Below are 57555 nucleotides of genomic sequence, written 5' to 3'. Positions count from 1 at the left end.
GGGTTAGGGATATTGCCTAAAAGGATTAAGGTTTTAAGTGAACTCGGCCCTACAACGCTGAATTTTCTCTTAAGTTTTCGTTTCAAGTTCTTTTAACCCTACCATAATCTAGAAGAGAAAATGCAAATAAGTAAACACTAACTAACTAAAAGACAGGGTGTCGCCACATAGACGTAATGGCAAAGCTAACTACGGTTGTTACAAATTTGTTTAACTAAACTAACACAGACAAGATGGCAAAGTTAACTAAGATTGTTCTAGACTAGTTTAACGCGCTAGTGACTTCCAGCTCTTGGCCACCACCTTGTTGAAATTTAACCCTCTAATTCACCAAAGATACCTTAATTAAGTTTAACAACTTTCTTCCACTTAAGGCCGTAAGGCTAAGTATTGTTAACCCCTAGTTAAGCTCTAATTGTCCTCCTAAGAATCTAACCTTCGGACACCGCATATCCATCATTTACTGATGAAACCATTAAAATAATTTCCAATCTCTTGGAAATATTTTCAAAAGATTGCAAATTCTAAGGAAAATAAGGCTATCCTCACGGAAGAAAATCCAAATCATAAACAAACCCCATAGTTTGAACGTCGGCTTACCTAAGGAGCAAAAACATCAAATGTATCAATAATCAAAAGCACAACATTAGCTCAACCACGCGAGCTGATTTCTCATGGACATACAAAAACATTTAGTAAATTAGCGCTATAAGATTGAGTAACATGGATGCTTTGGAATTTTGGAGAATTTCTAGTCTAAACTTTACACGGCAATAAGCAACATTCACTCGATTTCCATTCTGTTTAAAAGCTCTTCAAAAGATTTGCAGTAATAAACCTATAAAAAAAAATCTAAAGCTATTATTTGGTTACAATCTCAAAGCTTTTCTATAACCATAAAAAAAATACATGTACATGTCTATCAAAAGTTAGCTCAAAAGTTCAACAGCCATATACAACTCATACAAAAAACCCTATAAAAAATATGCTGCTAACGCGACGCTCACGGCTTATTTGCGGTCACGAAAGAACCTGCAAACAAATGAAATGGAAGGAGTGAGCTACCATGGCTCAGTGAGAAATACATTTCTTCTAAGCGGATCGAACACTCACTATGCATATTTAAAACACAAAACATGACTCTTTTTCACCGAAAACGAAATATCACAAACTTTCGATACTAAAATGAGTCATATTTAACTTCCAACACAATATACATATATAGTAGGAATGTCATTTCTCAATGAAAATGTCAAAACATATATCAATGGTCCATCTTTGACCAATCTCATGAAAAACACATGTCAATGGTCTATCCATCGACCAATCTCGTGCCCAGATACCCAACTATGGCCACGTGTTATGCCTCGTGACAAAGGCAACCAAGATTCCTTCCTTAGTAAGGTCTCCACCTATAATGCTGGTGGCTCGGCTCACAAGGATATCCTAAACTAGTATGCGTATACCCACAAACCCCTCAATCGGGTTCACAACGATATCGAGCACCGTAATTACGACCTCATCCTCCAATATCCACAAACCAAGTCTAGAATCAATATTACAAAATCATTTACAAAACCAAACATAAAATCTTTTGCCACTCAGCTTAATCCACCAGAATACCTTTTTTAGAATGCATATAAGAACCTCTTCTCAATCCTTATCAAGTATCAAATGGAGTAATAAATGTCCGATTTGATGTTATATGCAAATAATGCTATAATAACAATTCATTTTCAAGGAAATCTCATTAACTCATAAAATGTCTATATCCTTTCAAAGCATGAGTTTTATAAATTCATAAAGAAATAGTATCATTCACCTAAATAAGTTTAAAATCGACCTACGGTTGTTACTGAAGTTGACGCGTATGTATTCCCATCAAATATATGAAAAACGGTATCAATAGCTGAGTAATGTGCTACCCTAAGGCATGACTCAAATGAAAAAGGCTTATTTGTCACTAAAGCGACACCCACATATCACTAAAATGCTCGCTCACAAAGAACATGTGTGTTGTCCGCTACGTGCAACTTGCGCGATAAACTTAAATGAACCATAACTTCCTCCTCCGAGCTTCAATTTAAACGAACTTTTAGTCCAAAGAAAACTCTTTTTATGTACAACAAAAACCCAACACGGCTGGACTAGAATCTATTCGAAAATCGATAAGAACAGGCACACATGTTCCGGTCACATACTATTCATTACGCGCGTTGAAATCTCTCGGGCCATAACTTCCTCAACCGAGCTCCATTTTAAGTGATCTTATAGTCCACACAAAGCTTATTCGATGTACTACAAGATCCCTAATATGGCCAACCCAACCAAAAATTAGAAACTAAAGAAATCAGCCTTCAAAATCTACTGTTCACACTTGTCTGTAGCGCATCAGATTTGAAAAACTTGTTTCGGGCAAACCGTGAGTCCAAATTGAGTTTTGTAAAGTCCCATAGCTCTACAACACCCCAAATTATCATCTCCCTAAAGAATCTCGACTTAACAACTCCAAAATTTGATTTTGCGGCTCAATTTTTTCATAAATCCGAATTTGAGCCCTAGCTGTGAAAATCATTTCTATTAAACAAACGAGGAGTGCGACCACTCACCTAAGGTGGCGGCACGTAGTGAAATGAGCTCAACCACGCGTCCGTGGAGGGTGGCGCACACACACAACCCTTTCTTCTATTTTTTTTTCCTCTCTCCCTTCTCGTTCTTTCTTTCACCGATCGTGCTCCCTCCTCCCCCGCCCGCGTTTTACCTAATTTATCTGTTGAAAAAGATAGGGTTAGGTTTAGTTCTTGGGCTTTGGGCAATATGGGCTGGTTTGACCCATTTATTACACCTTATATCTCTCTCTTTGAGTCTCGAACGTTGGGTTGTTGACATGCATTGAATTTTTGTTTCAAACTGGTGAGTGTCTGAGCAAGATGTTGGAGTGACGGGCCAAGGTTTCCATGGCCAAAATGGTCGATCATGTGATCAAGAAAATCCCTTGATGTGTCCCGGTAACCCGAGGATTTCCCATGGTACTCTAAGGCTCTCTTGAACATTCTTAGGGGTGGGCGAAATTATAATTATCTCTTTCTAGAAGTTTCCTATTTATTATTGGTGGTTAGGTAGATGGACAATGCGATCTTAGCCATCGGATGAAATAGAGATCAACGGTTATAGTCCAATGTTCTCTACTATATAAAGAGATGTCTTTCTCTTCATTAGATCATTCACAAGAAAAATACAAAAGCATTTTTTCCTAGAGTCTTTCTTACTTAGACTATCCTCTCTCTATGCGATCGGGGTGAATCATCGAGAAAATGCTTGATTTAGGTTCTCCAACGGTACAAAGGAAGCCGGTCGACTCTCAATAACCCGCCCGTGACATTAGCGTGTGCCTGTTGGGAGATATCTGACCAAGCGTGACAAAGCGAATTGTAGCAACCTAAAAATCACATTTAGGCTAATGGATTATCAAGCTAATTTTAATGACTAACCTAATACGGACTCTCCCAAGCCCTACCAAATCATAACTTTGATTAATTAGAATGATTTAAAATTTGGAGCACCACTAATCATTTTTGGTAGGTTGGTTAGATACCTAAATAAAATAGCGGAAGAACTATTTTATTTATATGAACTAGAGATTAAGGATTTGGGGATTTGGTTACATTAACTAATGAAAGCTAATACCCTTTCGGTACCTTAATTCCATGAGATGTCCTAAATCGACGACTCAAGCTTGATTGAATTTAGTCTCGAACGAGGTGTTTTTATGTTTTCACTTATTTAGAATGGATGCAATGCATGACATGCAAGACTAACCTATATGCAAAAATCAACTAATCAATTAAAGCATGCAAGATGACATGGCATTAATCCGTATATGACGTAAAACGCAAAGCAATCTACTCTAACTATGCATGACATGGATAACGTGGGTGGCATAAGAGCGAATATGCAATCAATTAGATTCAACATGCAAGAACCGTATGAGGTGCGAAAGTTCATGCTTAATTTAAAGGACATGCAATTTTAATTAAATGACCCATGCATTAAAATTAATTAACCTAAGATGAATAAATTCAAACATGTTTTCTATATGACGTGCGAATGACATGACATAATGACAAAACAAATATAACATGTCGAAACATAACATATAAGAGACAAACATATGACATGACGTGATATAATAATTAGACATATAACATATGAGCGATAAGACGTGCAAACATATGATATGCGAGCATGGGATATGCAAACATTAAATGCACAAATGTGAGATGCCAACATAAGACATGTGAAAATATAATATGCGAATAGATATGATATGCAAGACATGAATTTACGCCTAGCCTATATGAAATGCAACATGTGATATGCATGATGTGGATTTTTGAAAAAAAATATGGTATGATGATGTTCAGGTGATATTCTTTTCTAAAAAATGATATGCAAAAGATATGATACGAATGGGATATGCAAGATACACATAGATGACGAGAGATATGCAAGATATGCAATGATATGTTATGAGATATGCAAAAGTAAAATGAGATGTGCATAATATGCAAGATATTCTATCCAAATCTACATGAGATATGCATGAGATAATGCGAGATCATGAATGAGCAGAATTTTTTATCTTATTTTTTATATTTTCGGCAATAAAAGATGCATGACATAATATATATATATATATATATATATATATATATATATTGAAAATATGGAATGCAAGATATGATACTCGAAAGACGTGGCTATGCGGGATATGCAGACATAAAATTCAAAAATATGCATGAGGATGTGCCGAGTTTTCTTGAGATTTTTTTTTAATCTTTTTGGATGCAATTTTCGGTCAAATTAAAAATATCCTAGATTTGATTCTCTTGACTTTAATTTATAGAATAAACTTAATAAGATAAAGTTTCTAAGAAACAATATCTTCCTAAAGATTTAATTAGATATAATTTCTGGGAAACTATATATTACTAAATTTTTTAGGAATTTTAAGTCTATCAAGAAATTTAAATCAAACAAGATCTCAATCAATCGCAGAATATCAATCCAATCAGATAATTCAAGATAGCAATCCGGATAAGTCAAAACAAATCAAACCTCATCCTCTTGCAATTTTTTTTTCAAAAAAAGTATATTCATAAATCTAAATTCGGCTTTTTGAAGATAGCGAATCGGATATCTAAATGGTGATAGATCGGGTCAACTAAATTCCCATCTTTACTAAGTTGGAAGGTCGTATCCGAATGATGATGGATAAGTTTATCCAACTTAGCATAGATGTTACCTATTAGGAAATAAATTTCTAATTTAGATTTAGGGTTTTTTATTCTGAAAATATATCCAATAATTCCAATTTCCGAAATTTTGATGAGAATTAAGGCTTTTGATGTGTGAAAATTGCACCATGAACTTTTTTTTCGAAAATTCAGTGTTAAACCCCAAAATCAGCAAGCAAAACAGCATGTTTTTCATACAAAACAGCAATCAAAAGAAGTAAAATGCTTACCTTCATGCTCCCACAAATATCTGTATGGTTAGTGATCATAGAACATGCAAAACGAGGTCGATGCAGACAAAATAACACATAAACAGCAAGGCTGCATTTGGTCGTCCGTATAAAACTCGGGATAGGATATGTTTTATCCTATCCTGTGTTTGGTAGGTGTCTCGGATAGTATAATGTCGGATATAGGGGGGATATAACCCGGATAAAAAAATCCTAGGGGAGGGGGTAGGATAAGGTCGGATAGGATTTCTCTTATCCGCCATACAAAAGTTAACTTTCTCGTCTCATTTGTTTCTATTTTCATTTCATTTTATTTTATTTTTTGCAAAGAGGTTTGAAAATCTAATAAAATGTGTACATTTTCAAGTTTTTTTTTTGTGTGTATGAGAACATTATTTTTATAGTAATAAGATCGGAATATTTCATAGCATCACATAGGGCATATATGTCATTTATATTGATATACGGTTTCTACCAAATGCGGGATAGAATAGGATATGAGAATATCCGACTTTAAATCCGTAGTTCACCAAATGATGGATAGGATATGGCCAAATCCCTAGATTTCTTATCCTATCCTATCCAATCCCGACCGTAAATCCCGACGACCAAACGCAGCCCAAGTGAACAGTGGCAAAACAGCATGTTTTTCAATGTAGAATATCATCAAAAACAAACCCATGAAAGTAAAGAGGGATTGCCTTAAATTGAACCCAAAAAATCCACACCTTTAAAAGCTGTGAATTTGTCTGAAAATCACTTTCAATCAGTGCTGTCTTTTGATGTAAAAAGCAGGGTAACAGCCCCTATAACAGCAGCAAATTCATCCTTAAGTTGCGGGAATCTCCAACACCAAGTGGCAACGAACTCCAAACTGAACAACGGCGCAATAGTAGGGCAGAAAACGCAGCTATAGGTACTAGAACCGCAACAATAGAGCAAAAATTGTAGTAATAGAACCAAAACCGCAGTGATAGGGTAATAACCGCAGCTATAGGGCTCGAAACTGCAGTTATAGATGAGAAAACCGCAGTAAAAAATTCTTGAAGCACAGCAATAGGGGAGATGGTAATATTGAGTGACGAGAGGAGCAAGGAGGCGCACAGGATGGTTTGACGAATTCGGCCAAAGGAGGAAAATCTCGACCAGTGGGAGAAACTTTCGAACTTCTTTGTTCTTACCTTCGCTCTGAAAAATTATGAAAATATTTCAATTTGTGGAACCCCCAGAACCCTAGTCAGAAGTCTATATTTATAGCCTAAAGTGTTGAACTCTTGGGGCTTAAGGTTTTTTAACCTTACACATTGACCCTTATAAAAAAATCTGTCCTTAAATTAAGTCTTGAAGGGACCAATTTGCATAAATTCAATTGTATAACCATCATGAAATTCGGCTAGGCCTCAATGCATGAGCTAGCTGAATTATGCTAATTGGTGGGCTCATCCTCCTAAATTTTTTTTTTGTGGCTATATACTGACAATGAAAGTAACCCCCTAATGGCATTGTAAATTTTGAGGATTTCCTCCATTTATTGCTAAAAATTACATGGAAGCTCGGGTCCACTGCTTGTCAATTTAAGCTCAATTTTTCTGCCGTCGATCCAGGTAAATGTTAATGCAATGCTTGAGAAAAATTAAATATGTTATGCATGAAAATTATTTTTGGAGAGAACTAAAGTTAATTCTCATTTTTTTATGAAAAATGAATAATTTAAGAAAAATAAAAATTTAGATATCAACACGAGTGAACGAAGAGGAAAAACAAATAGATCTTAGCATTATTTACGTGGAAAAAAGACATTTAAATAACCAAGCAAGTCGGTAGCCACATGAATGGTGCCCAAAATGGCCGCATGCCCAGAAGGAAGCCATATGGTTACATTGGCATCAAATCAAGTGGAAAAGACATGATAAAACATTTTCATTTCCTTTGACGGAACAAAAAGATTTTCTTGTCAAGTGGTTTTCCTTTGACAACTTATTTTTCCTCTAAACAAGCATAACCTAGTTGGAGCATAATTTGAAACTATGTAGACTAATTCAAATCCATACAATAATATAATAAATAGACTGTTAAAATATGTCTTGAGTTTGAGATCGAAACAAAAATATGAATTTCGAATATAAATAAATAAAGTCCAAATTTTTGCGGACATACAAAATCAAGAGAATCCGAACAAAAACAGATATATATATATATATATATATATATATATATATATATATATAAATTTCATGAGCATGCGTCACAGTCATTGGCTGAATTGGAAAGTCCACTGGGACTTTGAATTTGAGTTGGACCATGGAATATTTATTCAAGGTGGACAGAAGATAACAAGAAAGAAATAAAGAGGAAAAGAAAAGAAAATATAATTTATCAAAATGTATAAATTTGGAGTGTTTCATGATATTAATGCTTCAATTTTATACGGAACAGAACTTCACCTTTAATAATGCTTGTAGTCGTCAATAGCTTAGAAATATCCCTCAATTCTTCTTCATCTGATCTCTCGAGCATTTAATTTCAACATAGGGACCGAGTCACCCGAATCCTTAAATCCAGCTAAGAGAACACTTTTAGTGCAAAAAATTTTGTATAGAGATCACTTTAGTGCAAAAAATTTTTCACCCGATCACTTTAGTACCAAGTTAAAGGTAAAATAATCATTTTGGTGCCTTCGGCATAATTTTCTAGTAAAAAATGCCATGTGTCATTAATGATTAATTTTTTTAAACATAAAATGACATTTAATAATAATAATAACAAATTCACGTGTACTGCCACGTGGACTTCTACATTTTAAAATAAATTAAAATAAATGAAATTCAAAATTTAGCTAAAAGTAAATTTGTTTAAAATAAAAAATTTTATTTAACATAAAATTAAAAATAAGTTTAAAATTTCATAAAAACCTTAAAATTTAAAAGAAAAAAAAATTGTTTCCGGGCAGGCCGTCGTCCTCACCACCGTCGCTACCATCACCGGCAATGGCCCGCAATGTGGGACATGGCTAGCGAGGGCCGCCGAGCCCCGATCGGGGGCCGACAAGGCGACAGCCTGCAAGCCCTCAACCAAATTGGGCAAGGACCATCACCGGCGACCGATCCTTGCTAGTGGTGGCCCTCGCCTACAACCCGCGGGGGTCGCCGACCGCCGCCTTGGGATCCGCGACCCCATTGGCGGTGCCCCAACCTCGTTGCCCATTGTCGGTGACAGTTGGGCGGCAACGGCGAGGGCCATCGCCACCTGTTTTGCAACTTCTTTTTTAAAAATTTTTTCACTTTATTTTGTTAATTATTTAATAGAATTTTTCAGTTTATTTTAAATAAAATTTTTATTTTTGATATTTTTTTCAAATTTATATTTTTATTTATTTTTGAAAACTAATTAAGTTTGTATTTTTATTTTTAATATTCTTTTTTTAAATTTTTTGCTTTTTTAATTGCTTATTGGATCTCACTAGAGCCATGTTAGCTTGAAATATTACTAAAATAATATCACATCAGATTTTCGACGGATCAAATAGGGCTTGGCAACAAAATGATCTTTTTTTTTTTTAAACTTGGTACTTAAGTGATCCGAATGAAACTTTTGACGTCAAACTAATCTCCTTACACAACTTTTGACATTAAAAGTGTCCTTTTTCCCAATTAAAGACAACTAGAAGGATAGCACTTCTTCAACAATCTTGTCCACAAGGCTGGACCGACAGATAATCATCATGGGAAGTCTCCAAATGACTAGGGAAATAACTTAGATAAGTCCCTCACTGGTATATTATTGGTTCTCAACAAAATCAGCAACTATCTTAGAAAAATCGAGCTTAGTTGTCTGGGTTAGGTGTCAGTAACTTCTAAATCGGTTACTCGGGTACTAGCCTTCATGTCGGCATCTCCAGGGTTGATCCACAATAGTGGTTATAACCGAAATCGATTTTGGCCTGAATGAACAACGATGTTCTTAGACTTGCCAACGGAATCGGATTAGAACTTAAAGATGGTTTCGATGTGTCGGATGCTCCCACATCAGTGATTGCCAAATGCTTGATTCTTTCAATAAAAAAGCTTTGATTCAAGGTTCCTAGCATCAATGCAAAATCTCAAAATTATAGAATTTCCAAAACTCATTCTAGACATCGCACTGTTTGGTATTTCAAATTCAATTCATGTTGTTCTACACTAATTTGAAACATATTAATCAAAATTTAAGAATAAATTCACAAATTTTCTAAGTCCCCTTTTTTCTCTATTGCTAGACATTCCACTTTACTTCTTCTGAAACAGTAGTTGGGGAAGCAAAAAATGAGATAAAAATCTCGGTGTGACTTGGGGTAGGAAGGGTGCTGTCTGTTGATCTAGATGAGCCAGATTGGTCGACAACTACTGAGGGTTGCTTTAGTAGGTGTGGCCTCACTTGTTCGGACAATGACCATAATTTTCTGCTACTGAATGGACTAAAATTAGCTGTCCGGCTGGTAATCAATTTCGTGTCAATTTCTTAAAAAGCAATTTTCATTGAAAAAGAATAAAAATGTGTCCGCTCGCATTCGTTTCAAGTTCAGTTTGGCTCGATCTCTAGTTTTTCTTAATGGCTTCCGTGTAGCTTTCTCATCATATATCTCTCGAGTTAGGCTGGGAGTTGTCACCCCCATACCTCGATACCTACAAAAATCATATTGAAAACAATGCATGATTTAGACGATAAGTGCGACTTTCTATTCCATTTTCCCCAAATGCGGTGCGATGGTAACTTTTATTGGGTATGCTTGCGCTAGATAAAGGTGTCAGTAGGGGGGCCTCCGTGTCTCAATTTACGGTTGAAGCTTTTGGCTTTCCATATTATCAAGCTTCTATTGACAAAAAAACAAATATATTATTATCTAGCTTCCGGAATTTAATAATAGAAAAAAAGGTGAAAAATTACCAAATCAATCCCAAATTTATTGTGTGATGTTAATTCAATCTTAAACATTTTAATCTGACTAATTTAATCCTAAACTTTTTACGCGAAATTCCTAACACGGTCCTTCCGATCAATTTACTTAGGAAATAGCTGGCATAGTGGTGCAATCATTGCCGGCAATCCGGTATGGCACACCGTCACATCTACCCTAAGGGCCATAACACTCGCCAGCGTTTCTCGCCTACCACAACGAAAAAAAAAAAAAAGAAGAAAAAAACATATAAAACAATTTAGAAATATCTAAAATAAAAATTACAAAAATTGTCCACCTCAAGACCGTCGGTGCCAAAGTAGGACGAATGGTGTTCACTTTAGCGATTTCTGGATAAAATTAATCGGAAAAACTGCTACGTTGGCAAATCGTCAAAATATTTAGGATTAAACCGATCGAACTGCAAATTTTAGGACTCAGCTGACATTCGCACGACAAGTTTAACACTTTCCTTTGTAGTTTTTTTCAGCTAAATTGTTTCACAGAGTGGATGGATGCAATCATTCCTACATAATTGAACTGCAACCTTTAGGTGCTTTCGGGCAGATACGAGTGGGTTCCCTTTTCCACAAACTTTTGATCGCCAACTTCGGTGGCCATAAAAGCGTTCTTATAGAAGGAATAACGTTATTTTTCTAATACTATCGAAAGGGATGGCTAGAAATAGACTAGAAAGACCGTTCCTTTGTATGGTCCTGCGTCGGACAACGGAAAGCAAACGTAAAAATGGGTCTCGGAATATCTTTTTTTCTTTTCTTTTTTTCTACTTTTTTTTTATATTTTTTTGGGGAATTAATTTTCAAATTATATAATGTGGTTTGTGAATGGTGATGGGATACTATATTACTATATCACCCTTTCCCCCCATCCCTTATTGATTGTCAAACATTTGTCGCTTAGCTTTTTGTCTTTTTCCTATGACCATTCAAACCCCCACACGAAGAACAGATCTCATCTCCGGGTCTTTGTGTGGACCAAGCAAAGCGTGGAGAAAGTGGTGGGGACGAGCTCAGCTTTGTTAATATGAAAAAAAGAAAAGAAAAGGAAGATTAAATAGAAATAAAGGTATCACCAGCATCTAGATTTCCTTTGACTAGAATTTCGTGACCGACCCCTTCTTGTTTGTATGTGCTTGAATTGGGATGAAATCTATTTATGCTAAGAACTCCTCTAGTATGTTTAAATTCGATAAGATCACTCCCGACCGTTCTTAAATAAGGCGCGAGCCAATATTTAGATATTCCAAATACGGTCAGATTTCTTTGCTTTTTTCCCATTTGTCACCTTTTGTTTCGTGAACAATGAATAATTTGAATTTTTTTTTAAATATGATTTTTGTATCGCTTGAAATAATTAGTCAATCAAAAATATTTTTATTATCCACAATAAAGCTCGCCCTCTGGCTCTGAGTAGGTTGGTCGGGTCTTTCCCCGTACAAACGATTATTTTTAGAAAAATGTTCACTAAATCATTAATTTTTAGTTAAAAATACAGCCTCATTTACTTTTATTCTTCTCTCTTCATCCGTTGACAAAGAAATGAAAATCCCAAAATTTATTGGTTCAAATATGAGAATCTGAGAGCAATTAATGTCAGTAAAGAATCGTCTATGAGTTATAATTTTTGTTTTGGTTGACCCAATTGGACCGCGCCAAACATATATCATTGGGTAGCCCTCTAGATCCTTCTCTCTTACCCATTCCTCACACTGACCCAATCCTCACTCTGACTGTCTCTGGTGTTATTTTTTTCTCGAGATGCTACCATAATCGTTGATTCGACAGAGAATATTTCAAGTAAGGATCTGAAATGTGATCATTTTTTCAAAAGAATTGACTCAAAATAGATCTTATCTCAAATGAATCCACACATAAAATCACTTCAGGCATGTGTTTCGCGCGCACAATGAGCGAGCAAGCGAGCACGAGTAATACATTAACCGTATTTGGCAAATAAATTTGAAGAACAGCAATGCCCCAGATTTTTCATTTTTAAGAAAATGAAATAATTAAGCAAAATGATCCTTACCAAAAAAAAATAATTAAGCAAAATGATGGATGTAACAATGCTTCAATAGACCAATCAACAAAATCACTGCTGAGTGAAAAGACGTGATTTCCCCCCCACTAAAAATCAAATTATCTACATACATGGCGGGTCAGATTTGGTGATTGATTACAGAAGCAGGAGCTAAAGAAGTTGGGTTATGATATTGATACATAATCTCTTAATTACATTGAAGTTAATCGCTCGCGCTTTTTCAGGAAGCGCACGAGCACCGTCAGATCTAATCACAGGACCCCCCTAAAGACAGATTCATCCTTTCTTCTATACACGGAGAAAACCGGGTCACACCGGGACGAACGACGGCTTCAGCGGGCCCGGCTCGTAGCAGAACGGGGCCGCCGGGTGCTGCCACTTCTTGAACGCCAGCACCGGCTTCTTCTCCGGATCGGCTGCGGCCCTCGGGTCCTCCCTGGGCTTGGCCGGCGCCGACGACCGGTCGGCGAGCCTCGTCGGCGGCGAGGTCGGGGAGGCCGCGAGGGGCGAGAGGAGGGGGATCGCGACGTTCCACTGCTGCGAGGCCGGGCTGGCGATCTGGAGGGACGCCGGGGCGCGCCGCTGGAGCCGGCTGGACTGGCGCCTTCCGCCGGCGACGCTTCTGGTCTTGTCGGCCATGGGGGGCGAGGGCGATCGAAGGGCGAAGCGCGATGGGTCGGGGGAGAAATCTATGGTCTACAGAGATGAAATGTGGGAAGGGAAAATGGAGGTTGAGGATGACAGAGATGAGAGAGAGAGAAGGTTATATAAAGAGAGAGAGGAGACGGGGGGGCTTGTGGTAGGCACGTTAGAGAGAGAGAGAGAGAGAGAGAGAGAGAGAGAGGTGGGGTCCATGAAAGCGTCAAATCAAAGGTAGAGTTGGAACGGAAGTTTGTTCGGACGAGAGTCGGCGCAAGCGGCTCGGCTAGGCTCCCGAGCTGCGACGAGGGCTTTTTCCTCCCTCCTCTTTCGGAGCTCGGCTTTTCGATGAAGAAAAGAATTGGTAGTCTGACCTTTTTGTCCTCGGAGGTTTTAAAAGGTAAAGTTTGAATTAGCTGCCAACAGATTCTTTTTGATCCGATTGGAGAGCAACGTGAATTCGCGACGAGCAAAAATCCAAACCAGGATCAAAGCAGTTCTACAATTATGTTGAAACCTTTTAGCGATGACGATACGGATAACTTATATGAATACAATGATTCGTACGATATAAATTAACAAATCTTTACTCTATCGATATAATAAACTTTTACTACACTACGGTGACGATATGTGATGCGGTGGGCCACATAACTGCTCCCCTTAGCGTTGGTATAGGGACATCATATCCTATCATCGAATATGTTGGACTTACGGGTCCGTCGACTGTAATGTCGCATCATCCTTACTCAACAACTCTGCATCAAAGTAGCGGATCAACATCAGAGAGGACATCTTGGGATGGCCCGGCTTGTAATCCCGACCTATCGAAGTGCCAGCTTGAAATAAACCTCTTTTAATGTGGGTTGTCTCAAATTTCAATCCTAGACTCATCGGATTTGAATCACGAACCATTTGAAGGGAACCACTTAGAGAATAGGAATTATTCAGTTGAATTACCATGTCGATGGCTCGCGTACTTGATGAAACTTGACATCTTGTCTTCATATATTTGCATTGACCATTGGATCATTAAGTTGGTTATTGTTGAGCATAGTAAGGCCTTGTTTTGTTCAGCATTTACAAGGGATTTTAAGGCCTCAAAGTCCTTTGGCTAAATACAAATGGCGTTTGCCAAATGTTTTGGACAACTTTTGGGGAAATTCACTTGCATATCCAAAGGCCTTTAGCTCAAAGCAGGTTCAGAAGTACTTTAGAATGCTGCATTTTCGAAATGCAAATAGATTTTTTTTTCTTTTAATTTTACCATCGCTACACTTTTATAATTACAACAGTTTTCTTAAAAACCCTAACCTTTCCAAATAAGGCCATGTGCAAGCCGGTAGCAAACCATTGGAATGCAATCGGAGAAGCTGGCGGTGGCGAGTTGGCCTCCCCGGCCGGCGGTCGACCGCCGCTCCTTAGCCGGTTTCGAGGGTTTTTTTTTTAATAAAAAAACAAAAGCAAAAGTGCTTTGCAAATGTAATATTTCCAAACACCATTTTAATCAAAGTTGAATCCTCAAGTGTTTTGAAAATATACTTTACCAAACATTATTTGTATTTTGAAAAATCCCGTTAGTCCAAAGGTCTTTGTATTTTTCCAAAAATAAATCCTTCAAAGTCGAACCAAACGGGCCTTAAGTAATGGCGGAGAAAGTGTTATCCGAATGACAACAAATATTTATAATCGAACTTCCCTTATGGTATAAGGACCCGCATAATTTTAGAACGTCAAACAAAAAATGGAGGAATTGAAGATTGGCAAACACCAGATCATCTCCAAAAAGGGCGGAATACATAATCTCGCCTCCACTCCACGCTTACGCAAAACTCGGCGAGGACGAGGAAGTTGGAAACGGCTCCCAAAGGCATTAAGGGCATTCAAGTGATTGTCGTCAAGCGGCGCGGAGCCGAGCCGACAAGCCGTTCTGAGAGACAAGGGATAGCGTCGTCAAAAGCCGCGAAAAATTCTAAGCAACTCCGCTCCGAACGAACTGCCCACGCTTTTCTAACCGACCGACCCCACCGCCCCTCTCCCTCTCACGATGTCTAGGTTATTGTTGGAATCGACCACGACCCGTTGGATTGTTGGGAATCGAACGGGGGGGGCCCCACGAGATCGAACGGTTCAACCTCGCTGGACTTATGTAAATCCAGGTGCGTCCACTGATTTTCCCCTCGTCACGTACCATCACCACCACCACCACCACCAGATTTTGACCAATTATTGCCCCAGCCTCGAAGACTCCCTCGTCTCCTTCTTCTTGATACCTCCGACGAAGAAGACACGTCGGATGGGACCTTATCATGTGGCGCTCCACGTGGCACGGCTTGATCGGGCGATTTCGATTTCGAAATTCAACGGCTGAACCCAAAAACGTATTTGACTTTTTTGTGAACGCGAATTTCACTCACTCATTGAATATACTGAAAATATTATAAGGGCAACGATAACATACGGCAAGCCCTAACCCCGTGTTACATTTTCGTATATTTCTTTTGAATTAATTGCAAAAATCATCCTCAATTTTGCTCAGTATTTCAAATAACCTCGTAAAATCTCAAAACATCCATTTTGCATCTCCAAAATCTCTCCCATTCTCTCGCTCTCTCCCTAGTCAGCATATGATATGGTACTAAGTGACCACTTAATACTTTCTCTTGAGAGAGAGACACACACACACCCTCGCAGCCATAGCCTCATGCCAGAGCCCATAAGGACACCCTCTCCCCCTCACGCCTCTCCCGCCATCCTTGTCTATCTTTGCGGTGAGATTATTTCACCGATCGCAAAGGTGAGACCCACAATCTTGGCCTCGACCCACCGCTCGTGATCTCCAAGGCCACGTCGGCCATGGCCCACTAGTCATATCGAAGGTCGGCAAGGACTTCCAAGGAACAATAACGGCGCACAAGGTGGAGAAAGGGAGGCATGACCACAGGTCTATCGAACAGAACAAGCCTTGTTGACGGAAGGAAAGGTAACCATACATTTGAAAAATAAAATGACAAATCGATTAAATTACGTGTAGACGAGATTAAACTAAAATCCATTATAGAAAGCGAGGATAATCACAAATTTCCAAAAACGTAAGGAGAATCTTTGATGTGTGAACCGTAATTAAAGTTGAAAAATAGACTATGTAGTATTTCGCCCTTTTCGGTTTAAACTTTCTTAAAGAGCTCCCTACAACTTTAGGAAATTTTTGCTGGTCCGTGTATATTGCGAGCATCCAAGACCATTCACATGGCATGTGTGCTGTATTTTCCAAGGTGCCCTTTTTGTCATGATCCGGCCAGTCCAACCATTGGAAAAATACAAACTTTCGAGAATATTCCCGAGAACAGTTCTAGATCTTACAAGTCAACAACAGAAAAGAAGATGCAACACAAGAACAACGCAACGGCGGAGGAACAAGGGGAAAGTATTCTATTTCTCAATTCAGAGATTCAGCTTTTGACCAATGGAATAAGATCCGTCCAAAATCTACGAAAAAAACAACCCTTTCATCCTATGCCATAAGTTAATGATGCCATCTTAAATAGTCAAAAGCTGAAATCCAATCTTCAGACCACAGGTGTCAGCATGAATTTCCTCGTTATAATAAACTACAGGAAGATTAATTAAAAAAGTAAAGAGGACTTGGAATTTTCTTCACACACTCTTTTTTTTTCTTTTACCTATCTGAAGAGCATCTTCAGCTCCTCCAGTCTAGCAGACCGGACCTCCTCGTCGGTGAGGGCACCGGCGATCAGTCGCTGTTTCCTCGCTTGAACTTGCTGCATTCGCTCCTCCACCGTGTCCTGCACAATTTTCAGTTTCAACTGACATCATTCTAATTTGACAGAACTAATTTTCGTTTTGAAATTGGTGTTTTTCTTTAATCACAGATTCAAACCTACAGTTCAATTGGGAAATATCAAGCTTGAAGTTGGATTGGACTGGATGAATGGGACTTCATGGTTTATTTATACTAGGACTACCTAATTTTTCCATTTTTTTGGTGGAACTAGGACTACCTAATTAAGTTGGACCGCTTTTCATAAGTTGACCCCCCACGAAGCTAAGTTCCTTCGGAATCTGTCTTAGACTAACATTCATGGCATAACAGTACGTGGTTGTTCAGCGTTCAGACACAGACAGCGTATGAAAGGGGGAAAGTGTTGAGCTGGCAAGCTCAAAGCTTGGTCTGACACATACGTTTAAATTCTTCGATGTACCTGCTACGTGTTTTGACACCATAGCTTGATCAATTCCCGTAGGAGAGAATACGTACAAACAGCAAACTCACCTTGACAATGAATCTTCTAACTGAAACAATGCGTTTTTGTCCAATGCGGTGAATTCTCATGATTGCTTGCTCTTCTACGGCAGGATTCCACCATGGATCCTACATGTATGAGCAAGATTAATTTGTGTAAAATGACTGGTTCATAGATTTTCTAGTTGTAGTGGGTGACTCAAGTAGGTGAAAACTATCTCAAAACGTACCATGAGAAAGACATGAGAAGCAGCAGTTAAGTTCAAACCTACCCCACCAGCTCTAAGAGACATCAGAAGTATCTGAATTTTATGAGCAAGCAAAGGAACAGGAATCAGTACAAACAACTGGTCAAGTGTCACAGCAGGATGATCACAAGGTGTTCTAATCAGCCTTACCATTTTGTCATTTGTCTCGTTGAATTCCTTCAAGATCCTCTCCCTTTGCTTCTGCGAAAGTTTCCCGTCGAATCTCAGGTGCCCAAATTTTCTTCTCTTTAGTGGTATCTCCAGGAGATCCATAAATGAAGTCCATTGGCTGAACACAATGCTCTTCTCGCCAGAGCCTGTCTGCCTAATTTTTTCCAGGCAATCTAAAAGCTTCGACACCTTGGAAGATTCCTTCCAGTTCTTTTCAACATCAACTCTGAACTGGCTTTCTGTCGGGCACGTAATAAGATCGGTTTTCCTCAGCATTTGGCGACAGATTGGGCACAGGCCAGAGCTATGTGTAAGCCAGCTTGACAAAAGGCATTCCCTGCACATCCTATGAGCACAAGGTGTGAGCACAGGATCATCTGCTGACTCGAGGCAAATTGGGCACTCTGTATTTTCGCCCCGTCGGATGCCGTCAACTACCTCTTCTACATAGGCTCTAGATGGAACTATCTGATTACAGGAGGCCGTATGGGGATTCATATCAAGGAACTTTCTTGCAAGCTTGTTCAAATCTGCATACTGCTGGGAATCACTTCGGCTGCGCATCCAATGACGTGTCAAAAAAAACAAAAAAGCATTCATGCACAAACCAACAAAAAGGAAAATTTTTTGAGTCTATTAATACCTCATGACAAGGAATGGATGGTTGCAGCACTGCCTCAATCGAAGTAGAAGTTCAAGGATAGATGCATAATTGTGAAGAACCTTGCCCTGTGCTACAAATTGATCAAACCGTACCTGTTTTTATTTTGCAAAAGAATGTTAGCGGCTAATAAGAGAGAATACTCTGGCTAAAGCTGTCACTAGAAGAAACTGCTGACACTAAAATAAAAGTTCAATAATACTTGGATCGAATTATCCTCTCATGCATCAGGCCTGTGGAATATAACTAATTCATCTAAGCTAACATGCACACTAATGTAATCACAATAGTGAGACTTACTTTAGATCTCCTGAAGAGCGCATCATAGAAGTCCTGTTCTGCTTCTGATTGTTCACATTCAATAGTTTGTATATCAGTCGGAGGGAGAGTAAGTATCGGCCTGAATGAGAAGCATCAAAATATTAGGATATGATATGAAATCACTCATCTGAATCTGAAAAAGTAAGACTACGTGAGCATCGGTTTGATCACCTTCCTTCTTTATCTTTGCTTTCTTTAGTTCGCCTCAACATCAGAGAGTTCAATATTATTCTAACCAGCTTTATCCCTCTTCCATCTCCACTTTCATAAGGACTTTGTATACGTTTCTTCCACCTAATAAGGAATAAATATGATGAACACGGTTATGAGGTACAAATGACAATGGCATTTGTATCTTGGAGAGCTCCCATTTTGATAAAAAGCCTGAGGTTTTAAGCAAATGATAACCATAACTACAATTGGTCCACAGAAATCAAAAGGAAGTATGAATTAAATATAGTTAACACTATAACAGTATGAACACATACCATGCCCAGTTGCACCATGGCTCAACACGCAAGAAATGGATAAGACTGTAGAGATCTTGTAAGTTATTCTGCAAATTTACCAAAGGTCGGTTGTTTATAACCAGTTGTGCATGGCAAAGCATGAATCCACCTAGGTAACAGAACAGACCTGAATGGGGGTTCCAGTGAGACACCACCGAAAATGTGAGAGCAAAGCAAAGGCAGCCTGAGCACCTTGGGTCATCCAAGATTTAATTGTATGAGCTTCATCCAAAACTACCCTATACCATTCAACTCGGTGGAAAATGCTGTCATCTTGATCCTGAGATGGAATTTGAATCACTCTATTATTACTTTCGTTATTCAACATCAGGTTGGGGAAGGGGTTTTACATGGTTGAAGATAGCCAAAAGATGAGTTTTAAGAGATGCAATCTCACATGCTTATAAGCAGCTGTCAAGACACCATATGTAGTCAGGACTACATCATATCCTGAGAAAACTCTGGGATCATTTGTCTTATCCCCACCATAGTGAACAAAAATTGACATGCTTTCCGGCTTCGAATGAGTTTCGAGCTCATCCTGAGGAAGTCAACAGAAGGAATACTTACATATTGCCCTTTCAAGGAGTACAAGATAGCAAACTTAAGATCAAGCTTATAGATGCCCGTTTTAGGTGTCTATCAATGTCGAGCAAAAGAGACAAGAAATAAACGAAGATGTTTCAAGAGAGCTCACCTTCCACTGGCCCAGTAGGGCCATTGGACATATAATAAGAGTGCCACCTTTTACTTTTTGTGTGTTTCTTATACTTGAATCTCTCTTCCTTTTCTTTGTGTTATCAATGTCATCAGCACCCTCCATGAAAAATTTGTTAGCATCTGGATGTCGCCTGCTTGGTCTTGCATGTATTAAAGCAATTGTCATCACTGTCTTCCCAAGCCCCATTGCATCTGCTAATATCTACAATTTACAAAGTCAGAAACCTCCCCTACTTTTGCATTTGCAAGGCAACATAATGAGTGCAAGATGCAGAAGTGAAAAACTGACCCCTCCTCTAGTCATTTCCTGAGCATCTGGAAATTGTGTGGTTGCTTCACCGGAGCATACATTTACATATATAGAAGAGGCCGCCCTGCAAAATTTCGGGTCAAATGGTTATAGCATCCTGGCGTCCCATATTCTTAACATAAATGAAGTGCAAAGCTAACAATTTTTTTAGGTAAAACACATACTCATCGTATAGACGGTATTCTGCCCAGCAAGGATTAAGAGTTTTTGTGGCATTCCCTGCATCAACATACGTTTGGTTCTCTTGCCGTGACATCCAGTAAAGCGCTTCCTTCTGGTATGGCTTAAGGGTACACATAAGGGTGTCTGGGGGCTCCAACTCCTAGAAAGTTCATTGATAGAATTGAGAAGAGATTTTACAATGGAAAAACTAGAAAAATATATAACATGTTGCGTTTTACCTCCAAGTCATATACACCTGCAGAACCGATAATCTTGGTTAAGGCTGCCTCAGAGATGGCTTGCTCATCCTTATTTTCTTCCAGACACTTCTGGCCAGCCTTTCTTGTCATGGCCAGAGGCAATGCTGGCACGGTTGGATTTGTATTTCCCTGTTTTGATCAATAACAAACAGTTAAATTTAAAGACATGAAAACTCGACGTCTTGTCAGGACTCAGAACCATGCATGCAAATGTACTCATTTTGCAAGTATATCTCGTATTTTGGAACTTTTGATAAAGCTGATTCTTCTAGTTACTTTGGGAAAATTCTAAGACAAGTGAACACTTGGGGGCATTCGGTTTTTCCATAGTATCAAGTATGTCAAGGCTCAATACAATGTGCGTTCCGTCATAGAAAACAATTCACTCGGTATATCTGTACTCATTTGAGCAATTAATGTTTTATGTATTCACAAGAGAGGAAAACAACAGAAGGTGGTAACTTTACACAGGTTGAGATTTACCAAACATTTCCCAGTATTGAGTTCTTCTGGGTTGTACGCAGCCTGGATAAACCAAAGTAGAGATTAAATGATGATGCTACACGATTGATGACGAACTTCAAAGAGATGAGGACCACAAATAGGGAAGGATTACCTCTCGAAAAGGTTTGATTTTCAACAACTTGAATAGGGTCAATAGAGGATATTCAGTGGAGTCAATGTTGGATGGATCATCTAGCCTCCACGACGACTTGCGATCATTGGTGAAAACAGAATTGTGCATATAAAAGCTTCACAAATAGGACAGCAGAACTGAAATGTCAGACAGTTATTTTATTTTTTTAAATTGAAGCTCATACATAATAAACTTTCTGGCAATAGGATAAGACATTCACCTTACATACAACATTATTTCCTGCCCTATGTACATGTTTGCTGGGGCAGCTATGCAGCGACCACAAACCTTCACCTTTGAAGATTTCACAAGGGGAAGAATGCATTTTGCCCACGCCATTTCAAGCCGACCAATCTAATTATTAATCAGAGCATACACAAAATTATCAACCAGGCAAAAGTGCGCATTCTCATGATCTCATAACAATCCAAGTAAGGTACTGACAAAACTAGCTGATGGACAAAAGCACCAAAAGAAAAAACTACAGTCGACGACAACAAAGCGAAACCACTAGCAGGAGACAGGGATGATGTACCAAAAATCAATTGAATTACTTCATCTGTCTGTGCTCACTATTTATTAAAGAAAGGCAGGGAATGTGCAGCAGAAAAAAAAAAAATACTAAGTTGAGTACCAAAAATCTACAAAGATAATGGAGAACAAAAAATCAATTTTTTAAGAAACGTTGCTAACCTCCCCATGTCTTTTAGTAGAGAAACGAACTATCCATTGTGAATAATTCCTTGAGTTCACGGTAGGAAAATTGAAATGGATGATCTCATTGTCAATTAATTTCCTTCCTTTGGTGGTCGAAACCCCATTGATCACGCTCCTTCCCACCAAATGCCAGCATGGCTCTAATGCAAAATCAGCATCTTCCACAACCACACAACTAACACTCCTATCTTCAACGACTCTGCTTTTCAGACTGGAGGGTTTCAGCCCCAGTTGGTCCAACCCCGGCATGTGGTTCTCCAGCTTAAGCTTCGGTTTAGCCCAATTAATTGGAGTTGCATCTATTGCGTCGTCTACATCCATGTCTTTCCTCTTTTTGGGATTAACATCTTTCTTACCATCCCAGGGCTGGACTTGCAAATCGCCGCGTAGTATCTCCTTTTCCTCTGCTCTTGGCACCCTACTTTCTGCAACGGTGACAAAATCTGGCTCCGCCTTGACTATGGTCCTCTGAGATGATCTATCAACTCCTGATCCTATAGCAGTCCCCTGCATATCCTGATTCCTGATACATCCCTCATCAGACCCCATCCCTACCTCTTTGGCATCAGGTACCATTTTCTCTCCACTAACCAAACCCTTTTCTTCTCTCCCAGTTGCCTTCTCCACACGAACAGAGTCAGTTTCACCCTTTACCTGACCCATTCTCTCCGTCTTTATGCTCTGGCTCCTCAGGTACTCCTCATCAGTGGCCACGAGGGGCTCATCGAATGACATCATCGAGAAATCAACGGCTCCCCGCACTTCCGACAGCCGAACCAGCTGGGGTTTTTCCGGTGCTCCACCACATGCTTTTTCTTTGGATAGCATCCTGTCATTGCCGACAACATCAGGCTCTGTTTTCACTATATTCTTCTCGAATGATGCCGCCTCTACTTCAGATTCCGCAGAGACAACTTCACTCTTACTCGGCTCACACGCCGTTTCTTCACTTGCATGGGACTTCTCTACCCAAAGAGGACTGAAGTCCTCTACCCGAGCCTTTATCTTGGACTCCATCCTGAAGTACTCATCCTCATCAGCCGCCACTTTCGTGTTCGTCGCCGTCAGAAACTCGTCGAAGGACATCCTCGACGGATCGACCGGACCCTTCGGGTCCTCCAGCTCTTCGCGCGGCTCCGGTTTCACTCCAGCCGAGATCCTAGCGCCGGCGCCGGCGAGAGCCCGCTTGACTTTGAACGGAACCTTCCAGGTACGGAGGATGAGGTCGATGGCGGCGTCGACGTCGTCCAGGGATTGGGACAGAGCGGAGGAGACGTCGCGCGTGGACATCTCGTGGCCGAAGCACGTACGGATCCGCTCGATCTTCTCGGCTCGCTCGATCGACATTTCGCCGGCATCGTCCATGTCGTGAATCATTGCGTTGCAGAGAGAGAGACACACACAGAGAGGCGTGAAATGGAGAAGAAGAAGAGTGTTTTTGGCGCGAGGGGGAGTTTTTCAATGACGTAGGATTTTGATTTGGCGCTTTTTTTTTTTTTTTTTTTTTTGGGCTCGTAAAATGTTGGTAAAACAAAACTAGGAAAATGGATGGCGCGAAAAGCAAAAGCGGGGGGTGCAAAAGGAAAAACGAGGAAAAAAGGGTTGTTTATTTATGGAACTTCATTTTGTGAAAATAGGAGTACCTATCTACTGGGACTTGCTTTGGTGTCTTCGTGTTTTGTATTAGCATGAAATCGCCCGTTTTGCATGTGGCGAGAGAAATAGGAAAAAAAAAAAAGATAATGAGGAAAAAAGATGTTCAAAATTCGGTTTTATTTTGAAAAAAAGTAGAGTACTAACTTACTAAATGTCCGAAAAGTTCTAAATGCAAGAGTTCGAAAAGCATTAGAAGTTCAAGAGATCGTGGTGATTCGAAGCGTAATAAATTCATTCCATAAATTCGAAGCGAAGATACGTAAAGTGCAGTACACGAAAGAAAGAAGTTCAGCCAGACGAACATCGACGGGTCTTTTGGTAGGCGATTGCAGCACGCGAAGAAAAAACATTCAGCTGGACGAACATCGACGGGTCTTTCGGTAGGCGAAATTCTTGATGTTGTAAAATTAGTTATATTTATCGACACTGTATAGTTACGGTGTACATTAGCCAGAATAAATTTCCCTTTTTTTGGATGTAGGGTATCCAAGCTTTTGAAGATCCACTGTTGCCTAGGGCAACAAGGTAGTCTAAAGGTAAAAGAAGTAGGAGAGCAATGCAATCTATCAGTATCACCAAGTACCCTTCCAGCCGCCTGATATTGCCATAGAAGAAGCACTAGCTTTCCTTGTCCCAAAAAACCAGCCCGACTTCGGATCCACCTCGACTATCAACAAGAAGCCATATTAATTAGGATGTACAAACTATGATAAGAAACCTGAAGTCGAAGGAATGAAATGCAACAGTTATAACCACCCCGCCGTTATGCAATCGTTTGGATGAGACACCGGACACTTGCAATTCTTAACAGGCTTGCAACTCGTCCCATAGAACTCGTAGAAGGGGAAACCACCGGCTGCAACTGCTGCACAAGTGAAAATGATTTAAAACTCCAACATCTGGTGCTGCCTCGTAAACACGAGTGCACTTAGACCCATTGAGATCAGCAATCAATGTCCTCGAATGGAGTTTCGAACATCCAGTAGTGCAATAGTAACATAGACTATCTGGAAAGTCGTAATAAGAGTATGTCCACTGACCAGTTTAATGGGAGTAGCTATGAGCCCCAATTGTTTTACCTTTCAAGAGTTTATGTAACATGTCGCTTGTGCTTGGACATAATAAGAGTCCTTGTACTTCCTGCCGATACCAACATGGACTCCATTGTGAATCCAGTCCATTCGATGTATCCAAGCATCTCGGCCAATATCAAGAATTCCTAAAATCTGTTGAGAACAAAGCATGCCACAGTAAGAATATTTAACCTATCAGAATACTCCCAGCAATAGTCTTTCAATACTAGAGAGAAATATCAGATTTTGACCCAAAAATTTTCAGGTTGCACTTCAAATTAATAGGTTGAGAATCAACCAAGTTAAGAAAGGCTACAACTTAATTTAACCAAGTAAGCTCATCACTAAGAAGTTGCGAGTTCAAATGATGGACATGAATATTGGTGAATATATTTAAGTTAGCCAGTGTTCAAATCCATTATGCGAGAGACCATGACAAGGTCTTAACTTGAGGATAGCATCAACATTATGTGACGGGTTTGATTACCATGGAAACATGCCATGTCTCTCTTTGAAGAAGCTTTTCCATGTGTCTTCAAGATGCTGTATTTAAACAAGGCACGTACTTTTGGAAAATGCAATGTTTGCCTTTACCCCCATAATTATTGGCCGATTAAAAGGGGATGTTGGCGAATATGTCTGCATATTTTGATTTAAAACCAACAGAATTTCTTATACTAAACAGCTCCCAGTCCCCATCAGGCAGGAAACGAAATGAGTCATGTTCAACTCGCCAGATAGAGTCTTAGTCAAAATTCATCTTCTTACAGCAAAAAATAGTGAGAAGATGTTATGAGACAATGCTTATCTTACCGCTCCACCTTTCCATGACACAAAAGTAGGGTGCGTTCTTGATTGCAAAACCTGTTTAAGACAACACGTCAGTTTGCTCAATCCAAAGTGCACAAATTTAGTCCTACTGGAATTTTCACCTCACATGCATTGTTGGTAAGTCTAGCTTAAGAATACTGCACATCTCATTAACCTTTATGACAAACTATTCAAAGCATATGATATGGAATGGTGACAAACTCAAGTCATGAGATACAAATGGTATGTCCAAATAAACCCAAGGCTCTAAAATCTTGGAATAAGATGTGTTTTAAGATATTTGGTTAACTACAACTAAGAAGCATAGATAGAATGTAGTCCTTTGTTCTAGCAATAAAAAAATTCACAAATCGACCTATTTAATATGTAAACATTGTGCTAATTTATGCCGCTTATCGTGTGGTTGCCAATAATATGAAAATAAGCTGCATGACCAACTAATCTCCATGACTAGTCCACAACTAAATATAGCAAAGAAGTACTTAACACGACAGCGACAAGACAAAGAAAGAGTGTACTGACCTCGACTGTATCAATTGCTTCATTTGAAGGAATTGCATGCAATACCCTGTAACAACAGAATCAATGAGTAATGAGAACGAATTTAGGCTTCGGAATTTCTATTGGAAATGTTCTTTGGGAAAAAAATAAAACCAAATTACTGGGCAATGATGCCAGAGTCCATTATTGGCACTGAGACACATTATTATTGACCCAATGTTTGGACTTTTAAGTCCTCCAAACAAAAATCCTCCTATTTAAATGGAAGAGACCATAAAAAATAAAAGAAAACACCATTCTCTGCTTTTTCTTTTCTTGTTTGGGGGGGTGGTTGGTGGGTTGGGATGGGATGGGATGTAAATAAACACGAGCTGACATTGCAAATCCTAAGAGGATGGTTGCTTGATAGATAGAAAAGTTCGACTATAGGACACCAAGGGGATGAAAACCCGTTTTCAAAAAGAGCCCACAAAACTAAAGCCATATACAATATAGCCGTCAAAACCACAAGGTCACTCGAATACAGGATAAACAATCAACAGTATAAAAGATATTAACATAGAAGAATAACTTAAGGTTTTGAATATCATGAACTCATAAGTTCGAAATATAAATGTAAATAGCTCATTATCTGAATTAATGCGATCCTTCTCTAAACATTTGCCAGAAAAGAGGCCAATATCTTGATTTGAGGAGGGATTAATCCAGCAGATTTCAGTAAACAAATTCATTGATTTTCTTTCAGCATAGACAAGGCTCTTTACACCTGTTTATACAGAGTCAAACATGAAATCCTGTCACTGCACCAGAATACTCACAAAACCATGATTCTGCAAATGTTCTAAGGATAAGTAAAACTAACCTATCCTCCACAGCAGGAATGAGACCCTCAGTCAGAGCTACTCCACCGATCTAAATCACGAGATTGAGTCATTTTTTCTAATCAATATATAGCAATTCACAGAACATCTCACTGTGTGCACGAGACTCACCAGCTGTATGCTACAGAACAGTTTTCTCTTGAGATCGATACGCCCTGTCAAAGCAATAAGAAAGTTATGATTTTCATAAGACATGACATTCTGCAAGCAGAGTTCAAGAAATTGGTTAGGACCTACCAGTTGAAAGAATACTACTAGTGATTGCTTCAGCAAGGCCAACCTTCTCTTCCTTCTTAGGTTTTGTCTGAAACATCGGATAGCTGTCCCACATGGGCAATCCAATGTTAAAACCAGGATACAGACTATCCACCATGTCTGGTCGTCTGGGATAATCGAAATGCCATGTTTCTTCTAGCATATCCTCATAATCATTAAACCTGGTAGAACAATCACCACGGTAGAGAAGCCGTGGTAGAGAAGGTTTATCACGATTAAACTTTCTCTGAAAAGTTTTTTTTAACAAAATAATTTCACTCACCAAGAACGAGGTGGTGGAGGATATACATCTGGGACCAAAAGCGTCGGATAAAACAAACCCATAGGAGGTACCTAATTAGGAAAGAACCATTAGTCCATCTCTAAACAGATAAACATTTAGCAAGCAAAGTAACATAGAAATGAGAATTCATTTTAGGAAATATACATTGAGAGCAGTAAGCCTCGTCCTATGAGACGCAGCTGGCATCCCGTCCTCATATGACTGAACAACTGCCACAGCATCAACCTCCCCCTCCTGTAAGCAAGAAACTTAGTTTGTCTGAGAAACTTAGTTTGTCTGAAAGAGAACATGCAACACATGTTTCTGCATATTGAGTGATACATATATATGGCTCGTAAACTCAATAAATCCCTTTTCTCACTTGGGGTTTCTCCCATTATAACTGGAGCATAGTTATAATTTTTTAGTGCTCACAAGTATAGGAATTTTATGAACACTGAATCTTAATTCCCAAATCAGACTCACTTGGATGTAACAGTAGGATTCTTTCAGTTCATTTAGCATCAACATGTCTATAGGTTTGGTCAACATGTCTGTGCGAACTTGAGGCCAAGTTTGATGATGCCTCTGGGTCCATAAGAGGCATCTGGATATATCCTGAAACCACATTACTCATCACTATCATAACCATTGATGTTCAAGAAATAGTTTCAAGTCCAATGAAGCAAGAAAGTAGACATATGGGATAAATAACATAAACCTGCAGGCTGAATTAAGTTATCTCAAGAAACAAGTACAAAAATTTTTTGTCAAAAACTCCCTATATTGAGACTGAAGCCAAATAATTATAGCCAGACCTGACAAGCTACAAGAAAATGTATGTAAGGTGGTGAGACAAATCAACTTTAAACATTCTGCATATGATGGTAGCTAGGCTAATCCAGATATACTGCAGTAAGCCCAGAACTATGACAAATATTAAGCAGCACCTCTCCACCAAATGGCAATGTCTTCTCGGAGGTAGGTAGAGACACTCCATCCTGACATTTAAAAAAGACGATTCCCTCATTAAATGAGTGGAACATGATAAATCATAGTTTTTAAAGTCATCAGTAGATATAAAGTCCAGGCAGAATGTGTCAAAATTTAATTTGTTTCATTTTGTTCAAACAATATTGGCACACATAAGGGTTATTTGTTTACCAGAAGAATGTTAGTCAGACGTATGAAACGCAGCATTAATGGTCCAGAAAAAGAGAGTGCCATAGGCACAATACAAACCTAAACAGAATTTCTCAGTCATTGTGATTCAGTTTTCATCCATTAATTTGAAGGTGACACTATCATTAACAAAATGAGAGATTGTGGAACAAGAAATTTCTAGCGAAGAGGAAAAATAAGCATGGAGGCAGGAACAACAATCTCACTACTGGTATTGGTGATAACAAGTCGAGAATGATGTTGAAAGTGGAAACTGCACTGTCTTTCATCATATTACTGGGCAATATGGCTTTCACAAATAATTATTCTGGGCGCGGGGCACACACGAACACAAACAAGGATAGCTCATTTTTCTTTTCCTTTGATTTATGAAAGGAGGTTATATCTAAGTTCAATCTATGTCAAAATTACTGGTGAATTTGATCTGTATTACCAAAAGCAAGACTTGTACTGCAACGGAGGTAAAAAATAAAAGAACCACAAGTACCTCAATGCATATGACTGATGTCACCTGAGCTCCAATATTTACAATGCATGCAGTTGACAAACCATTCCCAAAAGCTGCAGCAAGACCTTCCTGAGAAATCAGTACAGGTCAATATAATATCTAATGTACACTAATGGAGAAAACAGCGGGAATGTATAGCCACCTAAATATTTGTCCAGGACGCTGATCGCATCATGAGACTCAATGCACAATTTGGAGCATGAAGAGTACAGAAGAGAAAAAAGCAAGCGTTTGGAAAAAGTTATTGCCATGCAAAGTAAACCAGCTGTAAATAATCTGGTAATGCAGTTAGAAAAAATTCACCTCCATAAAAATTATAGCAATTTTGTGATAGTGGGGAATTGTCATCGGAACAGTAAAGCATGCTAAGAGCTCATACTGTTTTTGATTATCATTCACAGTTATAAATGGGAATAAATTTCTGCAAGTCATCGGAAGGCAGAAAGGTTCCCAACCTGGTGTACCACAGCTGAGCTAAATTGCAAATCCCGCAACACTATAGAAAGCACTTCCTTAATTTCTGCTTAAAACCAGAGAAATCAGAAATTCAATTTGGAATCTGCTAGATTCCCTGGCAAGAAAAGCAGAAAAACAACCAAGAACCCATTCTCCAGATTCTGGATACATGTATTCAATGCAAAAAGCTAAACTTACAAGAAAACAACGCAAGCTGGTTGTAAAGGCATGGAACTAAGGACCAAGAATCCACTGACGAATCTAGGTAAATACCTCTTCCATCAGCAACATGTCTCAGCTTACAGAATTTCACCCCAATAATGGGGATAATGAAGAATTCTTTAACTACTTAAGCTAAACCACGGTCTCAACCCTGATGAACTACTTAAGACAACAGAAATTCTTGCATAGTATGGATGATTGAAGGGAGCAGGAGCACTTATAGACTGGAAGTTGATCTGAAAAGGATAGCTCATCCATCATAATCTATTGAATATAAAGTACTCTATCTCCTTCTGGCATGGTGGTTCAAGTGTAAATTCACTCATAAAACAGTTATTGCCTGATTCTTTTAAGGCTTGTAGCAAGCCAGCACAATTTTGAGATTTTTGTATACTGGTCACTACAGCACCTGATGGAAATCGAATATCGTTTGGAACGCTTAAGATTGGGAATTGGGACGGTGTTGTATTTCTTCATTCTTCATTTCAATCTTGAGGGTGTGAATCGCAATGAAGATAAGGATCATTTGGTCTTGTTCTATTAGCAGGTATTTTCGTTCAAACCATACACTAATCTGTCATTTGAGACAAATTTGAGTGAGAAGGCTGATTTCCCATGAAGGCGGATATAGTAAAGGAAGTTTCTCCAATAGTAGCTCTCTTTCCCTATACAAGAAGGCAGTCTAGAATAGCATTTTGACAATCAGTAACATGCAGAACGGCTTTAATTCTGGTTTAGGTGTTTTCTTTGTAAATATGCCCTGGAGGTTGTTAAATCACCTACTAAGACACACCCCAAAGGCATGAGATTTCTGGAACACTGCTTTAGCACTGTTGGTGCTTTCTTGGCTGAGCTTTCTATAGTAAGAAAAAGGTTGTTAGGATCGGAATCCTAATTATGAACGATGAAGGTGTCTAAGGGATCGAATCATAATATCAGGTTGTGGATCGTAAGATCCTCAAATTACACCAACAATACAAATATCTTGAATAGTCGTGTGAATTTAATAATTATGACCATTGGGTGACGATAATCCTCCAAATGGTGTGAATTTACAGTTTATATACTTCTTCCACAAGAATGATCTATAATTCAATCAAATAGATATTACGATATACAACTTTGAAGGTTGAAGTATGTCAAGATTTGATCGGTGGGAAAAGTGGGATTGCATCGATCGTATGACTTTTAGCTCACAATCAGAACCATGTAAAAATCCTAGCTAATTCAGGTCCTACTTAAGATTTGGATCATTTCTTAAGTTTCAAATAAGATCCTAGAGTCCGGATCCGATCCTAACAGCCACGGTCAAGAATGAGCGCTGGGCATGGATAAGAATGCATGTTAGCAAAAGCAAGGAGAAGAAGAGATTGAAGGATTCCATTCAACTCCAGCAGCAGCGTTATTAAAGAAAGGGATATGTTACTAGCTTATAGGAGAGGCAAATAAGTGATTTACTTCACAACTTATTCATTGACTTTTGAAGAGGTTTTTTATTGAGAATCATTTTAACAGGGGTGGCAATCCTCCATAACTCTTCGACAGCTAGTCTATATTATGCTTTCTCAGAGAAATGCTATGTTGCAATATGAATCTGACACACCGCCATTGTGCTTGAAAAAAAAGGTGGGAAGAAGTTTATATAAGATCAAACATACAACTCAACCTTATATCCAAAGTTCTATTTCAGGCACACATAGACTGCGCCTGGTATAAACTCCTGAAGCAAAAAGGACCATTATAATTTACTACTGCTCCATGTGTTACAGCTTAAGAAGAGGCAAACAATTGTCAAAAAGATGCAACAAAATCCGCAAAAAAGCATTAATCCCAGCAAATTTAAGTTTGTCATTACATTAACTGAAGATCTTAAAGGTCCTTTTTTGGAGTTATCTTCAGCTACAGCAATGGTATACTACTTGTCAATCATAGGAAAAAAAAAATCCATTCGTAAAGATAAACCAAGTAAAATCAGCCAATGAACCGCAAGAAAAAATGAAGAAAAAGCATGGGAAGAAACCATAACACCAATTGTCTATTTATACTCGACCATATATTCATGCATCCACTTACAATACAGAGATCATATGAAATGCATAAGCAGAAAAACCAATAGAAAAATCTTCGAGGATATAAGCAAATGAACATAATGAAAGCAAAACAAATAAGTACCGCGATTGTCAAATGTCTCTGGCACTACAAGAACGGCAGAATACATATTCCTTTCAGATTGGGGTATATGCAATTTCTCCACCAACATCCAGTCCCAGAGAGTATGCAAATCCTCATACACCTGCAAAGCAAAATTATAGGGATGAGCAAGATCTTACCATATCATTCTTTTTCTACTTTACCATATCCATACAACTATCATATCACGTAGCAAATGCATGCAATACTTTATATTACAGGTGTTTTGCTGGATGGTTAGAATTGATTCCTGATGAGGCTACAGATACCAACAAATCTAACTAAGCAATGTACTTAATGTGTACCTCCAAGGAGTGAGAGTGGAACTCAGTAATAATCAGACAGCAACTTCTTTCAACGCGTAATATTTAGGGAATCTCACCTGCTGCACAGGATAGTCTTGCGAAATGTTAAAATGACCTCTTCGGATAGGACGGCGGAAGCAGTAAGGCTCTGTGGGTGATATTTTCAGAGATTCCTCACCACAAATGAACGGTCTGTATTTACGTTGACCTAAGTCCATATGCCCTCCCTCACGTTGGGCCAACGAAGTACTAGGCAAGTCTTTATCCTCTAAGCTATCTGCAAAGCAGAGGTGCAAGTCAAATACAAAAGCACAAACTAAAGACTTTCTGCAGATTCAATATCAGCATGAAAAATAATCATACTGCATTACGCAACTCGTGTATGAAAAACAACCTTGACAATGCATATAGCTTCGCAACAATAAATGCAGGTGACACATAGTTGCAGGGAGGAAAAAAAAGATTGCTTCCACTTTTCACTCTTTAGGTCATTTAGCAAGCTTCACTATTTACAAAATGACAAGACCTTTTCTATTAGCTGAAAGCCAACTCCACATATCCTTGAATAAACAAGAATATAATGACATACAACCCATTACCTTATCAACTCCATACATCCTTAGACAAACAAAGGCACCGATACAACCAACAGAACAATTTTAGTAGACTGACTACAGGCTAGGAGCATTGAAGCTGGATGCTTCTGCTCAAAAACATTAGCAGCTACAGCCGCTTTTGTACAGGAGGCAGAACTATATAGTATGCTCACCAAAGAAATTATCAGAACAAGCATTTGCAATAAAATTAGCTTCAGACACAATTGAAGGTCGATGGTCAGAAGTTCCAAACATTGACAGAGTGCACCATCCTGCTAGCTATCTACATTTTGGACGACAGCTTCCATTTCAACATATGTTACTTAACACCCCCGATACTCCAACTTAGAGACAAAACAATCATATGGAATTTTTAGTTTATATCTACCTCACAGTTTCTCTACTTAGTTCCAAAATGACATAGAGACGATCACTTTTTCGGGGTAGAGTCTCGTTATCCTAGGCATCTAGTATATTGGAGACATGCTCCAGCCCAGATAAAAGCTAAAAATCTTATATTGTTATGACAATTCAATCAACAGAAGCCTATACTACATCAAATCTTATACAAGGGAATATAAGTACTATGTTGCCATTTTTCTTTGCATAGACAAAGCAGTCCATGATCTGACAGCACAGTTTCTGATTCTATGACACATCAATAAGTAGAAGCAGATAACATAAGTAAGAAGAGAAAGGTAAAAGGTCTGAGCCATAGTGAAGCCAATTAACTCAGAAAAACCATTAGCCAATGAATAGAAAAAAATAGTTATTATATAGACCTGCTACCAGAGTCGAACTTTGCCTCTCATACACATCCGTCCAAGAAAAGACTGAATCTTTCCTACCATTCTGTGGATTATAAGCGTCAACACGTCCCATCTGTATAACAGGTAAGTCAGTTTTTCTTTCACTATGCCTGACACAATCACAAATGAACTCCAATAACAAATATCATGAAGAAATTAGAAACTGAAGAATGCAAAACAATACACAAAAAAGGCAGCAAAGGACAATCATATACACATCCTTACATAGACACATAGACATCCTAGTTTGGGCAGACTTCCATTTTTTCTGGGCGGCGCTGGGTGGTTTAATTTTATTTATTTATCAGGAAGGAGGAACTGAGCTCTTACAGTACTAAAATTCAGGAATATACTAGATCCAAGTAGGCAATGACTCTGCAGTCTCCTCTTGGATGACAATGCAGTATAGATTTACACAGAACAAGGGGAGAAATTTTAAGTTGTCAAGATAAAGGCATTAAAAATCTTTCAAGTCCTTCACTAACCATCAAAGAGAGGACAATGTGCTTGTAAAGACCAAAACAGTTCATTATCTTGAATACCTCATGAAGAAAACAGAGAACAAGTTGAGAGAATTGCCTTAAAATACTGAACCTTCGAGTAGCCAACTCAAATGAGAGAACAAAAAGATAATTGGACCATGAAAACAGTGAAGTTCAACCAAGAACGGAATCTTTGAAGATTAAGTTGGGACTTAATCTGCCATATCATTTTGAAGATTAAGCAGAAGCGATCGAGCAGCTCAACCAAGAGCGGAATCTCCATACCTTGCGCTGGAAAGAGCTGCTGTTCGTGACCTCCTCATCCAAGAACGGAATTTTCAACAATGATGCTATCTGGGGTACACTAATCCACATGTTAATTCTGAGAAAATTTCAAAAACATTCGAGGCATTTCACACGTCACAACTAAAAACAAACAACAGAAGTCAACTCACAATATCATAAGCCTTCTCTCGCTCCATGTGTTGTGCCGTCGTAACTTGAGAATTGAGCATCTAAAAACTCCAAAGCAACAACAACCCATCAATTCCGCAGTGCCAAAACCAGACAGGCACGAAAAACCAAGTGGGTAAAAAAGGAAATCATGAAACGTGGTCGGACCTGATCTTGCACGTTTCGCTTGGGCACCTGGCTGGTGCACCGGGCGATGCAATGAGGGGCGGTGAAAGGCGCGTCCTGCTGAGCGAGGCCCACTCTGATGTTCGCAGAACCTGGAAAGCAAGGAACGAGCACGTTCAAGCTAAGGTCGAGCGAGGCGCTTACTATTCGATTCGGCTGAAGAGAGGGGTGGGAGTACCAGGGTTGATGACGACGAGATTGGAGCCTCTCTCCGAGATGAGCTGCGAAGGAATCGCCGTCTTCAAATAATCCTGGAAAAAGGAAATGCGAGAGGTTCAGTGAAGAAGCTCACCGACTGGAGCAGTCATCAGAAGAGAGAGAGAGGGAGAGGGAGAGGGAGGGAGATCACCATGGCGAAGCGAAGCGAGGTCGAAGAGCTTTCTCGTCAGTCTCTCTCGCTCTCTCAACTCAGAGAACTGAACTGAACTGACAACGGACAGAAGATGATGCTCCCAGCGACGACGTTTTGATTACTGATGAACGAGGCTTAAACAACAAAAGATTATTTGGGTCGGTCCAGCCCAACCCAGAGCAGAGAAGAGAGAGCCGAGGTCGTTGATCAAAGGAAAAATTTCAAAAAAATTTCTCAAATAAAAATTTAAAATAGACATCATTATAAATATGAGTCTAAAGTATTATGTTTATTTCAAAGAAAGAAGGACCCACAAGAGTATTTTCATCATTTCTTTTTCTGATTTTTTTTTCTCATTTCTTTTTTTTTCTCCTTTGTTTGAGGTTGGCGACCCTCGCCTAGCCTTCGCTAGCCACCGCGAGGCGTCCCTTGTGGCTGTTAAGGGCAGCCTTGCCTCTCGGCAAGGTGAGGCCAAGAGAGGCAATTTCAACAATTTTGTCGCCAAGTTCTCTGTGGAAGCTCTCGACAATCCTAAGGGGCCACATTTAGTCGAAAACGCTAGAAGGAAATCGTTAATCACCACCGCTGGTGATGAGGACGACGAACCTCAAGTCTCGCACTGGGTAGTCGCGGCGAGTTCGGGAGGTCGCCAAACCCCAACCGTGGCAATGCTGGGATCGTGTGACCTCTGTGAGCCTCGCCACGAATAGATCCGGAGGAGCGATGCGATCGTCACCAAGGGTCGATTGGGGAACTAGAAGAGGCGTTGAAATTTCCCTTTTTCTATGGTCGAAATGTTCCCTTCACTTGTAAGAATTTTACAAGAGTCCTCTAAGTTGTCTATGTGAAAGAGAAGATAACAAGCATTGCCCAGGGAAGGTAAAAAGGCGACGGTTTGAGCGAAACAAAGGAAAAAAATTAGAAATGAGAAGAAAAGAAAAAGAAAATTAAAAAGAGAAAATCAAGCCCGTCTTTGAAATAAAAAGGGCATTTCATGCCCTTATTTGAAATAAGATCCATTTCAGGACTTTATTTGAGAAAATGAGAGCATTTTAGACCCTTTATTTGGAATTTCCCCTAGATTCAATTTTGTGATTTTACTCCGGTTATTTCACCAAAAATAAATGAGTTGAAAAAAAAATTAAAATTAATAATCATTTGTATAGCTGTGGCTAAATATGTTTTAAATGATGAACCTTTTTATTAATTAATATCCGTAAGCGACACAAGTGGTCATTTGCAGAATATATGTTTGAAATTTTTTAAATAAGCGCACATTTATTTTTTTTTCTTCGAAAGATCATAACACAAGGAATTGAAATCATTTATTCATGAACATGCATAGATTACACACGTCGACGTGTCTTGGTTAAGGTTCCATTCATGCATTCCATGGCACACGCAACTTGGGCGGCACATGGGATTTGTATAGTGAAAGCAAAACCATATGTTAATGATATTACCACAGAAGAAAATAAAATGAATTAACTAATGAATCTCCAAGTTGCTTCAAATATGTCGGTGTACATATTATTATGATTTGATAGGTTTTTTTTTTGTCAACCACATAACATAGAAGTATCGCGACATTGCAATTATTTTAATTTAATGTTGTGGTTGGATTTTACGAAGAGTATGTACTTATTTTGATGTCAAAATATCCAATATAGGGCTGCTCAAGAGAGTATGCAAACCTAAGTACCAATCGGATTATTTCGGTTTTAGTACTTTTCTCAAGGGTAGTTACTCGTGGTTTTCAATAAATATCTTTTAGGCAAATAATTAATTTCTTTATATTTTAAATCACGCTTCGTTATATTAAATACAATGTACGAAACTCGAGTTGTTCACCTACTTTTCGATTGAATCGGCTGGAATAGGAGTTGGAACACTCTGAGAAATGAAAGTGCCCGGTTCTTTGTTCAATCGGCTAAAGTAAGCTGAATGTGTGAGAATTTCTCGTAGAAGTTTCATTGCACATGTCATAGCATATAAGCTTGCATCGAGTCTCAATCAATGAGACGAATCGGTAAGATGATCCTCAACTATTGATCATTTTCCCCAACGGAAACCTCAAAGGTGCAAATTCTCCTATTTTGGGTAAAAAAAAAGGGCTCTTCGTCGATAGTTGACTTTAGCCCAGCCCAGCGCCCCCCCGCGGCGCCAAGAGGCGGATAGAGCCAACACCTCTAAGGGCATGAACCATATCGCTTCAAACAATTCTTAGACGGTTGTAAAAATTGCAACTCACCCACTCTCCTTTCCTCATTTTGTTCTCCTTTCATTTATCGAAAAACCCTTCTCCAGTCATTCCAAAATAGGAAAGATATAATTTATTAATGAAAGAATCAACTCTTATTTCAAATCAATTTCTAAAAATTCCCATTTTCAGTTCACGCCGGAGACAGAGACAACGAGGCGGAGGCGGCATATTTGACATTGGGAGGCTATCGGTGGGGGCTCTTGGTAGCACAAAAGAGAGGGAGTGGCTCCCGAAGGTGATGTAGTGGAGGCATTCGGATCTAAGCTTGGGAGGCCATCGGCGGGGGCTCTTAGGGAGTGACAAAGAGGGAGTGGCTCTTTTAGGCGACAACTAGGGTGTCGATGGTTCGGTTCATTTTAATTTTATATGCTTGAACCGAATCAAAACTCGTCTCGAACCAAGCTGAATTAAAAAAACTCAATTTGGTTTGGTTCAGTTTTCAGTTTGATTTTCTGATTTTTATTTTTATTTTTTTATTTTCTTTTGTTTGAGATCTCTAGTGCTTTGTTGTGTGTACGTTGATTCGATTTCTCCAAAGAATGTTAATGATGGTTAAGATGAAAGCGCGCCTTTCCTTTGTCGGCCACCGGGAGCGCAACCTGCGTGCTTCGTTCTGCCATTGCCGCAGGATTCGTCGGCATTGCATCTCTCCAGCTTGGCCATCTCCTTCGTCTGGTGCCTCACTTCCACATCTACTCCCAAGGGACTGGATTTGGTCAGAACTCATCCATGGCTGAAACCGATCTCTTCTTCCACCATTCAGCATAATATCCACAGATTGAAAGTAGGGAGTTTTGTTTTGTCACGAGATGCAACCAAAATAGAAAGGATTGGGTAGAAGATGAGAGAGACAAGGAGATGAAAAGGGGGGAGAGAGAAGCCGTCCACCGATCTCATCTAGCGAGAGGGAGCACAAAGATGAAAAGAGGGAGAGAGAAGAAGAGGAAGAGAGAGAAGAAGGGGAGCCATCCACGGCTCCGATGAGAAGTGAACAGTAAGAGTGAGAGAGGAGAGTGAGCATGCACGAAAGGAAGAGAAAGAGAAATTAAAATCCGTTATCCGAACTAAACCGACTCGTTAAATTATCCAAATTCTTTGATTATTAACTGAACTGAAAATCAAAATGAACCGAGGATGCGTTTGTTTCGCATTTCGAAAATATTTTCGCCATCGATAAAATTCCGTGCCCGACTATTTTTGTAGACAATGATAAAATTTTCTATTTGTTTATTTTTGTAAGAGATATAAGTGATTACTTTTTGGAGAATATTTTTCAAATCACTCATTTTTCATGAAACAAATGCACCCTCAAAATGCACGAACTTCCGGTTTGGTTCAATTCGGGTTTCGGTTCGGTTCTAATACTCCTTGTGACGACGGAGGCGGAGGCGGCTCGAGATGCGACCGGTGAGGCTCTTAGGAACGAGAGAGGGAAAGTAACTTGCAAAAAAAAAAAAAAGTGGCTTCGTTCTTTTTCTTAAAGACGCACAAAAGAGAGGAGAGAGAGTGCCGTATAATTGGAGAGAGAAAGAGAGCAATGGTCATAGAACCATGCTCGATCGTGGAGGGGCCAACATGTACAATATTTTCTCAGCATAGCGAGATCGGAAAGCTTCTTCTCGTCTAATCAATGGGCAAACACAGGCTTAAGTACACTACAAGTGCCAAAACTTGTGTACGGGGCTCACTTTAGTATCAAAAACTTTCAAAACGATCACTTAAGTCCCAAATTTTTTAAAAAACGATCACTCCAAGACCAAAACTTTCAAAACGATCACTTAAGTGCTAATTTTTTTGAAAAACGATCATTTAAGTGCCCATTTTTTTAAAAATAATTACTTCAATGTCAACTCTACCGAGCCACGTAAGCTTAAATATTAAAAAAAAATAGCATGTGTCGGATTTCCGGCAAGCTACATCAGCTCAAATTGAAATTGGCACCGAAATGATCGTTTTTAAAAGAAGTTGGCACTTAAGTGGTCGTTTTTAAAAAAAATTGGCACTCAAGTGATGTTTTTAAAGTTTTGGCACTAAAGTGAGCGTCATACACAAGTTTGACACTTCTAGTGTACTTTAGCCGGCAAACACATATCGACATACGATGTCAGCCTGCCCGGAAAAATTAATCACCAATTATCGCTTTAGCCAATCAAATATCCTCCGTCTCAACAACGATAGAATTACATTCACCAAAGGAGAAAAAGAAAAGCATCATCAAACCCTGCAAAATTTATTTATGCTTTTTGCATACATCATTAACAAAGATACAAGCTATTCACTGGGGATTCTCAATGACGGTGGACTCGACACTTGAAATCTGAAGGGGGTCGCATATTTTCCTGCCCCAACAACGATGTTCCTCCTCCAACATGCGATGATGGAAAGTTGTCCCTTCATCTCTCACTTGGTTCGCAGCAACAAGTGTTCTTGCCCCAATCACTGGACGATAAGTCAAGCCTAAAGCTAGAACAAACATGAAGATCATGGCCACCCACTTTCCGTTGGGTTTCTCCATGTTGCTTGTTTTTCTGTGAGTTCTTTCTCTCCGGTACTGTCAATTTGTATGCATCAGATTTTCTATGCCAGGTAGTAATTTTATATTGTTACTCAAGACTGCTGAACTCAAACGAGAAAGGAATCAAAATTTGAAGAAAATGAAAGCGTAGCAACAAAGCATTAAATGGGATTCCATAACTTGGGTATGCAATTAAGCTGCTTGCCACAATCCAGAAAAAGATTAAAAAAAAATAAGCTACTTGCCAAATAAGATATTAATGATATTTACTTGATTATCGGGAAAAGTATACTAGAAGTGCCATAACTTTTGTACGGTATTTACTTAAGTGCCATAACTTTCAAAACGTTCACTTAAGTGCCATAACTTTTAAAAATCGTTCACTTGAGTGCCATGTTGACATGGCGGTCGGAAAAGCCGACGCGGCAACTGGAAAAGTTACTGTAGACGCCGAAAAGATGACGTGGCACGCCAAAAAGTTGACGTAGCATACCGGAAAAGTTATTGTAGCACTCAAATGAACGATTTTGCTCCGACGTAGCACTCAAGTGAACGATTTTTGAAAGTTATGGCACTTAAGTGAACGTTTTGAAAGTTACGGCACTCAAGTGAACGCCGTACACAAATTTCCCCTTGATTCTCCATATTTATCGGGATTATGCATATCTCCGATTGATTACGATTGCTATTATTATCTTAATAGCATCCCATAAAACTTATAAATAGGTTCATGCACTATTTATTAGTATAACGAAATAGACACAACAATCAATATTTCTCTTTTCGGTATCTTGTTATTCTCAACTTAAGAAATTGTCAACCAGTTATGTATAAAACATCAATGATAGGGATGAACAAACAGGATCAAATCGGACTAGCTGGGCTAGGTTGGTCCGGTCCTTGAGGGGGCAGTTCAATCTCCGGTTTCATGGTGGATGAGACTGGATCGGATTGCCCCGAGTATATATAATACATATACAATTAGAAAAAAAAAGTAGAAATTTTTGAAAGACTAGTTAACCTAATTTTTCCATCTTCTTTTCGACACTAGCTCCTCTCCTCTCGTTTGATGCTCGTGTCTCACTTTTACGAAGTAGCTCTGCTCGATGATCGCTCCTTTCGCCTTCGCCTCCCCACTCTCTCCTTTCATGATACCGCCTCTTGCTTGCTTACTTCATGCCTCCTCTTGCCTTTTGTCAATATGCGGTCTCTAATCGTGCTTTATCTTGACTCAATCTGTATTTTGTCTTGACTATAATATGCAAACCCGTTATTTTGTTCATGGTTGGATTCAATGAAGTACAATTGTAATTCCACTTTGAGCTTGATTCTTTCTAACTCAAGGAAAATGATGCAAGAACATAATCCTGTTTCAGTTGTCTTAAGTGTTTTTCTTCATAATTTAACTCTTTTCTCATTATTTTAGGATTATAAAAACTCATTTATATGTTTTATTAGATTGGATGGTTGAGATTTGAAGTTATTAGTATAGATCCAAGGTTAGATTTCTATAAGCACCTGGAGTTAGCGGTCCCACTGGGACCGAACCGTTGATCCCTATCCAGTCCAATTCCCAAATTTGAGGACCGGGACTACTGGTCTGATTTACGGTTCAATCTTTGGAATCAACTGGCCCGGATCATGCACACTCCTAATTAATGATATTGTAGTTCCATAAATATTATCGGTATTGTGGAAGGACCCAAAAAGTAAATAAACCTTATTAAGAAATCCTTGAACAATATAAGATGACCGAAAAATCTCTCTATGACAATAAAAACATTTATTCTTCTTTTAAGTTTTATAGGTCCTATTTCCTATATTTTTGACATAATGAGAATAGGATCAATCAAAGTTTAAAAGTAGGGAGATATCGCTAGTCATAGAGTAAGTCAATTTTTTTCTTAACAAACATGGCAAAAAGACGAATTAGGAATAAGATTATTTCAATTCGGAAAGAGGAAATTCATGCATAGGATTAATTGGAATTTACTTGAAAAGGTCCTTTATGAACCGTTTTCCACTTTAATCTCTACTTTTTCCTTGGATTTACTAGTAAAAAAATATTGAATTACTCAAAGAACTGATAACGGAGACATGAGCTAATGCTACCAAACGGCGTTAAGCCTTTACTTTCTGACCAACGAGGTTTCAATTAGGAAGCACCGACACTCTTCGTACAGTGTCTAAGTAACCGGGGGTACTAGGTGAATAAGTTGGTTACTTAGACATTGTGCAAAGCAAGGGTCCATCTAGTGGGAAACTAAAGCTTCCCTTTTGTGACTCTAGGCGTGGGAGGCTATTATACCTACCTACCCAACGGTCCTTAGTTGAAATTGACCAGGTGTCTACCTTTACCCGCCGAAGGCTCCTAAGTTCCCTCCAAATATTTTTCTTCCCTAAAGAGAGGGAAAACGGAGAGAACTTATTAGGAGACCTCTCCACCATATCGAAGAGTTTATTCCCCTGTCTCCTCCTAAGTCTTGTCCAAAACTATTTTCCCCTTTAATCTCTCCTTTTTCCTCGGATTTACTAGTAAAAAAATATTAAATTACTTGGAGAATTGACAGCGGAGACAGGAGCCGATGCTACTGCCGACTACATTTTCCCCTTTAATTGCTAGCCAACGAGGTTTCAATTAAAAAGTATTGATACTCTCCGGGGGCCTCCGTGCCGTGTTATGTCCGACACTTTTTTGACATGTGACCAATACGTGGTCGGCGCTTTAGAAACGCCAGCAACACACAAATCTAGTATCTCGAGGTGCTATTTGGATATGCACGGGTCAATTTTAAATATTTTTAATAAAATAGGGGTCAAAATTTGAATTATCAAATTTATATATACTTAAGTGATATACCCAATTACCACAAAATTAATATACTCAATCAACCAAAAAAAAAAGCTAATCGTGCATCCCTATAGAGGAAGAAGAAGAAGAAGAAATTCATTGATGATAATTTTATATATACATGTTAATCTATCACATAAATATAAAAATATATTTAATATACAACGTGTCCCAACGTGTCAAATTTTTTTATTTTTAAGAAATAATGTATTAGCGTGTCATGCCACGTGTCCGTATTGGTGCTAGTTAGGGTTTCAACATAGGAGAAACAAAAAATTATTTTGGTTGGTCCAATGATTTCAGTCCAACCTAGAGGCATTGAGAAGCCAAGGTCTTAATCCATTTTTTCATTTTAGGCTCTATTTCGCGGAAAAAAAGTCGAAAAATACTTTACTAAAAATATCGTTTATATCTCTTATAAAACTGAATGAACAAAATGTATTTTCGTCGCCCATGAACATATTTAGACATAAATTATTGGTGATAATCAAAATATTTTCTATTTATTAACTATCTTAAATGATATAAGCGATTATTTTTTGAAAAATATTTTGCAGAAGATTCATTTTTTACAAAATAAAAAAATTACTCTCCGTTTATTTGGTCTCTCTATTTATTTCGTAGAAAGTAAATGATTGCAAAATATTTTCTTAAAACTCATTAATTGTATCACTTGAAATAATCTATCAATAAAAAATATTTTCATTGTTGACAATAGTTATGATTAAATATTTTCATGAATAACTAAAATATTTTTATATTTATTAATCTTTATAAGCGATACAATCGATCATTTTTAAATAACTATTTTCAAATCATAATATTTTCCACAAGACAAATTTACGCTTGACTTTTCTTTAATAATATCATAACACAAAAATGTAGTAGCCTTTATTAGAGTAACCTTCATGCGTATGTGTGAATTACACAGGCCGACATGTACTGGTTAGGGCACGCATGATAACACTTCTGCTTCAGAAATTAATTTCTTGCCATAAGTTGATTTTTCTACTTCTCCCGAAAAGTAGAAGTTGACTTTTCTACTTCTCCTAAGAAGTAGAAGTTGATTTTTATACTTCCACTCTAGAAATTATTTCGGATCAGATAAATTCGTTTGGTAAAGGTTGAAAATTTCTACTTCGAAAACATTATTAATACAAAATATTCTATGAAAAATTATTATCGGCGGTCGAAAAATTTTTACTTCATTTTTGAACTTTTTAAATTTCTTTAAAAATAATTATTATTATTAAAATATTATTTAATTTTCATAAATTTTTTTTTTTTTTACTTTGGTGGTCGGAGACGGCCAATCGATAGCGGTGGCTGCGGCCGACGCGATGATCGATGGTTAGCGGGCCGGGCAGCGGTTGGCGGTCATGGGCGGTGATGGGCGAAGGTCGACAGTGGTTGGCTACCGGGGACGATCGGCGGGTGGCGGCCGACGCAGGTCTCTGGTGGGCGGGAGCATGCGATGGTCGGCGATTGGCGGTGGTCGTGGGCGGTGGTTAGTTGAAGTCGGCGATGGGCGGCACCGGGCGACGGTCCACGGCAATGGAGGTTGGCGGATGTGGGTATGATCAAAAAGAGGGTGAAGCGAGAAGTATTTTTTGAGTTGGAGAAGCTATTTTTTTTTAACTTCTGAAGTTGGTGGTAAAACAACTTCAGAAGTAGAAATTTGTTTTAGAAGTAGAAATTTTTACCAAACGAATTTTTGCTCCAGGCGAATTTCTACTCCAAAAGCACTTCTAAAGCGAAAATCCAATTCCAGAAGTGTTATCATGCGTGCCCTAAGTTTCCATTCATGCATAGGGATGGCAAATGCAACTTAGGCAACGAATGTGATTTGAAAACTGAATTTACCAGCAACAAATTAGATACTTAACAATTAATTTTGAGGTTTCATGAATACTAAACTACTAGTTGAACTCTTGTTCTTTGCACTGGTTTATACATAGTTTTTTTTTTTTTATAATTTAGTTGGAGTTTTGAAAAAGTATACAAGTTTAACAAAAAATATATATTTATGATATTGACACGTAAGAAAATATATTGAAAACTATGAAGTAATGCATCTCTAAATAGCTTCAAACATGTTAGTGTACATATTCTTGTGATTCGGTGTTTTGTGTAAACTAAATAAAATAGGAGCATTGCAACATTGCAATGATTTTAATCTAATTTTTCAGTTGGATTTTTTTACGAAGATTTTTGTATTTATTTCGAAGTCATGATACCCAAAATGGGGCTACCAAGGAGAGTTCGCTAATTTAAATACTAATTGGATTATTGTGTTTCTAGTACGTTTCTCAAGGGTAACCTATGTCTACAAGATTTCTTTAATTTGGATTATTAGTTATTAATTCATGAGCTATTCTGGTTTTTGTGTGAAAAAAGAACTCTCGGGTGAGTAATGAATGAAATACATTTGGATTTTCTCGTCAGAAAATTCATTTATTACTTATGGTTTTCCATAAGTTTATTTTAAAATCCAATTGATCTCTTTTTGTGCTTGATCATGCTTCATAATATTTAAATACAATGTTTCAATAGCTATGCAAACATTTATGAGCTCCTTAAATGTCCTATATTTTGCATTCATCGGACTGAAAAGATATTCAAATGCTATTAGTAATTACCCCTATGAATGCCGGCCTTGCAACGTAGGACTGTCGGAGTTTATGCCGGTGATTTCCGACCAAAATTCGCCGGATGGAATAAATTAGCACAAATGCTAAAGGTTTACGATTCAATTGCCCAAAAAACAAAAAAATTTAGGACTGCAAGGCACAATTGCAATAGGTTTAGAACTTGTTTTGGCCATTCTCCCCTCGAATAGGTATTGACCACTCAGAAATGAAAGTGCCCAGTTCTTTGTTCGGTTAGGTGAGGCAATTGCTACCACTAAATGTGTACAAAGTTTCTCGCCTAAATTATATCTATCCGCCATGGCACATATAATCTTGCATCTAGTTGCTATCAATGAGACGAACCAGTAAGATAATCCTCAATGACCGATCATTTTCACCGACGAGAACCTCAGATGTTTTCGTTTCGGTCTTTTTGGGAAAAAAGGATGTTCCCTCGACAGTTGACTTCATTCGCGTTCTTGCGGTAGCGATACCAAACTTTTGCACCCAAGTTGATACAAAATACCAATACCCTTTGTCGTGTTTTCTAGGAGTCTGTCCAACCATACTTTGAAGGCAGCTCTAGCTCAATTCTCTCATGCATCGTAATATCTGCGGCGGAGAAATGCTAACAGAGTACTCAAAGCATGTGATGAAACTGGGCTCTTGTCCGTTTGAGCTCTTATCGGAAGCGCTAGGACTCCACACAAATCCCTTGAAGGAGATCGAGTGTGGAAAGGGACACTCGATCATGTGCCACTACTATCCGCCATGCCCCCGGCTCGAGTTGACCCCGGGTGTGACAGAGCATTCGGACGACGACTTCCTCACAATTCTCCGCCAAGATCAAATTGGAGGACTTCAAGAGCTTCATAAAACCGGTGGATCGACGTTCCTCCAATACCCGGAGCACTAGTGACCAACGTTGGAGATCTTTTGCGGATAAGTAGCTTCGGCCCGAATAATCATCGTCCATTTCTGAGTTTCTCTTAAATCGTGTTTTGATTGGTAGACACACGATCCTCTTCTCGCCTTTGTTCTTGTACTCTCTCATATGCTAAGCTAGTTGAAGAGCTCTTGAGAATTCAACAAGTAAATTGACATGGCATCTCCCCGTAGCAATATGACATTATGCCAATCTGTACTTTTCTTTGGTAAGAAAAATCGGTGTTTACCATTCCCAAATGGCTTGTGTATCGAGTATCCTACTGAGCTATTTGACTCATCTAAACTTGATTCTACCTTTCGCTAGATCCCGCTAGCCTCACATTGACAGGATCAAAATTGTCCGAATGAAACAGATGTATGTTGAAAACAACATTTTCACGGGAGCGGTCAATGTGGCTTCTAGATATTCTGCAGTTTTGGTATTTATCAATATTAAGATTGCAATCATACTAGTACATAGAAACTGTGTTTCTTCATTTCTAACCTAAGAACCGAGAATGTTTCACTAATGTTGCATTCGCGGCTCACAACAAACAATCGGTTTAAGAGTGTCGAGCACCGAGTCATGGCAAACAGCAGAGGCCCGAGAGTGTCGGTGGCATGCTTCTTGGGCAACACTCCATGGCTGTATGGAACCATCAATGAATTAACGTCGGCAGACAACCCACCAATCTGCAAGGAGACTGCACTTCCAAACTACACTGCCCATTACATTTCCAAAGGCCTAGATAGAGCTTCTGCGCTTCTTGATTTCAAGCTGAAGATTGTGTAAATTTATAAAGGTGGTCTTATTGATATCTATATTTGAAGAAAAAAGTCTGCCCATCTGTTCATCTAGGTCAAACTACCACAGAACAGGATTGCCTTTTTTCACCGCTCATTAACTAACACTTATATTGCTCAATTTGACAGCAACAACACAACTCTCAAAAGCAAAGATCATTCTCTAAACAAAAGCAGAACTAAAAGAGAGCACGAAATAGAGGGAGAGGAAGATCAACACATACCGATCTAAGATCGAAAGAAATATGTTATCAATAGATGAAACCGCGCCGAATACTCTGTATGACAATTACAACACTAATCTACTACGAGAAAAATTGCACTTTCGGGAACATTTCTGTTTGGTTCAGCTTTGAATCCACTTTGTGCAGCTAGGATAAAAAGTGGAATTCTTGCTGGCCTCCAACTCGCTCAATGACAATAACCAAAATCAACCACATGGCAATTGAATCAGCCATTTATTAGACATCACCGTAATTTTCTCAGCGAGTGGTAGATCACATCATATGAGTCACGCATTGCCATGTCTCGGCTATAAAGAAACTGCTCATATCATGCGTTGCAATGTCTCCATAACATTCAATTCATAATCCAAACTCATCTCCAACAAATTTACATTCACGGTGAAATTGAATTGCAGTTGAGAGAGAGAGAGAGAGAGAGAGAGGAACAATGCTTACTATCGATTTGGCCTCTGACTCTAGCGAGCAGAGCTACGATAGAGCAAACGATGACTCGAAAGCCGGCATCAAAGGCCTCGGTCGACGCCGGGATCACCAAAATCCCTAGAATTTCTTCATCCGACCACGGGAGACATCCGAAGACAGCTCCGAATCAAGTGGCGGCTCCGAGAATCTCAACGTCCCAATCATTGACCTCAGTGAAATTGACCGTGACCCGACCAAGAGGAAGGAGGCGATCGAGAGGATGTGACGCGCGTCGAGACGCCTGGGGTTCTTCCGGGTGGTGAATCCCGGAGTTCCGGCAGCCGTGACGGAGATGAAGGAGGGATTGAGGAGGTTCCACGAGCAAGATGACGAGGCAAAGAAGGTCTTCCACATGCGCAACATGACGAGGAAGGTTATGTACAACAGCAATTTCGACCTGAACACGACGTCGGTGGCAAACTGGAGAGACGCTTTCTTCTTTCGATAAATGTGCACTGCGAATATGGTGAAGAGAAATTAGTTAATGGAAGAAATAATAATTGAAAGGAACACATGATAGGTGATAGTCTTTTCACCTAGCTTCTATGCTAATAGTCGGATTCATCCACTTAATCCTCCCAAAAAATGACCGGAATGTGGGCAAGCTGTGGGCATTCCTCATGGCGATTCTTTTCCAGAATGGGACAACGAATGATTCTCAATTCCTTCAAGTGTATGAGGTTGCGCATCTCAAATGGCAAATGCTCTAAACTTTGACAGTTAAATCATACTAGCTTTTTGAGCAGAGAGAGATTTCCAATCCATTCCGGCAAACTCGCTCCCTCATATCCACGAATCTCGAAAGATTGCGGTGTCTTGACATGTCGAATCCCCTCGAGTAATTGCATCAAACCGGTGATCTTAAGAACACGTAGGTTCGTAAGGAATGGCCATTGGGTGTCATGCTGGTCTACTTCGCACGATAGATCGAGTCCTTCACAAGTATCAACGTGGAGTTCCCGGAGCGAGGAAAGGTGTCGCATGCCACGAGAGAAGCTCCTTATGTCGCAATCGCCGAGGCTCATGAATTCGAGATTATTGGCCGATCGGAGTAGAGTCTCGAGCATCGGGGACTCCAGATCATCTCCGTGAAGATATAGACGCTTTAGTTTAGAGAAAGGGGTGAATGTGGATCCCACTTGCGACTTCGACGGGCAATTTGGATCGGGCTTTATTTCCAACATTTTCGCCTCATCTATGTCCAAGCATTCCACCTGGGGGAATGGTGGCACGAAATTCAACTCGGGACAGCCCCATATTTCCACGGACCGAAGTTTTGGGAAGGATGACCGGTGATGCTTTTGATATGCTCTCATTAGTTCCCTACTTCCCCACCATCCCTTCAGCTTGCTGCATCCCACTAGTTCCAATCTCTCAAGAGATGGGAAGAAGGTGCGTGCGATCTTAGATTGCCCCACGTCACTTGTCCGTTGAACGAACTCCAACGCATTCAACTGCATAAGAATCAACGTCCTTAGGGAAGGGAGTTCACTCAAGGATGGTAGGTGGCTCACTGACGCACAATAACCAATAAGCAAGTATCGAAGGTTGACCAATTTCCTCAAATCTCTTGGAAATGTTTTAAGGTACCTACATGCACCGAGTTCAAGGAACTGCAAATTCACCAAATCCGTGATTGAATCCGGCAAACTTTGAATAGATTGGTTTCCAACAATACCAAGATACCTTAAGTGCTTCAACTTTACTATGGAGGAAAGAGGGAGAGGAATCTTTGCAGAGTTTAAACGCAACACTCGACAATGTTTACCCCCAGAAAAAACTCTGTCCAAGTTGATTACGGGCCATCGACCTCTCAAGAAGATTAGCGTCCGCAATTTGTGTAGATCGAGCAGAGACATCATTTTCTCTTCAGAGAAAAATTCTGAAGTAAATGACGCATGTCGAATTCCTCTATCATTATGTCCTCCTTTAAAATTAACAATCTTGCATTCACCTCCAGCAACTTTTTGGGCAAGATCGTGCATGAGATCATGCATCTTGAAAGTTAGGACCTCGCCATCCATGCCTTTTACATCAACATTGAGGAATGACCTACACAGCAGTTCTGTCAAATACATGTCTGCGACCTCTTCAAGGTTATCCTCCCCTCTGCTTAACTCAATAAAGCCTTGTGCCACCCAAAGATGTATAATCATATCTTTATTGTAGACATAATCTTTCGGAAACAATGAGCAGTATGCAAAACAATGTTTTAAGCGTGAGGGGAGATGATCGTAACTGAACTTGAGGACTTTCATTATTCCATCATCTTTCTCATCAATTTCTGGTATTTCTAGAAGTTCACGCCCCTCGTAACGGAGCCATTCATCTTTCTTTTTGCCGTAGAAATGGCTTCCAATAGTTCTAACGGCAAGGGGAACCCCGGCGCATTTTTTAACTAAATCTCGACCTATCTCCTCCTGTTCCGAGTCAAATGATTCTTCCCCATCTTCAAAAGCATTTTTCTTAAATAAGTTCCACGACTCATCTTCAGATAAGCTGCGCAGATCATAGATAACAGATTTCGCATTCGTGACCTTCACGACTTCGTGGCTGCGAGTAGTTACAAGTATCTTGCTTCCCCATTGACCACCCTCTAGCCAATCTCCAAGCTTCGACCATTCATGCCGATCTTCATTCCACAAATCATCCAAAACAAGCAAGTATTTCTTTCCACCTAGAGTCTCGCGAAGAAGACTCGGCAATTGGTGCATAGGCTTACTGTCAAGATCTTGTAATAACTTTTTCATCTCATCATCATGCCCTTGACAGTAATCTTTCGCTGATTTGAGAATTTCTTTGATAATCACATTGGGATCAAAGACGTCAGATACACACACCCACATCTTAAGCCCAAAATGTTCTTTTACCTCCCCATCGTTGTACACTAGTCGTGCAAGTGCAGTTTTCCCAAGACCACCTTTACCAACGATGGCTACAAATGACACGCTCTTGTCAGAGGAGGAACTCAACAAGAGTTGCTTGATCTTCTTTTTGTCCTCTTCCCTACCGATTATTTTTTCATCAGGTGAGGGACGTTCAGGTTTCTTTCCTCTCCGTATGGCCACTCTTTCCTCCGGATGCGGCTCTAATTTTAGTAAGTTACTATCTTTTTCAATCTCATCCAGTGTCTTCCTAAGTTCCTGAATCTTATTGGCCACTTTGAGGCGTTGTGCGAGCTGATTCGATTTAGAGAAGAAAATGCGTACCGATTTCGACATCTTGTTTCCAGGAGTGACCTCCCTCCTCAGATCTTCAGTCGCGACATCGTCGATCAAGTCCTGGACGTCGTACAGCACGTCCTTGAGCCTCTTGAGCCAGAGCTTGACCTGCTCCTTGTCCCATTGCTGCTTCTCGGCATCCAAAAGCACAGCTCGGATGGCCTGGACGGTGCCCTCAAGGCTTCGAAGCTCGTCCTTGGCACCGCGGAGCAACTTGATTTGCCGAAAAACGAAGGAGCCTGCAGGCTTCGCAATTTCGGTGGCGAGGCTTTTCAGTGTGTCGGTGGCAAGGCTGAAGAGCGCTGCTTCCGCCATTTCCGAAAGGCAAAAGCAGGGGTTGAGGAGAAGTTTGAGAATGCTGTTGTTTGGAGACGATTTGGTGGCGCCTCACGATCAACTTCAGGCACGAATGTATAGCAAGGCTAACGGCATCTCCATGGTACTTCATGCTCAGTTAATCCACCAGACGAAATGGCATAACTTGCAACAGAGAAAAAGAATAGCGTGGATCAGTTGTTTCTTCGTGCCAAAGCCCAATTGGCTAAATCCACCCCTTAATTGGCTTCATTTACACCCTTGACTGTTAGAATGACAGAAATACCAAATCCGAATTGCTCTCCCCGAATATAGAGGTGGCAAAATGCGACCACATCCGAAATAGATCCAACCCTACACGAATAGACTACGAAAAATCGGCAACTCGTGACCAAATCGAATTCTGCCCAATGGAAAGGGAATTTACAAATAAAAAGATGAGCATCTACAAATTTTATGCAGTGTGAAAGACTCCTGGGGTCCCCAAACAGAGAGACTAAAAGAGAAAAGAGAGGATAGACCCCGAAAAGCTCGTACTTTATTTGTTATTCGTTGATCAAAAATATATTTTTCATCCATTCATTCATGTAAAGTGGACGAACGATCATTTTTATTGATTTTCCGCGAAACATTTGCATCCCAAGGGACTTTATCTTTTCCAAGCTTCGCTATTATCCGTTTATCTAATAACCATGAAAACGTACACATTAACGGGGTTTCTATTTTTGTGACTGTCCTAAGCCAAGTTGAATTCTTACTCTATGGTCGCTGAGAATGAGTTTCTATATTTAGACCTCTACAGCAGGATAAGATAAATTTCTTTTTTCGGATGATAAGGCTATCCAAACTTTTGGCTCGATTATTTTCCTCAAAAAGAGCTGCTAGCGTAACAGTCTGACAATACTGTCAATTATTTCTAACCATACGATTTTTCAATCAATGAGTGCTTTATGCAAAATACATAGAGATGGTGTGTGGATCTACGATTGAGATTGTACTGTCTTTGACAGTACTATCAAAAAAGCATTTCCCTTCCTTGAATGCATACGAAACGCTCCATTCCCGTGGCAAAAGAGGAAGGAAACCCAAGAATTGTCTATACCGTGTATATCTCAATCGAAACGCTGAAGTTAAATTTCACTGCACCGAAGGATTTACACCTGTTCTACTTCTGTCAGCAAGAAAAGAAAGGGAAGGTGAAGAAATTACTTAACAATGAGCTGATCCTTTTTTGGATACCTTAATCTGATCTATTATTACCTTTCAAGAATTTATGTAACATGTCGCCTGTGCTTGGACATAGTAAGAGTCCTGGTACTTTCTGCTGCTACCAACATGGATACCATTCTGAAACCAGTTCATACGATGAATCCAAGCATCTCAGCCAATGTCGGGAATCCCTAAGAACAAAGCTTGCCGCAGTAAAAAGGAATGCTTAACCAGTCGGAACACGCCTAGCAATATTCTCTTTCAAACAATTTTCGCGGATTGCACTCCAAATTAATAGCGTGATGACCACTTGAGAAGAAAGGCTACAACTTCATGGACAAGTAAGCTCGTTAACAAGAAGTTGCTTCGACAAAATAAAAATAAAAATAAAAACAAGAGGTTGCAAGTTAGAATGATGGGCATCAATATTGGTGAAAAATCTATGTAAGCTAGTGTTCAAATACACTATTTAAGAGACAATGACAAAGTCTGACTTGAGGATCGAATCACCGTAACGTGACGAGTTTGCATTAACAAGAGAACATAGCATGTCTCTATTTGAAGAAGCTTTTCTGTGCCTTTGAGATGCCATTATTCACGAAGGGACATACTTTTGGAAAATGCAATGTCTGCCTTCTCGGCCATAATCATTCGACCAAGAAAAAGAGGTGGTGGGGAATATGCTTTGCGTTTTTTGATCAAGAAACCCACACAAACAGCTCCCAATTCTCCAGATGTGCACAAATTTCATCCCTAATGGAATTCTCTCTCACACGCACTGTTCACAAGTCATAGCTTCAGAATACTGCGCATCTTGTTAACCTTTATGGCGAACCGACTACAGAGACAGAAGCTGATGCCAAAGCCACCACGTTTTGCGTTGATTGCTAACGAATGAGATTATTTGGGTCAGGTTTAGCCCAACACAGAGGCACGGAGAGCCAAGGACTTGATTTGATAAATCTGCCACGAAAGTGCAATTGAGTTCTAAAACTTACGAGAAATGCAATCAAGTCCCCAAATAAGAACATGTTGCATGATCTTTCTTATTTAAGGGTTCCAGTTTTGGCATTGTTATACCGTTAATTAGTCACCATGTAATTTAGTTATTAAGTTGTGAGCTCTTCCAAATGTCAAGTGCATGAATCACGTTTCTGCATAAAAGTGAAAAAAAGAACCCTTTTGTAAGGAACGAAGGAAATAAATTTGGAGTTTCTCTTGTTAGGAAATCGATCAATTACTTATGGTTTTTAATTGATACATTTATATAATCAATTAACTCCTTGTATTTTCATCGCGCTTCATTTTACAAGATATAATGCTCCATTGATGAAGCAAATGTTTATGAGCTATTTACAAGGAACTCGTAAAAAAAAGTCATAAACTTATTGCATTGATATGTCTTAAACCTTTTATTGGTGTCAATTCAATATTAAATATTTGCATTGGTCCAATTCAGTCCTAAATTTTTGTATTTGTGCTGATTGAGTCAATCTAGCTAATTTTGGCCGGAAATCGCTAACGTGGACATCGATTATCCTACGTAGCTGTTGTACGGATGACGCCGATGCAATAAGTCATAAACTTATTGCATTGATATGTCTTAAACCTTTTATTGGTGTCAATTCAATATTAAATATTTTGCATTGGTCCAATTCAGTCCTAAATTTTTGCATTTGTGCCGATTGAGTCAATCTAACTAATTTTGGCCGGAAATCGCTAACGTGGACATCGATTGTCCTACGTAGCTATTGTATGGATGACGCTGATGTGGATATTTTTTTTAATATTATTATAATAATTTTAAATAATGTTAATAAGTTTTTGGTTTTTTCTTCTTTTTCTTTTCTTGCATTTTTTTAATTGATGGCCGGCAAGGGCTACCAGCCCTCGCCGGCCACAGCAAAGGCAAAGGCTCATGAGCCTCGTCTAGTGACCGGCAAGGGTCGTCGGCCCTTGTCAGCCCCCAATAAAAAGAAGCGAGTGAAAAGTAAAAGAAGAACAAAAAGAAAAAATATTCATAATATTTAAAGATAATTAAAAAATATTAAAAAATATTCACGTTAGCACCGATTATGCCACTTAGGACAACCGACGTCCATGTCAGCAATTTCCGCCCAAATTTCATCGAATTGACTCAATTGGCACAAATACAAAAGGTTTAAGACTGAATTGGCACAAATACAAAAGGTTTATGACGGAATTAGCACTAATAAAGGATTTATGACTGAACTAGTATCAACGCAAAATTTAAGATTGAATTACCACTAGAAAAAAATTTAGGACTAAATTAACACCAATACAATGGGTTTAAAATTTTTTTGACACTTTTCTCACTATTTACATGGGTTAATCAATCACCTTGGTTCATGTGAAGACTAGAATGCACGAGATTTAGACATGTGACGGAATCAGAAGAACATCTTCCATCCCTATTCTTCTTGAAGGAATCGTCAACGTGTGCTTTCAAGGATCCGGCGATAAATGCTGTCATAATCGAGAAACAAGAAATTCTTATGTTGCCAACTCCGAGTGTTTGTCTGATATCTTCTTGGGGCAACTTTCACTTAAAAGAAAACTCATTTCTTTGACAACCTTCATGTCCCTCGTGTTTAGTTTCTTCTCTATATCAACAACGAAGGATAATACAAATATCACTACTATATAACCACGTAATGTGAACTTCATCAAGACCCAGCTCGCTCAAAATCGATAATACCAAGTAACACTACTAACGGACACACAATGGTCACCAGCATGGGTCCCGAACATGACAGAGCAATCAAATTGAGAGCATTCGACGAGACGAAATCTGGGGTCAAAGGCCTCGTGGACGCCGGGATCGCCCAAGTCCCCCGCATATTTGTTCGGCCGTCCGACAGCGTGGCCTGCAGTGAGGATCACGCGGACATCCCAGTGATGGACCTAGGACATGCGAATGCGGGCCCCACCAGTCATGATGAGACGGCGCGGAATATCGGGAAAGCACTCGAAAAATGGGGTTTCTTCCGGGTGATCGACCATGGGTTCCGTGAGAGCCTCTTGGAGGAGGTGATAGAGGGGTCTCGCAGGTTCTTTGCTCTTGGGGATAAGAATGCATGTTAGCAAAAGCAAGGAGAAGAAGAGATTGAAGGATTCCATTCAATTCCTGCAGCAGTATTATTAAAGAAAGGGATATGTTACTAGCTTATAGGAGAGGCAAATAAGGCATTTACTTCACAACTTATCCATTGACTTTTGAAGAGGTCTTTTTATTGAGAATCATTTTAACAGGGGTGGCAATCCTCCAAAACTCTTCGACAGATAGTCTATATTATGCTTTCTCAGAGAAATGCTATATTGCAATATGAATCTGACACACAGCCATCGTGCTTGAAAAAAAAGGTGGGAAGAAGTTGATATAAGATCAAACATACAACTCAACCTTATATCCAAAGTTCTATTTCAGACACACATAGACTGCGCCTGGTATAAACTCCTGAAGCAAAAAGGACCATTATAATTTACTACTGCTCCATGCATTAGAGCTTAAGAAGAGGCAAACGATTGTCAACAAGATGCAACAAAATCCGCAAAAAAGCATTAATCTCAGCAAATTTAAGTTTGTCATTACATTAATTGAAGATCTTAAAGGTCCTTTTTTGGAGTTATCTTCAGCTACAGCAATGGTATACTACTTGTCAATCATAGGGAAAAAAAAAATGATGAACCGAAGTTAAATCAGCCAATGAACCACAAGAAAAAATGAAGAAAGAGCATGGGAAGAAACCAAAATACCAATTCTCTATTTATACTCGACCATATATTCATGCATCCACTTACAATACAGAGATCATATGAAATGCATAAGCGGAAAAACCAATAGTAAAATCTTCGTGGATATAAGCAACTGAACATAATGAAAGCAAAACAAATAAGTACCGCGATTGTCAAATGTCTCTGGCACTACAAGAACGGCAGAATACATATTCCTTTCAGATTGAGGTATATGCAATTTCTCCACCAACATCCAGTCCCAGAGAGTGTGCAAATCCTCATACACCTGTGAAGAAAAATTATAGGGATGAGCAAGATCTTACCATATCATTCTTTTTCTACGTCACCATATCCATACAACTATCGTATCACGTAGCAAATGCATGCAATACTTTATATTACAGGTGTTTTGCTGGATGGTTAGAATTGATTCCTGGTGAGGCTACAGATACTAACAAATCTAACTAAGCAATGTACTTAATGTGTACCTCCAAGGAGTGAGAGTGGAACTCAGTAATAATCAGACAGCAACTTCTTTCAATGAGTAATATTTAGGGTATCTCACCTGCTGCAAAGGATAGTCTTGCGAAATGTTAAAATGACCTCTTCGGATAGGACAGCGGAAGCAGTAAGGCTCTGTGGGTGATATTTCCAGCGCTTCCTCACCACAAATGAACGGTCTGTATTTACGTTGACCTAAGTCCATATCCCCTCCCTCATGTTGGGCCAACGAAGTACTAGGCAAGTCTTTATCCTCTAAGCTATCTGCAAAGCAGAGGTGCAAGTCATATACAAAGGCACAAACTAAAGACTTTCTGCAGATTCAATGTCGGCATGAAAAATAATCATACTGCATTACGCAACTCGTGTATGAAAAACAACCTTGACAATGCATATAGCTTCGCAACAATAAATGCAAGTGACACATAGTTGGGGAGGAACATTGCTTCCACTTTTCACTCTTTAGGTCATTTAGCAAGCTTCACTATTTACAAA

General features: G+C 39.2%; 3 protein-coding genes, 1 long non-coding RNA gene and 1 pseudogene across 5 annotated transcripts; 2 read left to right on the top strand and 3 right to left on the bottom strand.

Annotated features, from left to right (window-relative positions):
- Positions 1 to 12717: 12717 nt before the first annotated feature.
- On the bottom strand, positions 12718 to 13204 carry LOC115727021 (uncharacterized protein At4g14450, chloroplastic-like). Its single transcript, XM_030657132.2, has one exon. It carries the CDS (start codon positions 13158 to 13160, stop codon positions 12831 to 12833), a length of 330 nt encoding a protein of 109 aa, XP_030512992.1. The 5' UTR covers positions 13161 to 13204; the 3' UTR covers positions 12718 to 12830.
- Positions 13205 to 16568: 3364 nt separating this feature from the next.
- Positions 16569 to 23595, bottom strand: LOC115727016 (DNA repair protein RAD5B). 2 transcript variants are annotated; one of them, XM_030657126.2, is made up of 19 exons: positions 23247 to 23595; positions 22117 to 23084; positions 21644 to 21777; positions 21403 to 21538; positions 21249 to 21311; positions 20766 to 20915; positions 20529 to 20686; positions 20344 to 20428; positions 20032 to 20256; positions 19732 to 19875; positions 19462 to 19614; positions 19314 to 19381; positions 18997 to 19119; positions 18805 to 18904; positions 18487 to 18599; positions 17823 to 18399; positions 17655 to 17726; positions 17455 to 17553; positions 16569 to 16966 (listed from the first exon to the last, which is right to left on the bottom strand). In XM_030657126.2, the coding sequence occupies exons 1-19, from the start codon at positions 23515 to 23517 to the stop codon at positions 16844 to 16846; spliced, it is 3762 nt and encodes a 1253-aa protein (XP_030512986.1). In that variant the 5' UTR covers positions 23518 to 23595; the 3' UTR covers positions 16569 to 16843. The 2 variants fall into 2 exon arrangements, with proteins under 2 accessions (XP_030512986.1, XP_048130546.1); XM_048274589.1 differs by having other exon boundaries at positions 21270 to 21311.
- A 691-nt stretch (positions 23596 to 24286) lies between these two features.
- LOC115733424 (actin-related protein 9-like) lies at positions 24287 to 35466 on the bottom strand. The gene is made up of 21 exons (XM_048285302.1): positions 35359 to 35466; positions 35188 to 35260; positions 34992 to 35101; positions 34826 to 34885; positions 34656 to 34724; positions 33862 to 33961; positions 32561 to 32760; positions 32161 to 32281; positions 29766 to 29830; positions 29290 to 29379; positions 28571 to 28621; positions 28107 to 28238; positions 27786 to 27875; positions 27621 to 27691; positions 27320 to 27519; positions 27194 to 27237; positions 27064 to 27113; positions 26223 to 26268; positions 25683 to 25733; positions 24876 to 25022; positions 24287 to 24705 (listed from the first exon to the last, which is right to left on the bottom strand). Exons 1-20 carry the CDS (start codon positions 35359 to 35361, stop codon positions 24879 to 24881), a joined length of 1770 nt encoding a protein of 589 aa, XP_048141259.1. The 5' UTR covers positions 35362 to 35466; the 3' UTR covers positions 24287 to 24705; positions 24876 to 24878.
- A 10779-nt stretch (positions 35467 to 46245) lies between these two features.
- Positions 46246 to 47340, top strand: LOC125314709 (annotated as a pseudogene).
- Positions 47341 to 47872: 532 nt separating this feature from the next.
- Positions 47873 to 57191, top strand: LOC125316641. The gene is made up of 3 exons (XR_007199752.1): positions 47873 to 48470; positions 53203 to 53209; positions 57180 to 57191. It is a non-coding gene; the product is annotated as an uncharacterized LOC125316641 (long non-coding RNA).
- Positions 57192 to 57555: the final 364 nt, after the last annotated feature.

This window comes from Rhodamnia argentea, chromosome 1 (genome assembly GCF_020921035.1).
Source record: "Rhodamnia argentea isolate NSW1041297 chromosome 1, ASM2092103v1, whole genome shotgun sequence".
In the NCBI taxonomy this organism is placed as follows: Eukaryota; Viridiplantae; Streptophyta; class Magnoliopsida; order Myrtales; family Myrtaceae; genus Rhodamnia; species Rhodamnia argentea.
The sequence above is the reverse complement of the archived record's forward strand: the minus strand, read 5'-3'. Positions and strand labels throughout refer to the sequence as shown.

Coding starts and splice junctions, on each gene's coding strand:
- LOC115727016 (XM_030657126.2), bottom strand. CDS start 23,517: ATGATTCACGACATGGACGATGCCGGCGAAATGTCGATCGAGCGAGCC. Junction 20,429..20,528: donor GAATACCGTCTATACGATGA/GTATGTGTTTTA, acceptor GAAATTTTGCAG/GGCGGCCTCTTCTATATATG. Junction 19,876..20,031: donor CCCTACTGGGCCAGTGGAAG/GTGAGCTCTCTT, acceptor TGACTTCCTCAG/GATGAGCTCGAAACTCATTC.
- LOC115733424 (XM_048285302.1), bottom strand. Junction 34,725..34,825: donor GAGAGAAGGCTTATGATATT/GTGAGTTGACTT, acceptor AGTGTACCCCAG/ATAGCATCATTGTTGAAAAT. Junction 27,520..27,620: donor CCTCCACCACCTCGTTCTTG/GTGAGTGAAATT, acceptor TTGTTCTACCAG/GTTTAATGATTATGAGGATA.
- LOC115727021 (XM_030657132.2), bottom strand. CDS start 13,160: ATGGCCGACAAGACCAGAAGCGTCGCCGGCGGAAGGCGCCAGTCCAGC.